Source organism: Apodemus sylvaticus, chromosome 2 (genome assembly GCF_947179515.1).
Source record: "Apodemus sylvaticus chromosome 2, mApoSyl1.1, whole genome shotgun sequence".
Classification (NCBI taxonomy): domain Eukaryota; kingdom Metazoa; phylum Chordata; class Mammalia; order Rodentia; family Muridae; genus Apodemus; species Apodemus sylvaticus.
Genome location: NC_067473.1, coordinates 82197908 through 82269996, shown reverse-complemented (window position 1 = coordinate 82269996; position 72089 = coordinate 82197908). Strand labels below are relative to the sequence as shown.

At 39.3% G+C, this 72089-nt stretch overlaps 1 pseudogene; it reads left to right on the top strand.

Moving 5' to 3' along the window:
• Positions 1-38848: 38848 nt before the first annotated feature.
• Positions 38849-39760, top strand: LOC127677928 (putative vomeronasal receptor-like protein 4; annotated as a pseudogene).
• The last annotated feature ends 32329 nt before the right edge of the window (positions 39761-72089 follow it).

Here is a 72089-nt window from a genome sequence, read left to right as displayed (position 1 = left end):
AGCATTTGGAATGTAAACAAAGAATTTAGAAAAAAGAATTCTCCTTTCTGACTCATCATGGCTCAAAGATATGGCTGTTCATACTTGGAAACTGCAAAAATTAAAAAAACACTTGAAAGTTTTCTTCAAACAATAAAATTGTATGCATTAACATTTTTTTAAAAAAAGTCCACAACCAGTGATGAACATACTCAAACAAATCCACACCTACTCCAACAGGGCCATGCATGCTAATAGTGCGACTCCCTGGGCTGAGCATAAATAAACCACAACACTATGCACAAAATTATTTTATCTGTTTTTAGGTTATATCTATACTATATTCTAATGCTTATTCATTTATTTCATCTTAGTAATATATAACCCTGCAATTAGGTAATTTGAATAATATATATATATATATATATATATACTAGCTATGCATCATCTACTACATCATTCTAATAAGAATTTACTGGACTTTTCATTCATATAATTGAAAAGAGATGTTACTGCTCCTGTGAATATACATCAACAATGATATACATCCCATCACTTGTTTAATCCTATAAGTTTCTGTCCATACACTTATCAGAGACCTATTTTTATATACTTCAGTTGAAATCATTATATGGTGGTATCTATGCTCATTTGAAATCTCTGGACTAGTAGACTATAAAAGGTACCAATTCAATCATGTTGACGCAACTACATGCTATGCACATGCTATGAAATGACCCACCCTCAATCCATATATAACCTCTATCAACACATGGTGTATTTCAAGAAAAGGGCTAAGGAGTAGAACCTCAATTTCAGTGTGTTCTAGCTTCAGTTTCCAGCCAATCAAATGGCTACATCCCATGAATCAATAAACAATTGCACATCTATCATTTGCTCTATGTATTCCAAGAATACAACTATATGTAATTCCTGAAGTTCTATATATTTCCTTCAATTATGTCTTCCATGATTGTCCCAGAAATAAGTTGTAATGCTATAAGCTGTCTACTTTTTATTTTGCATTTTATGTACAAATATTAGCAAACAAGGTTGTAGTGGTTTGAATTTTCTTGGCCCAAAGAGTGGCACTATTAGGAAGTGTGGCTTTACTGAAGGAAGTGGGCTATTGTGGGAGTGGATTTGAGACTTTCCTTGTAACCATGTGGGACTCAGTCTTATCCTAGCTGCCTTTGGTACAATATGTATAACTCCAAGTTCCTCCAACTCCACAACATCATGGAGGCTGCCATGGTTGCTTCCATAATGATAATAGACTGAACCCTTGAAGCTATAAGCTATTGCCAGTTAAATGTTGTTTCTTATAAGAGTTTGCTTTCCAGCATCTGGCAATTATAAATAGGGCTGCTATGAACATAGTAGAACATGTATCTTTATTACATGGTGGGGAGTCTTCTGGGTATATGCCCAGGAGTGGTATAGCAGGATCTTCTGGAAGTGAGGTGCCCAGTTTTCGGAAGAACCGCAAGACTGCTTTCCAGAGTGGTTGTACCAATTTGCAACCCCACCAGCAGTGGAGGAGTGTTCCTCTTTCTCCACACCCTCTCCAACACCTGCTGTCTCCTGAATTTTTAATCTTAGCCATTCTGACTGGTGTAAGGTGAAATCTCAGGGTTGTTTTGATTTGCATTTCCCTAATGACTAATGAAGTTGAGCATTTTTAAGATGCTTCTCCACCATCCGAAGTTCTTCAGGTGAGAATTCTTTGTTTAATTCTGTACCCCATTTTTAATAGGGTTGTTTGGTTTTCTGGAGTCTAACTTCTTAAGTTCTTTATATATATTGGATATTAGCCCTCTATCTGATGTAGGATTGGTGAAGATCTTTTCCCAATTTGTTGGTTGCCGATTTGTCCTCTTGATGGTGTCCTTTGCCTTACAGAAACTTTGTAATTTTATGAGGTTCCATTTGTCAATTCTTGCTCTTAGAGCATACGCTATTGGTGTTCTGTTCAGAAACTTTCTCCCTGTACCGATGTCCTCAAGGGTCTTCCCCAGTTTCTTTTCTATTAGTTTCAGAGTGAGTGGGTGCAAAAAATGTGGTATATCTACACAATGGAGTACTATTCAGCCATTAGAAACAACGAATTCATGAAATTCTTAGGCAAATGGATGGAGCTAGAGAATATCATACTAAGTGAGGTAACCCAGACTCAAAAGGTGAATCATGGTATGCACTCATTAATAAGTGGATATTAACCTAGAAAACTGGAATACCCAAAACATAATCCACACATCAAATGAGGTACAAGAAGAAAGGAGGAGTGGCCCCTGGTTCTGGAAAGACTCAGTGAAACAGTATTCGGCAAAACCAGAACAGGGAAGTGGGAAGGGGTGGGTGGGAGGACAGGGGAAGAGAAGGGGGCTTACGGGACTTTCGGGGAGTGGGGGGGGCTAGAAAAAGGAAATCATTTGAAATGTAAATAAATTATATCGAATTAAAAAAAGTGGGAAAAAAAGAGTTTGCTTGATCATGGTGTCTTTTCACAGCAATTGAAACCTAATTAAGACACACACTTTTACTTTATTGTTTTCAATCATCTGAGTGAAAGTCACATCACATAATTCTATCAATGAATGTTTGGAGTAGAACCACATTACATAATATACACTATACACTATGTACTATACACTATACACTATACATTGCACATTACACATTATACATTATATATTATACACTATATATTATACATTATACATAACAGAAATGGAATCACAGGTATTTTCCACTACTAGTTGTGTCTTCATAAACTGCTGAGGCCTTATCACATATACAGCACTTCCAGTTGATGATGGATGGCAACTGTACATATCCACCTTCATAACTTGGTTGTTCAGAAAATACAAACCTTATACGGGCAGTGAGAACGACATGGTAATCTGCTGTCCCACTATTAAATATTTGATTTCTTCTAAGTTTATATAGTAAGCCAAGATCTGTCTCTCAAAGGGAGCCTATTTGACTCCAGATGGTGGTAGATATTTGATACCAAATTCCAAGGGCTTCCATTGCAAGTCATACATAGGGTCTGCTAAGGTTTAAAACATAATTCCTATCTGCTAATGAAACCTCAGATAAATTGCGTCTGTTAGATATTTGGACCACATGGAAAGAAGCCTAAAACATAGTATGGATTTGTCAAAGAGCCTTATGGTATTGCAGCTCTATTCAAAGGTAAGAGTTTTTCATGTTCCTTTGCACAAAGTCTACAGTAAAGCATCCCTGTGATGAATGTACTGTCTCCAGAATCTATATAAGCCCAGTAAGCATTTTAGGTTTTCTTCCTGGTAGTAGGATGGACCAGTGGCAGCAACTTACCATCTACCAGAGAATAGATATTTCTTCACGCTCCACACCACTGGACTAGCAATATCACTGAAATTGAAAGTCCTTGAATTTTGGTTGCAATTATTTCCAGTCTTCTAAGGGCATGTGTTTTATCCAAAAGACCCAAAAGTTTGCTACTGTGTGCTTATGCAGTCCAAGCAGCACACTGTCATCAGAATAGTGGACCAGCATGATATCTTGAGGAAGATGCAGGGGATTACAATCCACTTAAAACAATATGTGATATAGGGCTGGAAAATAGTATACTGTGAGGTAGAAATGTAAAGATTTACTCCAGGCATTGTCAAATGAAGACACATTGCTTTAGTTCAGCCTTATGACAAAGTATTTTGAAAAGAATTTGGAAGATTTCTATTTGCTCACAAGTATCAGGAAATATATTAAATGGTTTGAAGAAAAAAATTGCATTGTTTACCAGAAGTGCAGTTGAAGAAACTCCCAAACTAAGTTCCTCACAGTCAGCAGCCATTCTCTATGAATGAATGCTTCAGATTTGAGTTACCCATCTTTTTTATATAGGCCAAATAATATCTAGTGAGATGTAGGGATAACCATTACCACTGCGCTTCTTTAATCCTTGATGTTGGCATTGATTTCTGTACTTCCTCTGGGAATATGACCTATTTTGGCAAACATTTGAATAGTGATTTCTGCTTTCATCCTGGTTGCTTTTGACTGGAGTACTCCTGCCTATCACTTTACTCAACGATGGTGCCTGTCTTTTAAAACTGTGTTTCTTGTAGGCAGCAGAGAACTCGATTTTGGTTTTGATACATTCATTCACTCTCTGTCTTTTGAGTGGAGAACTGAAGCCATTTATAAGTGAATTATTATTGAAATGTATGGGTTAGTTCTAGGCACCATGTTGTTGATTTTTGGTGTTTGATCTTAGTGGTAATTTTTATTTTGATAATTATGGCTTCATAATCCCCTCAGTTTCTTTACTATGCTTATTCCTCTCTACAGCACCAAATAATGCGTCCTGTAATGTGTTGGGTTTAGTTTGTGAAATACAGATTTTTAGGCTGTCTATGTTGTAGAAAACTGTTCTTCCTTTATTAATAGGAGTAGTACTGGTGGGCATATAGATTTATTCTCATTAAGGACTTGGTACATATTGCTGCAGGCACTTCTGACTTTGAAAGTTTACCTCAAGAAATCAGCTTTTCCTATACCAATGTTTTCCTGGAATTAAGGAAATTAACCCTTTCATGTGATGGGTTTCACTTATTTATTTGTGCCTTGAATTTTCACTTAGAGCTTCCAATTGACAATCTTGGTTTGTTTTTTGTTTTCTATACTTAGTATTTTAAATAGAAGTTTCACGGCAATCAAAATCCCAACACAATTCTTCAAAGACATGGTAAGAGCAATTCTCAAATCCATCTGGAAAAACAAAAAACCCAGAAAGGTGAAAACAATTCTTAACAATATATGAATTTCTGGAGGAATCACCATCCCTGACATCAAGCTATACTACAGAACAATAGTGATAAAAAACGACATAGTATTGGCACAGAAACAAACATGTTGATCAAAGGAATAAAATTGAAGACCAAAGAATAAAACCACACTCTTATAGATACTTGAGCTTTGACAAAGAAGCCAAAAATATACAATGGACAAAAAGAAAGTATTTTCAATAAATGGTGCTGGTATAACTGGATGTCTGTATGTAGAAAAATAAAAATAGACCCATATTTGTTACTTGCACTAAACTCAAGTAGATGTGGATAAAGGACTTCAACATAAAACCAGATGTACTAAATCTAATAGAAGAGAAATTGGGGAAAACCTTGAACTCATTGGCATAGGAAGAAATTTCCTAAACAGAACTCCAATGGCTCATGCTCTAAGATCAAGAATTGATAAATGGCACCTCATGAAACTGGAAAGGCAAAGGACATAGTCAATAGGGTAAATCAACAACCTACAGATTTGGAAAAAATCTTCACTAACCCCAAATCCAATAGAGAGCTAATATCCAAAATATATAAAGAACTCAAGAAGTTAACCACCAAGAAACCATACAACCCAATTGACAAATGGAGTATAGAACTAAAAAGAAAATTCATAACAGAGGAATCTTGAATGACTGAGAAGCGCTTAAAGAAATGTTCAAAGCCCTTAGTGATCAGTGAAATGCAAATCAAAATAGCAGTGAGATCCCTCCTTACATGCACCAGAATGGTTAAGATCAAACACTCAGGTGACAGCACAAGGAAGCAAGGATGTGAAGAGCAACATCCTCCATTTCTGGTACAATTCCACATTGTTACAACTACTCTAGACATCAATCTGAAGGTTCCTCAGAAAATTGGAAGTAGATCTACCTGAAGACCATGCTATTACACTCTTGGGAATATATCCAAAAGATTCCCCATCAGACCACAGAGGCACGTGCTCCATTATGTTCATGGCAGCCTTGTTTGTGATAGGCAGAAGTTAGAAACAGTACACAAATCCCACAGCAGAAGAATAGATACAGAAAATTTATTTCATTTACACAATGGATACTACACAGGACATCCTGAGCTTTGCAGAAAAATGGATGGATCTATAAAATATCATCCTGAATGAGGTAACTCAGACCCAAAAGAACATGCATGGAATGTACTAATAAGTGAATATAAGCCACAAAAAAGTACTGAACACCATGATAAACTCCTCAGGACACAAACAGTGTAGAAAAACCTGAAGGGCCCAGCTGAGAATGCCTCAATCCCTTGGGAGAGAAAAGAAAGCAATCACAGGAGGAATGAGGAAGGGAGAGACCTGGTTGGAAAGAGGACAGGGAGAGGAAGGAGGGAACATGATCAGGTACTGGGTGGGGGAGAAGGACTGAAGCCCCGAGGGCCAGCAAAAAAGATGGAAACAGGCAATCCTCAGAGGCAGGAGGTAGGGGGACCCTCCAGAATGTACCAGAGAGCTGGGAGCTGAGAGACTGAGGGCTCAAAGGAGGAAATGCCCCACAGTGGGGAGAAGGAGCATGTAGAGCCCACCTCCAGGAGGAAGACAGGGCATGAAGTGAGGGGTGGGGCTGCCATCCCACAGTCAACTATGAACAATGGTTGTTCCTATCTGAAAGAACTGCAGGGACAAAAATGGATAAGAGTCTGAAGAAAAGGAGGCCTACTGAGGGATCCTCAACTGGGATCCAGCTCACAGAGGCCCCAAGGCTTAACACTGTTACTGAGTCTAAGGAGTGCTCACAGAAAGGAACCTATCATGACTGCCCTCTGAAAGACCCAACAAGCAGGTGAATGAAGGGCACCATCAATGTTTTCAAAACAGGATGGATACCTTGGGGAATATAAATTATTATTATACTTCTTTTTAATGGGATATTATTACTCTTGCTTTTGTTCACAAGGACTGGGATCAGTTATTACACACACACACACACACACACACACAGTTATGGCCTGAAGAGAATGTCTCACACATGGGAAACCCAGAGCTCAGCTGCTTGTATTCTTGTAATTCTGGAATTAGGGAAGTTCACTTTTCCATTTGATGGTACCACTTTGTGACAAAGTCAAGGTCAGAAGTGCCTTCTCCAGATGACATGATAACTATGGGTCTAGAGGGAGATGAGCTGATGACATTTCTTCTTTATAAGTTCTTCTTAGAGCCTCATTCTACAGGAGTGTTTATGGCAGGCTCAGACGGTGAGTACTTTTAAAAATTCTCTTTGTTATACTGCTACCACTAGGTGGTCGAATCAAGTGGTATTCTGTAATAAATGATTTGAGCATATTCTGCTTACAATTTTACTTTTGAGCTATTTTGTATCATAGGTACACCAGATATGCTTGTAGACATATGAATATCAGTATATGGATTAATAAAAGAACACAGGTTTCACTCGGTTTGATCTCTTTGTTGTGTGACAGTAGATAGGGCCTAACAAAAGGATTAATAGAGACAGGGAAAGATAATTGACTGAAGATGATCATTGAGTATTATATATTAAATGAAAATATAATGACAACCATTACTATTTATTATGAATCTACACTGACATATATTTAAAAAGTAACTCCATCTCAATCTTTTAAGTAGCCTATCAGAGGATTGTATTGAGTGTGTGCTCCAAGAATTCTAAGATCACAGTTACACCTACCTATGGCCAGCTGTGAACTTTTCCATCCCTGTAATACAAAACACTTGAGCTGTCTTACAGGGTGAAAACCAAATGGCAAGCATTTATTGTTTTGCCAGGGTCAGTATATAATATTGATGCATTTGAATTGTGCTTTGTATTTTCCCACTTTACACTTTTCTCAAGTTACTGACTATATGCATTTATTTTATGAAACTTAAGCCCTGAATATACAACAAAGATTAAGTAATTTAGTGTTTAGCAGTAACTTCCTAGCCTGTTAAATTTGCACATATTGATGAATTCTTAGAAAAGTTTCAAAATTAATAACATGGTAGAGCATAAAATTCTCTTAGTCTCAAGTTTCAAATGTTTGAAATAGATTTGTTTAATCTATTGTAATGATTTCTCATAAAGCAAATTTTATGAGAAATATCTGGTGCACAGTAGCAGCACCAGAACACTATATAGGCACTGCAAAAATATTTGGAAATCTCACTTCATTTATTAAACACTTATAAAGTTATTATTGCAGAAGTATAATTTTCAGTAGTAGTTTTAGTCATTTTATTTAAATGAATTCCTTTTCCTTATCTCAGGTTTCTTAATTGAACTTTGTAGCATTAAAGCTAAATTATATTTAATAAAACTTTCATTATCAGGGAGGAATATATTCACAATTTGTTAGTAGTATAAAATTATTTAAAGTAAAAATCACTACAGTTACAAAATATAATTGCTTGATAAATAGACTAAAACACACACACACACACACACACAAAACACTGAAGAGTCTGAAGAGTAAATGTTTAGGTGACAAATATCACAAGCCTATTTTCATTTTTCTAGAATATCAGTTGCTAATGTATATAAGAGATTAAAAATGCAAAATGCAGGCATATTTGGTGGCACATGCCTATGATTCCAGCACTATCAAAGCTAAGGTAGGAGAATAGTGGGTTTGATTGAAGTCTTAGGTTTGATTGAAGTCCGTCTGAAGTACAGGTTGCAATCCTATCTCTGTCTGTCTGTTTGCCTGTCTGTTTGTCTGTCTTTCATACACACAAACTCAAATACAACGTAATTAATGTGAAAAACAGAATATAGAATTATAAATTATTGTCAATAAAATGAAACAAAATAATGCCAGTAACCATTATGAACTCCCTAGACCAGAGTGTCAATGACAGAAAAACCAGTTGTCAGAAACATGAATTTATGTTTTCAAGCCTTCCAGAATTTTAGGTTTCTTTTAAATAATTTACTTTGAAAGTTTGTACTAGTTCACAAGAGAGGAGCACTTTGGATCTGACGAAGTCACTCAGAAAAGAGAGGACATACCTCCATTTAATTTTATGTTCATTTTATTTCATGAACATATTTGATTTAACTCTCAATTCTTCACTTAAGTGATGTAAATGTGTTCACAGTAGCAGCACCAGAACACTATATCCTTGTAATCAATTCATAGACCTCATAGTTCACTAATCTCTGTCTCTTGTCTCTGTCTCTCCTCTGCCTTTCCCTGATCCTCTCCGTGTTTCTCCTCCTCTCTTTCTCCTTCAATTTTGTGCACAAAATACACGACCATGCATACACACAGAAACACACAAAAATGCAAGCAAACACACACAGAGAGAGAGAGAGAGAGAGAGAGACAGAGACAGGGAGAGAGAGAGAGGGAGAGAGAGAGAGAGAGGAAGAGAGAGAGAGAGAGAGAGAGAGAGAGAGAGAGATTTACAATGAACACTCATATATTTCCCAAACTCACATCATGCAACTTTTGATGAAGTTTTGTGTATGACTGCTTCTCCACAGTCTCTGCAGTGCCATTCCTGTTGCTGCTGCCTCATCTCAAGGGAACTGGCTAATAACTGTGAGATTATAATATTCTATTCAGCATCTGTGTGCTTCTGGTTACACCTGTGCACTAAATGTAATTTCCAAATAAGAATTCATGCATTTAAATTATTTAAGAGTTGTCAGGTAAGAGCTGTGAATTACTACTTTATTAAAAAGTATTAAGCATTCTATATTTTATAAAGATTTCGTGGAACTAATTTGGAGGCCAAGTTCTTTCTCCTTTGGAAATTCCTAAAAATGTCTTCATGTTGCTGACAGAGGACCGTATATCAGCCAACAATTTCACTTGTCACCTGAAAGTCACAAATTCACTTTATGTTCTCTCTGAGCAGTCATACAGCTTTTACATCATTACTCAGCAAATGTGGTGAAGCTTAAAATGAAAATGATACTTTCAACTTGCTATACTTGTATGTTCCCTACATTATTAAATCTTCTCAAACAGAGTAAAATGATCATTATATGTGCATAAAACAAGACTGTTCTAAAATCAAATATTGTGATGAGGGAAAGGTGAAGTGACTCCACAGAAAATGCAGAGCTGTGCGTGAAGTGTCTCTCTCTCTCTCTCTCTCTCTCTCTCTCTCTCTCTCTCTCTCTCTCTCTCTCTCTCTCTCTCTTTCATGCTTCTTCAGACACATGGCTGCAGGTGTTTAGTCTGGGTTCTGGATCAATTCTATAGTGTGGCTAGTCCACTGATAAAAATGTTTATGGATATACTCTGAGTTTTAATTCTTACAACTAAATACTGCAACTTAAACTAATGTATAAGACACCAAAACCACAACTTTCTTTTTAAATAAAACATGATCTTTCTCAGTGTATATCCCTGTTGACAAACCAGTTTTTACCAATGATAGCCAATGGTCTTTTTTCACAATGCTCAGTTCCAGTGAGCCTCAAATACAGATGACAATTTATGAAGGTGCGTCATTTTCTGTATGGGATAAACATTTACAACGCAATGGAAATGAAATAGAGAGGTTGAAGTGCATATCTTTGAGATAAGAAAAACATTTTACATTACTATCTTTTACATTTTTACATTATCATCTTTTAATATTAATTGTACTTGTAATTATATTAATAAGTTATTGAAGTATAATTAATAAGAAATTATATGTATTTTTGGTCTATTTGTTTCTTTAAAATTAGAATTGGACTATACTTCTTTTTTTAGAAGCATGTTTTTTATTGAAAACAGAAGAAAAAACATTTTATGATAAAATTGAAGACTTACATGGAAAATATTTCTGATAAAATAGAAGAGATATATAGAAAAACACTTTAAATTTGACAATTTTCATGGAAAATTAAAGAGTAAAATGGTAGACATAAAAACATTTCTAAATTAATTGAAAAAATAGAAACATTTTATGATAGAAGTGAGTATTTATGTGGAAAATATTTTTGATAACATTGTAGAAAATGTAGAAAACTTTAAAATTGAAGATTATCATGGAAATTTTATATAGATATAATAATGGTAGACATAAAAATATTTTTAGGGTGATTGAAAGTGGAATTATAAGCATTTTCTAACAAAGTTGAAGATCTACATGGAAAATATTTTTGATAAAATTGTAGAAAAATGGAAAAAAAACATGTTAAACTTGATGATTATCATGGAAAATTATACATATAAAATGACAGGCATAAAAATAATTCTAAGTTGAATGAAAGTGGAATAACAAACACTTTCAGGTAAAATTGAAGATTTACATGGAAAATATTTCTGATAAAATTCAAGAAATATATAAAAACATTAAAATTGTCTATATCATGGAAAATTATACAAATAAAATGGTAGACATGAAAAACCTTTCTAAATTAATTGAAGGTGGAATTAAAAACATTTTGTAATAAAATCGGAGATTTACATGGAAAACATTTCTGGTAAATAGAAAAGATATGCCAAAAAATGTTAAAATTGAAGATTATGATAAAAAATAATGCAGAAAAATAGACATAAAAACATTGCTAAATTAATTGAAAGAGGAATTACAAACATTTTGTGATAAAATTGAAGATTTATATGCAGAATATTTTTGTTAGTCTATGTCTTTTTATTTGGGAATTTATTCCAGTGATGTTAGGAGATATTAATAAGTACTGGGTACTTATTAATAAGTACCCACACACTCCTGCTTCCCTCTCCTGGCATTCCCCTATACTGGGATATCAAGCCTTCTCAGGACCAAGAGCCTCTCCTCCCTTTGATATCCAACAAGGCTATCCTCTGCTAAATATGCAGCTGGAGCCATGGGTCCCTCCATGTGTACTCGTTGGTTGGTAGTTTACTCCCTGGGAGATACAGGATAACTGGTTTTTTACTATTGTATTTCCTCCTATGGGGCTATTAGAACCATTAGCTCCTTTTTTAAAAAATTTATTTTCTATATTATTTGTTTACATTTCAAATGATTTCCCTTTCCCGGTTCCCACTTCCCCATAAGTCCCATAAACCCTCTTCCCTCTGCCCATTCCCCAATCAACCCCCTCCCACTTCTCTGTCCTGGCAATCCCCTACAATGCTGCATCAAGCCTTTCCTGGACTAGGGCCCTTTCTTGGGAATGATTTGATATGTGAGTTGTGTATGCGTATTCAGAGTTTCTGGACTAATATCCACTTATCACTGACTGCATTCCATGTGTGTTCTTTTGTGAATGAGTTACCTCAGTATGATATTTTCCAGTTCCAACCATTTGCCTAAGAATTTCATGAATTTGTTTTTTTTAAATGCTGAGTAGTATTCCATTGTGTAAATATACCACATTTTCTGTATCCGTTCCCATTGAGGGACATCTGGGTTCTTTCCAGCTTCTGGCTATTATAAATAAGGCTGCTATGAACATAGTGGAGTATGTGTCCTTATTGCATGCCGGAAAATCCTCTGGACATATGCCAAGGAGTGGTATAGGAGGGTCCTCAGGAAGTGTCATGCCCAGTTTTCTGAGGAACTGCCAGACTGATTTCCATAGTGGTTGTACCATCTTACAATCCCACCAGCAGTGGAGAAGTGTTCCTCTTTCTCCACATCCTCACCAGCTACTGCTGTCTCCTGAGTTTTTAATCTTAGCCATTCTGACTGGTATGATGTGAAATATCAAGGTTGTTTTGACTTGCATTTCCCTAATGATGATTGATGATAAACATTTCTTAGGTGCTTCTCAACCATCCAAAGTTCTTCAGGTGAAAATTCTTTGTTTAGTCCTGTACCCCATTTTTTAATAGGGTTATTTGACTCTCTGGAGTCTAACTTCTTGAGTTCTTTGTATATATTAGATATTAGCCCTCTATTGGATGTAGGGTTGGTGAAGATCTTTTCCTGATTTGTTGGTTGCCGTTTTGTCCTTTTGACAGTGTCCTTTCCCTTACAGAAACTTTGTAATTTTATAAGGTCCCATTTGTCAGTTCTTGATCTTAGAGCATAAGCTATTGGTGTTCTGCTCAGGAACGTTTCCCCTGTGCCTATGTCCTCAATGGATTTCCCCAGTTTCTTTTCTATTAGTTTCAGTGTGTCTGGTTTTTTTGTCTATATTCTTTGTTTACATTCCAAATGATCTCCCCATATGTCCCATAAACCTTCTTCTCTCCATCCCTTCTCCAATCACCTCCCTCCTTTTTCTCTGTCCTTGTATTTCCTTCCAATGCTAGATCGATCCTTTCCAGGATCAGGACCCTCTCCATACTTCTTCATGGGAGTCATTTGTTATGCAATTTGTGCCTTGGGTATTCAGGGCTTCTGGGCTAATTAATATCCACTTATCAGAGATTGCATTCCATGTGTATTCTTTTGTGATTGGGTTACCTCACTTTGGATGATATTTTTCCAGATCAAACCATTTGCCTAAAAATTTTGTGAATTCATTGTTTCTAATTGCTGAGTAGTATTCCATTGTGTAAATATATCACATTTTCTGAATCCACTCCTCCTTTGAGGGGCATCTGGGTTCTTTCCAGCTTCTGGCTATTATAAATAAAGCTGCTATGAACATAATGGAGCATGTGTCTTGATTGCATGCCGGGGAATCCTTTGGGTATATGCCCAGGAGAGGTATAGCAGGGTCCTCTGGAAGTGTCATGTCCAGTTTTCTGAGGAACCTCCAGACTGATTTCCACAGTGGTTGTACCATCTTACAGCCCCACCAGCAGTAGAGGAGTGTTCCTCTTTCTCTACATCCTCGCCAACACCTGCTGTCTCCTGAGTTTTTGACCTTAGCCATTCTGAATGGTGTAAGGTGAAATCTCAGGGTTGTTTTGATCTGCATTTCCCTAATGACTAATGATGTTGAGCACTTCTTAAGGTGCCTCTCGGCCATCTGAATTTCTTCAGGTAAAAATTCTTTATTAAGATCTGTACCCCATTTTTAAATAGGGTTATTTGGTTCCCTGGGGTCTAACTTCTTGAGTTCTTTGTATATATTGGATATTAGCCGTCTATCAGATATGGGGTTAGTGAATATCCTTTCCCAATTTGATGGTTGCCGTTTTGTCCTTTTGTTTGGGGGGCGGGGGGGTTATAACTGTTATTTTTTTCATCATTTTTATTTTTTTATTTATTTATTTTTATTCAATATATTTTTTATTTACATTTCAAATGATTTCCCCTTTCCTAGCCCCCCACTCCCAGAAAGTCCCGTAAGCCCCCTTCTCTCCCCCTGTCCTCCCACCTACCCCTTCCCACTTCCCCGTTCTGGTTTTGCTGAATACTGCTTCATTGAGTCTTTCCAGAACAAGGGACCACTCTTCCTTTCTTCTTGTACCTCTTTTGATGTGTAGATTATGTTTTGGGTAATCCGGATTTCTAGGTTAATATCCACTTATTAGTGAGTGCATACCATGATTCAACTTTTGGGTCTGGGTTACCTCACTTAGTATGATGTTCTCTAGCTCCATCCATTTGCCTAAGAATTTCATGAATTCATTGTTTCTAATGGCTGAATAGTACTACATTGTGTAGATATACCACATTTTTTGCATCCACTCTTCTGTTGAGGGTTACCTGGGTTCTTTCCAGCATCTGGCAAGTATAAATAGGGCTGCTATGAACATAGTAGAGCATGTATCCTTATTACATGGTGGGGAATCCTCTGGGTATATGCTCAGGAGTGGTATAGCAGGATCTTCTGGAAGTGAGGTGCCCAGTTTTCAGAGGAACCGCCAGACTGATTTCCAGAGTGGTTGTACCAATTTGCAACCCCACCAGCAATGGAGAAGTGTTCCTCTTTCTCCACACCCTCTCCAACACCTGCTATCTCCTGAATTTTTAATCTTAGCCATTCTGACTGGTGTAAGGTGAAATCTCAGGGTTGTTTTGATTTGCATTTCCCTAATGACTAATGAAGTTGAGCATTTTTTAAGATGCTTCTCCGCCATCCAATGTTCTTCAGGTGAGAATTCTTTGTTTAATTCTGTACCCCATTTTTTAATAGGGTTGTTTGGTTTTCTGGAGTCCAACTTCTTGAGTTCTTTATATATATTGGATATTAGCCCTCTACCAGATGTAGGGTTGGTGAATATCCTATCCCAATTTGATGGTTGCCGTTTTGTCCTTTTAACAGTGCCCTTTGCCTTACAGAAACTTTGTAATTTTATGAGGTCCCATTTGTCAATTCTTGATCTTAAAGCATAAGCTATTGGCGATCTGTTCAGGAAATTCTCCCCTGTGCCCATGTCCTCAAGGGTCTTCCCCAGTTTCATTTCTATTAGTTTCAGTGTGTCTGGTTTTACATGGAGGTCCTTGATCCACTTGGAGTGAAGTTTAGTACATAAAGATAAGAATGGATCAATTCGAATTCTTCTGCTTGCTGACCTCCAATTGATCCAGCACCATTTGTTGAAAAGGCTATCTTTTTTCCACTGGATGTTTTTGGCTCTTTTGTCGAAGATCAAGTGACCATAGGTGTGTGGATTCTTTTCTGGATCTTCAATTCTATTCCATTGGTCCACTTGTCTGTCGCTGTGCCAATACCATGCAGTTTTTAACACTATTGCTCTGTAGTAGTGCTTGAAGTCAGGGATACTGATTCCCCCAGAATTTCTTTTGTGTGGTTTTGGTATCAGCATAATTGTGGCTTCATAGAATGAGTTGGGTAAAATTCCTTCTGTTTCTATTTTGTGGAATAGTTTGAAGAGTATTGATGTTAGCCCTTCTATGAAGGTCTGATAGAACTCTGCACTGAAGCCATCTGGTCCCGTGCTTTTTTTTGGTTGGGAGATTTTCTATGACCCTTTTTATTTCTTCAGGTGTTATGGGACTGTTTAGTTGATCTATTTGATCCTGATTTAGTTTTGGTGTCGGATATCTGTCTAGGAAACTGTCCATTTCCTCCAGATTCTCCAGTTGTGTTGAGTATAGGCTTTTGTAGTACGATCTAATGATTTTTTGAATTTCCTCAGTTTCTGTTGTTATATCTCCCGTTTCATTTCTAAGTTTGTTAATCTGGATACTCTCTCTGTGCCCTTTGGTTAGTCTGGCTAAGGGTTTATCTATCTTGTTGATTTTCTCAAAGAACCAGCTCCTGGTTTTGTTGTATGGTTCTCTTTGTTTCTACTTGATTGATTTCGGCCCTGAGTTTGATGATTTCCTGCCTTCTATTCCTCCTGGGTGAAATAGCTTCTTTTTGTTCCAGGGCTTTCAGGTGTGTCATTAAGCTGTTTGTGTATGCTCTCTCCATTTTCTTTTTGGAGGTACTCAGGGCTATGAGTTTTCCTCTTAGCACTGCTTTCATTTTGTCCCATAGATTTGGGTATGTTGTATCTTCATTTTCATTATGTTCAAAAAGTCTTTAATTTCTTTCTTTATTTCTTCCTTGACCAAGGTATCATTGAGTAGAATATTGTTCAGCATCCATGTGTATGTGGGCTTTCTGTAGCTTTTGTTACTATTGAAGACAGCTCTTATTCCATAGTGATCTGATAGGAGGCATGCGATTAGTTCGATCTTTTTATATTTGTTGAGGTCTGTCTTGTGACCAATTATATGATCGATTTTGGAGAAGTTACCATGAGGTGCTGAGAAAAAGGTATATTCTTTTGCTTTAGGGTGAAATGTTCTATATATATCTGTTAAAATTAATTGGTCCAAAGCTTCAATTAGTTTCATTATGTTCCTGTTTAGTTTCTGTATTCCTGATTGGTCCATTGAGGACAGTGCAGTGTTGAAGTCACCCACAATTATTGTGTTAGGTGCAATGTGTGCTTTGAGCTTTAATAAAGTTTCTTTTATGAATGAGGGTGCCCTTGCATTTGGAGCATAGATGTTCAGGATTGAGATTTCTTCTTGTTGTATTTTTCCTTTGACCAGCAAGAAGTGTCCCTCAGAGTCTCTTTTGATGACTTTGGGTTGAAAGTCAATTTTATCTGATATTAAAATGGCTACTCCAGCTTGTTTCCTGAGACCATTTGCTTGTAAAATTGTCTTCCAGCCTTTTACTCTGAGGTAGTGTTTGTCTTTGACCCTGAGGTGTGTTTCCTGTAAGCAGCAAAATGTAGGGTCCTGTTTACATATCCAGTCATTGAGTCCACTAATGTTAAGAGATATTAAGGAATAGTGATTGTTACTTCCTGTCATTTTCAATGTTATTTTTTTAAGTTTGATTGGTTAACTTCTTTTGGGTTTGATGAAAGGTTACTATCTTGCTTTTTCCAGGGTGAAGTTTCCCTCCTTGTATTGCTGTTTTCCTCCTATTATCCTTTGTAGGGCTGGGTTTGTGGATAGATATTGGGTAAACTTGGTTTTGTCATGGAATATCTTAGTTTCTCCATCTATGGTGATTGAGAGTTTTGCTGGATATAGTAGTTTTGGCTGGCATTTGTGTTCTCTTAGAGTCTGCATGAGATCTGCCCAGGATCTTCTAGCCTTCATAGTCTCAGGTGAAAAGTCTACTATGATTCTGATAGGTCTTCCTTTATATGTTACTTGGCCTTTTTCTCTTACTGCCTTTAATATTCTTTCTTTGTTTAGTACATTTGGTGTTTTGATTATTATGTGACGGGAAGCATTTCTGTACTGGTCCAGTCTGTTTGGAGTTCTGTAGGCTTCTTGTATATTCATGGGCATCTATCTCTCTCTTTAGGTTAGGGAAGTTTTCTTCCATAATTTTTTTTGAAGATATTTGCAGGCCCTTTAACTTGTAAATCTTCACTCTCATCTATGCCTATAATCCTTAGGTTTGGACTTCTCATTGTGTCCTGGATTTCCTGGATATTTTGGGTTACAAGCTTTTTGCATTTTGCATTTTCTTTAACTGTTGAGTCCATGGTTTCTATGGAATCTTCAGCATCTGAGATTCTTTCTTCTATCTCTTGTATTCTGTTGTTGATATTTGCATCTATGTCCCCTGATTTCTTCCCAAGGCTTTCTATCTCCAAAGTTGTCTCCCTTTGAGTTTTCTTGGTTGTTTCTACTTCTGATTTTAGATCCTGGATGGTTTTGCTTAGCTTATTCACTTGCTTGTTTATGCTTTCCTGTAATTCTTTAAGAGATTTTTGTGTTTCCTCTTTCATGACCTCAGCCTGTTGAACAAAGTTCTCCTGTATTCCTTTAAGTGATTTTGCGTTTCCTCATTATTGGCTTTTGTATTCTCCTGAATTTCTTTCAATGATTTTTGTGTTTCCCTTGCAAGGGCTTCTAACTTTTCATCCATTTTCTCCTGAATTTCTTTAAGTATGTCCTTCATGTGTTCCTGTACCAGCATCATGACCAGTGATTTTAAATCCAAATCTTGTTTTACTGGTGTGATGGGGTATCCAGGACATGCTGGTAAAGGAGAATTGGTTTCAGATGTTGCCATATTGCCTTGATTTCTGTTAGTGACGTTCCTGCGTTTGCCTTTTGCCATCTAGTTCTCACTGGTGTTAGTTGATCTTGTCAATGCTGGACTCACCAGTGCAAGCTGCCTCTTCCCAGGTGGCCTCTGGTTCACAGTTTACCTCCTGCACTGCCTGAAGACAGTGTGCTGTTGCCCAGGCTGTTCAGATCCCAAAGCAGACACCTGAAGGCTCCTGCTGGGGCCCGCTGGATTCACTAGTTCACACTGACTTCTCCCAGCTGGCCTCCCGGAAGCCCCTCTTGCCTCTTGCAGGACCCGGAGATGTGGTGTTGCTGCCCAGGCTGATCTGGATCTGGAAGCAGAGAGATCTGAGGGCTCCTGCCAGAGGCCTCAGGACTGGAACCCAAGCTCTGTGCCACTGGAGCAAGCCGCGGGCTCCCAAACTGCCTCTGGGTGCACCCCAGGTCTTCCGCACTTCCTGGAGACTGCATGCTGTGACCCAGGCTGTTCAGATCCCAAAGCAGACACCTAAAGGGACCTGCCAGGGCCCGCTGGATTCACCAGAGCACACTGACTTCTCCCAGCCTGCCTCCCGGAAGCCCTTCTTGCCTCTTGCAGGACCTGGAGAAGTGGCGCTGCTGCCCAAGCCCAGGCTGATCTGGATCCGGAAGCAAAGAGATCTGAGGGCTCCCATCAGAGGCCTCAGGACTGGAACCTAAGCTCCATGCCACAGGAGCAAGCTGTGCGCTCCCAGACTGCCTCTGGGTGCACACCCGGTCTCCCGCACTTCCTGGAGACTGAGCGCTGTGGCCCAGGCTGTTCAGATCCCTAAGCAGACACCTGAAGGCTCCTCAGTGTGTCTGGTTTTATGTGCAGGTCCTTGATCCACTTGGAGTTGAGCTTAGTACAAGGAGATAAGAATGGATCAATTTGCATTCTTCTGCATGCTGACTTCCAGTTGAACCAGCACCATTTTTTGAAAAGGCTATCTTTTTTCCACGGGATGTCTTCAGCTTCTTTGTCGAACATCAAGTAGCCATAGGTGTATGGATTCATTTCTTGGTCTTCAATCCTATTCCATTGACCTACCTGCCTGTCACTGTACCAATACCACGTAGTTTTTAACACTATTGCTCTGTAGTATTGCTTGAGGCATGGGATACTGATTCCCCCAGAAGTTCTTTTACTGTTGAGAATAGTTTTAGCTATCCTGGGTTTTTTGTTATTCCAGATTAATTTGAGAATTGCTCTTTCTAACTCTATAAAGAACTGAGATGGGATTTTGATGGGGATTGCATTGAATTTGTATATTGCTTTTGGCAAGATGGCCATTTTAACGATATTAATCCTGCCAATCCACGAGCATGAAAGATTTTTCCATTTTCTGAGGTCTTCGATTTCCTTCTTTGGTCCATTGAAAAGAGTACAGTGTTGAAGTCACCCACAATTATTGTGTTAGGTGCAATGTGTGCTTTGAGCTTTCTTTTATCTTATAAAGTTTCTTTTATGAATGAGGGTGCCCTTGCATTTGGAGCATATATGTTCAGAATTGAACCTTTAGCTCCTTGTGTCCTTTCTCTAGCTCCTCCATTGGGGACCCTCTGCTCAGTCCAATGGTTGATTGACAGCACCCACCTCTGTAATTATCAGGTACTGACAGAACCTCTCAAGAGACAGCTATATCAGACTCCTGTAAACAAATGCTTGTTGGCATCCACAATAATGTCTGGGTTTTGTGACTGTGTATAGGATGGAACCTCAGGTGGGGAAGGCTCTGGATGGTCATTCATTACACTCTGATCTACAATTTGTCTCTGTATCTGCTCCCATGAGTACTTTGTTCCCCTTTCTGAGAAGGGCCAAAGTATCCATACTTTGGTCTTCCTTCTTCTTGAACTTCATTTTGTCTGTGAATTGTGTCTTCAGAATTCCAAGCTTCTGGACTAGTATCCATTCATCAGTGAGTGCATGCTGTATGTGTTCTTTTGTGATTTGGTTACTTCACTCAGGATGATATTTTCTAGTTCTACCATGTGCCTAGGAATTTCATAAATTCATGAAGCTTTTATCACAATTGCTCTGCAATACAGCTTGAGGTCAGGGATGGTGATTCTGCCAGAAGTTATTTATTGTTGAGAATAGTTTTCAATATCCTGGAATTTTTGTTATTCCAGATGAATTTGAAAATTCCACTTTCTAGCTCTATGAAGAATTGAGTTGGAATTTTGATGGGGATTTCAGTGAATCTGCAGATTGCTTTTGGCAAGATGGCCATTTTTACTACATTAACATTGCCAATTCATAAGCATAAGAGATCTTTCCATCTTCTGAGATCTTTAGTTTCTTTCTTCAGAGACTTGAAATTCTTGACATACAGATCTTTCACTTGTTTAGTTAGAGTCACACCAAGGAATTTTACATTATCTGTTGACTATTGTAAAGGGAGTTGTTTCTCTAATTTCTTTCTCAGCCTGTTTATCTTTGAGTAGAGGAAGGCAACTGATTTGTTTGACTGAATTTTATATCCAGCCACTTGGCTGAAGTTGTTTATCAGATTTAGGAGTTCTCTGCTAGAATTTTGGGGGTCACATAAGTATACTATCACCTGCAAATAATGATATTTTAACTTCTTCCTTTTCAATTTGAATCAATTTTACCTCTTATTGTTGTCTAATTGCCCTGGCTAGGACTTTGAGTACTATAATGAATAGGAAGGGAGAGAGCAGACAGCCTTGTCTGGTCCCTGATTTCAGTGTTATTGGTTCAAGTTTCTCTACATTTAGTTTGGCATTGACTACTAGTTTGCTGTATATTGCTTTTTACTATGTTTAGGTATGGGCCTTGAATTCCTGATCTTTCCAAGACTTTTATCATGAAGGTGTGTTGGATTTGTCAATTGCTTTTTCAGCATCCGATGAGATGATCATGTGGTTTTTTTCTTTGAGTTTGTTTATGTAGTGGATTACATTGATGCATTTCCTTATATTGAACCATCCCTGCATCCATGGGATAAAGGCAACTTGATCATAATGGATGATCGTTTTGATGTATTCTTGGACTCAGTTTGCAAGATTCTTACTGGGTATTTTTGCATCAATATTCATAAGGGAAATTGGTCTCAAGTTCTCCTTCTTTGTAGAGTCTTTATGTTGTTTAGGTATCAGAGTATCAGAGTATAAGCATTAGGTATCAGAGTTTATGGCTTCATAGAACAAAATGGGTACAGTTCCTTTTGTTTCTATTTTGGGGAATAGTTTGGAGAGTTATTGGGTCTTCTTTGAAGGTCTTATAGAACTCTGCACTAAATACATCTGGCCCTGGGCTTTTCTTTGTTGGGAGACTATTGATGACTGCTTCTATTTCATTGGGGTTTGTGGAGCTGTTTAGATCATTTATCTGATCCTGATTTAATTTTGGTATCTGGTATCTGTCTAGGGAATTGTCCATTTCATTCAGATTTTCCAGTTTTGTTGAATAAAGGCTTTTGAAGAAGGATCTGATGATTTTTTGGATTTTCTCATTTTCCGTTGTTATGTCTCCCTTTTCCTTTCTGATTTTGTTAATTTGGATGCTGTCTCTGTGCCCTCTGATTAGTCTGGCTAAGGGTTTATCTATCATGTTGATTTTCTCAAAGAACGAGTGCCTAGTTTGGCTGATTCTTTGTATAATTCCTTTTGTTTCTACTTGGTTGATTTTAGCCCTGAGTTTGATTATTTCTTACTGCCTGCTCTTCTTTGCTGTGTTTAATTCTTTTTGTTCTAGAGCTTTCAGATGTGCTGTCAAACTGCTACTGTATACTCTCAAGTTTCTTTTTGGAGGTACTCAGAGATATGAGATTTCCTATTAGGACTGATTTCATTGTGTCCCATATGTTGTGGCTTCATTTTCATTAAATTCTAAATTGTCTTTAATTTCTTCCTTGACCAAGTTGTCATTAAGTAGAGCATTGTTCAGCTTCGATTTGTATGTGGGCTTTCTATTGTTTTTGAAGTCATTGAAGATCAGCCTTAATCGATGATGATCTGATAGGATGGAGGGATTATTTCAATCTTCTTGTATCTGTTGAGGCCTGTTTTGTGACTGATCATATGGTCAGTTTTGAAGAAGGTACCATGAGGTGCTGAGAGGAAGGTATATTCTTTTTTTTTTTTAGGATAAAATGTTAAATTTAAATCCATAACTTCTTTACTTTCACTGTGTCTCTATTTAGTTTGTTTCCATGATCTCTCCATTGATGAGAGTGGTGTTTTGAAGTCTCCCACTGTTATTGTGTGAGGTGCAATGTGTGCCTTGAACTTCAGTAAAGTTTCTTTTATGAATGTGAGTGCTCTTGCATTTGGAACATGTATATTCAGGATTAAGAGTTCTTCTTGGTAAATTTTTCCTTTGATGGGTAAGGAGTGTCGTTCCTTATCCTTTTTTATAACTTTCAGTTGAAAGTCGGTTTTATTCGATATTAGAATGGCTATTCCAGCTTGTTTCTTGGGACCATTTGCTTGGAAAATAGTTTTCCAGCCTTTTACTTTAAAATAGTGTCTGTCTTTGTCACTGAGATGGGTCTCTTGTATGTAGCAAAATGGTGGGTCCTGTTTATATATCCAGTCTGTTAGCCTAGGTCTTTTTATTGAGGAATTGAGTCCATTTTTGTTAAGAGATATTAAGGAAAAGTGATTATTGATTCCAGGTATTATTGTTGTTAATGATGGAGTTATGTTTATGGGGCTGTCTTTTTGTTCATTTGTTAATGGAAGATTACTTTCTTGCTTTTTCTATGGTGTAGTTTCCCTCCTTGTGATAGTGTTCTCCATTTATTATCCTGTGCAGGGTTGGATTTATGAAAAGATATTGTATAAATTTGGTTTTGTCAAGTAATATCTTGGTTTCTTCATCTACGGTAATTGAGTTTTGCTCGGCATACCAGCCTGAGCTGGCATGTGTATTCTCCTAGGGTCTGTATGACATCTGCCCAGGATCTTCTAGCTTTCATAGTCTCTGGTGAGAAGTCTGGTGTAATTCTGTTATGTTTTCCTTTATATGTTACTGGACCTTTTTCCTTTGCTGCTTTTAGTACTCTTGCTTTGTTTTATGCATTTGGTGTTTTGTTTATTATGTGACAGGAGGAATTTCTTTTCTGGTCCAATCGATTTGGCATTCTGTAGGCTTCTAGTATGTCCATCGGTATCTCTTTCTTTAGTTTGGGAACTGTTCTTCTATAATTTATTTGAAGATATTTACTAGTCCTTGAATTTAGGAGTCTTTGCTGTCTTCTATCCCTATTATCCTTAAGTTTGGTCTTCTCATTGTGTCCTGGATTTCCTGGAAGTTTCAGTTCAGGAGCTTTTTGAATTTTCTATTTTCTTTGACCATTGTTTCAATATTTTCTATGGTATCTTCTGCAACTGAGATTATCTCTTCTGTCTCTTGTATTTTGTTGTTGATGTTTGCATATATGACACCTGATTTCTTTCCTAGGTTTTCTATCTCTAATGCTGTCTCCTCTTGTGACTTCTGTATTGTTTAAATTTCCATTTTTAGATCCTAGATGGTTTGGATAAGTTCCTTCAACTGTTTGGTTGTGCTTTCCGGTTACTGATTAAGGGCTTCTACATGTTTACCTGTGTTCTCCTATATTTCTTTAAGAGAGTTATTTATGTTCTCCTTAAAGTCCTCTATCATTGTCATGAGATGCAATTTTAAATCCTACTCTTGCTTTTCCAGTGTGTTAGGGTATCAAGGACTTGCTATGGTGGGAGAACGGGGTTATGATGTTGCCAAGTAGCCTTTATTTCTGTTGGTAGGGTTCTTGTGCTTGCGTTTTGCCATCTGCTTGTCTCTGGCATTATTTGGTCTTGCTGTCTCTGGCTGGAGCTTGTCCCTCTTATGGGCCTGTAAGCCTGTGTTTGTACTCCTGGGAGACCACCTCTCTTCTGGAAGGGTCTGTGTGCAGAGGACTGTGGAGCGGCTCTGCTCCTGGGTGTAGATAGAAACTGGAAGGCTCCTTTCCCAGCTGTTTCACTGATCTTATGCCCTGTGCATGCCTAGCTATTCCCCTCCAGAGAGACTGTGAAGATCTCACCAGTGCACTCAGAAGTGAAACCACTGCTGAGAGATAATTCTCTCCTGGCAGGATGTGCAAAGAAGGCTGTGGAGCCACCTGGCTCCCTGGTGCAAATGAAGATCCAAAGGCTTCTGCCCCAGCTGCTCCATTGATCATATGCCCTGATTTTTGTTTTTTATTTTTGTTTCATAGCATTCTTATTAAGTTTTTATTGAATATAATCTTCATTTACATTTCAAATGCTAAAACCTACCCCATTTCCCTCCTCCCCAAAAACCCCCAACCCCTCCTCGAATCCACTCCCCATACCCCCCACCCATCCCCATTCCAAGGATATGGAACTCCAGCTCACCCACTCCCACCTCCCCTCTCCTTGATTTCCCTTTCTTGGGAAATCTATTGACACTTTACCTGACCAAGGACCACTCCTCCCACTGATGCCTGACAACTCATTCCTCTGCCATATTTTTGGGTTGAACCATGTGTGACCTTTCGTTGAGTCCTTGGGCTTCTGGTTGGCCAACATCTTGTTCTTCCCAAGGGGCTGTAAACTCCTTCAGCTCCTCTGGACCAACTTCCAATTCCTTCATTGGGGACCCCACATCTAGTCCAATGGTTGGCTGCTAGCATCTGCCTCTGTATGTGTAAGGTTCTGATAGAGCTGCTCCTGAGACAATCATGGCATGCTCCTTTTGGTATGCACGTCTTGTCATCCATAATAGTGTAGGGGTTTGGTGACTGTTTATAGGATGAATTCCCAGGTAAGGCAGCCTCTGTGTGGCCTTTACTTCAGTCTCGGCTCCATACTTTGTCTCCATTATTGTTCCTGTGAATATTTCTGTTCTTTTTCTCAGAGGAAACAAAGCCACCCCCAACACTTCAGTCCTTCTTCTTCTTGAGCTTGTTGTGGTCTGTGAATTGTAACTTGTTTATTTTGAGCTTTTAGGCTAACATCCACTTACCACTGAGTGCATACCATACGTGTTCTTTTGTGATTAGGTTACCTCGCTCAGGATGACACTTTCTAGTTCCATCCATTTGCCTAAGAATTTCATGAGCTCATTGTCTATAATAGCTGAATAGTACTCCATTATGTGTATATACCACAGTCTGTATCCATTCCTATGTTGAAGGACATCTGGGTTCTTTCCAGCTTCTGGTAAGGCTACTATGAACATAGTGGAGCATGTGTCCTTATTACATGTAGGAACATCTTCTGGGTGTATGCCCAGGAGTGGTAAACCAGGGTTCTCAGAGTGGTTTTGCCAGCGTGAAATCCCACCAACAATGGAGAAGTGTTCCTCTTTCCCCATATCCTCTCAAGCATCTACTGTTCCCTGAGTTTTTCATCTTAGACATTCTGACCTGTGTGAGATGGAATCTCAGTGTTGTTTTGATTTGCATTTTCCTGATAACTAAGGAAGCTGAACATTTCTTTAGGTGCTTCAGAGCCATCTGAGTTTCCTCAGTTGAGGATTCTGTTTAGCTCTGTACCCTATTTTTAATAGGGTTATTTGACTCTCTGGAGTCTAACTTCTTGAGTTCTTCATATACATTGGATATTAGCCCTCTATTGGAAATGGGATTGGCAAAGATCTTTTCCCCATTTGTTGGTTGCCATTTTTGTCCTATTGGCCATGTCCTTTCCTTACAAAACCTTTGCAGTTTCGTGAGGTCCAATTTGTCAATTTTTGTTCTTAGAACATAAGCAATTGGTGCTTAATTTAGGAACTTTTTCCCTGTGCCCATGTGTTCAAGATTCTTCCACAGTTTCTCCTCTATAAGCTTCAGTGTGTCTGGTTCTATGTGTAGGTCCTTGATCCACTTGGACTTGAACTTTGTACAAGGAGATAAGAAAGGGTTGATTTGCATTTTTTCTGCATGCTGACCTCCAGTTGATCCAGCACCATTTGTTAAAAATGATGTATTTTTTCCACTGGATGTTTATAGCTCCTTTGTCAAATATCAAGTGACCATACATGTGTGGGTTCTTTTATGGGTCTTCAATTCTATTCCACTGCTCTTCCTGCCTGTCTCCACACCAGTACCAAACGGTTTTTCTCATTATTGCTCTGTAGTAGAACTTGAGGTCAGGGATGGTGATTCCTCCAGGAGATCATTTGTTGTGGAGAAGGGTTTTTGCTATCCTGAGTTTGTTGTTATTCTAGATGAATTTGAGAATTGCTCTTTCCAGATCTGTGAAGAATTGATTTGGTATTTTCATGGGGATTGCATTGAATCTATAGATTGCTTTCAGCAAGATGGCCATTTTTACTATATTGATCCTGCCAATCCATGAGAATGGGAGATCTTTCCATTTTCTGAGATATTCTTTGATTTCTTTCTTCAGAGTCTTGAAGTTCTTGCATACAGATCTTTTACTTGCTTCGTTAGAGTCACACAAAGGTATGTAATATTATTTGTGACTATTATGAAGGGTGTCATTTCCCTAATTTCTTTCTCAGATTGTTTATCCTTTGAGTAGAGGAAGGCTACTGATGTGTTTAATTTTATTTTATTTATTTATTTATTTATTTATTTATTTATTTATTTACTTAATTATTTATTGTAGACCAGGCTGGCCTCAAACTCAGCAATCTGCCTGCCTCTGCCTCCCAAGTGCTAGGATTAAAGGCGTGTGTCACCACTGCCCGGCTGAGGGTACCTTCTGATTGTCTAAAATAAAAAGCCTATGGCCTATAATAAAGTGGGACTTCTGGAGACAGAGGAATTCTGGAAAGGAGTCAGATGTGGGAAGAGGATCACTCAGTGGGAAGAGGACAGGGAGATGCAGAGGAAGTTGGATGTATGAAACTGCGGAGAGGGAATCAGCCAGGATGCCAGAGAGAACCCACAGCCCGAGGTATGCAGACTTGGCCCGAGGCCAATATCGTGGGGGTCTAAGCCCGACATGCATTGGCCTACACCCAGACCCTGAGCTGTTTGGGGGGACATCGGTGTGCCAACCCTGCCAGTAGGTTGTTTGCCCAGCAGTCTATCCTGGCACTTAAAGGAAGCGCATGCCACCATTTTGGCTATGGGACACCAGAGAGTTCTAGCAGGCAAAGCCAGCTAACAGTCATAGCCCGAGGCTAACATTGAGGGGGGTCTAAGCCTGACAGGCATTGGACTGCACCCAGACCCTGGGCTGTCTGGTGGGCCATCTGTGTGACAACCTGGCCAAGAGGTTGTCAGCCAGGCAGACTGTCCCATGACTTGCAGGAGAGGGCGCAGCGCCATCTTGGCTACCTGACAGAACCAGTTAGCAGTCAGAGCCCGAGGCAAGCACTGCTTGGGCCTAAGCCTGTCAGGCTTTTGCCTGGACTCGGGGCCTGAGCAGCTAGGCTAGCCTTGTGTGCACCAAGCCATTTGGGGGATTGGCTGCCCAGTAGAGTGATCAGCACTCTGAAAAGGTCCCCGCAGCATACACCATCAGCACTCCCTGAAGAAACAAATGGGCAACACCTGGTTCACAGAGACAATCTGGGGCAAGGCACACTAGAGCTCCAAGGGCACCCAAGAGAAGGGCAGCACATTAGCAATCTGCAACAGGAGAACCCAGCCATCCAATGTTGAGAAAATAGCCTTACAGCCTCACAGGAGGCTCAAACACCAGCTAGAGACAAGACCAACTAACACCAGAGATAACAAGATGGCAAAAGGCAAACGTAGGAACGCTACCAACAGAAATCTAGGCAATATGGCAGTGTCTGAACCAAACTCTCTAACAACAGCAAGTCCTGGATACCCCAACACACCAGGAAAACAAGATTTGGATTTAAGATCACTGGTCATGATGCTGCCAGAAGAACACAAAAAGGACATAAATTAATCTCTTAAAGAAATACAGGGAAACATGAATAAGCTAGAAACCTGTATAATGGAAACACAAAAATCACTTAAAGAAATTCAGGAGAAGGCTCAAGAGATAGAAGCCAATAAAGAAGAAATGCAAAAAAAAAAAAACAAAAAAACAAAAAAAAAAAAACAAAAAAAAAACTTAAAGAAATGTAGGAGAAAGTGAGTCAAATGGCAGAAGTCATGAAAGAGGAAACACAAATATCTCTAAAGAATTAAAGGAAAACACAAACAAAAAATGAAGGAACTGAGCAAAACCATCCTGGATCTAAAAACAGAAGTAGAAACAACTAAGAAATCACAAAGGGAGACAACTTGGGAGATAGAAAACCTTGGGAAGAAATCAGGGACCATAGATGCAAATATCAACAACAGAATCCAAGAAATGGAAGAAATATGCCAAAGATACCATTGATTTAATTTTATATCCAGCCACTTTGCTGAAGTTGTGTATCAGTTTAGGAGTTCTCTGGTAGAAGTTTTGGGGCCGCTTAAGTATATGATCATATCATCTGCAAATCGTGATATTTTGACTTCTTCCTTTCCAATTTGTATACCTTTGACCTCCTTTTATTGTCTGATTGCTCTGGCTAGGACATCAAGTATTCTATTCAATAGATAGGCTGAGAGTGGGCAGTTTTACTGGTCCATGATTTTAGTGGGATTGCTTCAAGTTTCTCTCTGTTTAATTTGATGTTGACCCCAGTTTGTAATGTATTGCTTTCTCTGCGTTTAGGAATGGGCCTTAAATTCCTGATCTCTCCAAGACTTTTATCATGAAGAGATGCTGGATTTTGTCAAAAGCCTTTTCAGAATCTAATGAAATGACCATGTGGTATTTTTCCCTTGAATTTGTTTAGGTGGTGGATTACATTGATGTATTTCCATATATTGAACCATCCCTGCATCTCTGGCATGAAGTCTACCTGATTGTGGTAAATTACAGTTTTGATGCATTCTTGGATTCAGTTGGCCAGAATTTTGTTGAGTATTTTTGCCTTGATGTTCATGAGGAAGATGAAGTTCTCCTTCCTTGTTTGTTCTTTGTTTGTTTTAGGTGTAAGTGTTATTGTGGCTTCATAGAATGAGTTGGGTGGTATTCATTGAGTTTCATTTTTGTAGAATAATTTGAAGAGAATCAGTATTAGCTCTTCTTTGAAGATCTGATGTAATTCCCCACTAAACCCATCTGGTCCTGGGCTTTTTTTTTTTTTTTTTTTTTTTGGATGGGAGACTATTAACAACTTCTTTTATATCCTTAGGGCTTATGGTACTATTTAGATTATTAATCTGATCCTGTGTTAAAGTTGGCACCTGGTATGTATCTAGAAATTTGTCCATTTCATCCAGATTTCCAAACTTTGTTGAGTATAACCACTTGTAGTAGGATCTGATGATTTTTTGAATTTCCGTAGTTTCTGTTGTAATGTCTCCCTTTTCATTTCTGATTTTATTAATTTGGGTAGTGCCTCTGTGCCATCTAGTTAGTTTGTCTAAGCATTTATCTATCTGGTTGATTTACTAAGAGAACCAGCTCCTGGTTTTGTTGGTGCTTTGTAAACTTCCTTTTGTTTCTATTTTGAACATTTCGGCCCTGAGTTTGACTGGAAATATCCTGTCCTTACTCCTCTTGGGTGTATTTGCTTCTTTTTGTTCTAGAGCTTTCAGGTGCACTGTCAAGCTGTGAGTATAAGCTCCCTTGATTTTCTTTTTGGAGCCACTCAGAGCTGAGGTTTACTCTTAGCACTGTTTTCATTGTGTCCCATAAGTTTTGATATGGTTGTCTTCAGTTTCATTACATTTTAAAAGGTCTTTAATTTCTTTCTTTATTTCTTCCTTGACCAAGCTATCATTGAGAAGAGCATTGTTCAAAGTCCACGTGTATGTGTGTCTTCCATTGTTTGTCTTTGAACTTAAGACCAGTCTTAGGCTGTGGTGATCTGACAAGGTGCATGGAATAATGTCAATATTTTTGTATCTGTTGGGGCCTGTTTTGTGACCAATTATATGGTCAGTTTTGGAGAAGGGACCATGAGGTACTGAGAAGAAGTATATTCTTTTGCTTTAGGGTGGACTGTTCTATAAATATTTCTTAGATCCATTCAGTCCATAATGTCATTCAGTTTCACTGTCTCAGTTCAGTTTCTGTTTCCATGATTTGTCCATTGTTGAGAGTGGGGTGTTGAAGTCTCCCACTATTATTGTATGGGGTGCAATATGTGCCTTGAACTTTAGCAAAGTTTCTTTAAGAATGTTAGTGTCCTTGCATTTGGAGCACAGATATTCAGAATTGAGAATTATCTTGGTAGACTTTTCCTTTGACCAGTATGAAGTGTCCCTCCTTATCTTTTTTGACAACTTTTGGTTGAAAGTCAATTTTATGTCATTTAAGAATGGCCCCCTCAGCTTATTTCTTGGGACTATTTGCTTGGAAAATTGTTTTCCAACCTTTGACTTTGAAGTAGTGAATGCCTTTTTCACTGAGGTGGGTTTCATGTATGCAGCAAAATGTTTGGTCCTATTTATTTATCCAGTCTGTTAATCTATATCTTTTTAATGGGGAATTGAGACCATTGATGTTAAGAGATATTAAGGAAAAGTTATTGCTGCTTACTGTTATCTTCTTTGTTAAAGGTAGCTACCTTCTATTGGGTTTGTTGAAAGATTACTTTATTGCTTTTTCTACAGTGTGGTCCCCCACCTTGTGTTAGTATTTTCCACCCATTATACTTTGTAGAGCTGGATTTGTGGAAACATATTGTGTAAATTTGCTTTTATCATGGAATGCTTTGTTTTCTCCATCTATGGTAATTGAAAGTTTTGCTGGGTGTAATAGTCTGGGCTGACATTTTTGTTCTCTTAGAGTCTGTATGACATCTGCCCAGGATCTTCTAGCATTCATAGTTTCTGGTAAGAAGTTTGGTGTAATTCTGATAGGTCTGCCTTCATATGTCAATTGACCTTTTTCCCTTAATACTATTAATATTCTTTCTTGGTTTAGTGCATTTGGTGTTTTGATTATTATGTGACAGGAGAATTTTTTGTTCTGGTCAAGTCTGTTTGGAGTTCTGTAGGCTTCTTGTATATTCATTGGCATCTCTTTCTCTAGGTTTGGTAAGTTTTCATCTATAATTTTGCTGAAATTATTTACTGGCATTTTTAAGATGTAAATCCTCCTGCTCTTCTTACCTATTATCCTTAAATTTGGTCTTCTGATTGTGTCCTGGACTTCCTGGATGTTTTGGATTACAAGGTTTTTACATTTTGCATTTTCTGTCATTGTTGAGTCAATGGTTTCTATGCAATCTTCAGCATCCAAGATTCTTTCTTCTGTCTTGTATTCTGTTGTTGATGCTTGCATCTATGGCTCCTAAATTCTTTACAAGGTTTTCTATCTCGAGAGATGTCTCACTTTGCAATTTCTTTATTGTTTCTACTTCCATGATTAATTCGTTCACTTGATTGTTTGTGTTTTCCTAAAATTCTTTCAGGGATTTTTGTATTTCCTCTCTAATGGCTTCTACCTGTTGACCCATGTTTTCCTGTGTTTCTTTTAGGGATTTTTGTGATTCCTCTTCAAAAGCTTCTGCCTGTTGATCCATGTTCTCCTGTTCTTCCGTATGAGATTTTTGTGTTGCCTTTCTAAGGGCTTCTACTTGTTGAGCCATGTTCTCCTGTATTTTTTTAAGGGAGTTATTTATGTCTTTCTTGAAGTATTCCATCAGCATCATGAGATGTGATTTAAAATCCAGCTCTTGCTTTTCTGATATGATGGAGTATCCAGAATTTGCTGTTGTTAGAGAGCTGGGTTCTGATGGTACCGTGTTGCCTTGGTTTCTGGTGGTAATGATCTTGCATTTGCCTTTGGCCAGGAATGTCGCAGGTTGAGCGATGAGGCTGAAAAGCCTAGCTCAATCCTGGAGGGGGAAGGGACAAATTCCCCCTTAATTATTAATTTTTTAAGGAACCAGTGGATAAATATATTCATCAAAAGATGATGGGCTTTGACCAGTGAGGGAAAGCCTCGACCCCCTTAAATATTAATTGACATCCTTTTCAGGGGAGGGGAAATAGACTGCCTTAGTATTTTAAGGACAGTCTCTCAACGTCAACCCCTATGCAGTCTGGCATGCTTTCAGGGAAACTCAGAAGCAGGACATTTTCTTTTCCCTTGCAGTGCCTCGCCTCGCACCTCATAACTGATGCCCATGTTTGTTTAATTAACAAACATGCATAGATCTGAGTTCTATGCAGCTCCATCTTTGGAGATCCACTGGTAAAGTAAATGTCCTGTGAAAGTGGCCTGGCGGACCTACACAGCCACCCATTGTCAAGCCCTGGAAGCCATTGGGCTGTATCTGGGAGAGACCTGTTTAAAACACAAAAGAAGAGATTAAAAGAAAAATCCTGCTTGGGCTGTCTCGGGAAGGCCCTAGGCATTCAATTTGAATGCAAATTTTGTAACTCAGGCATGAGGCCTGGCTTGCAAATTAACTGCAAGAGCACAAAGGAACCTATCTTCCCAAGTAAGTAAGAAACAGTTTAGAGAATACCTTTGTGAATTAGTTATACTTACCAGCTGATTTAGGGTCTGGATTTATCTGTCCAATCAACCTTTCTGGCAGCCATCGGGCTTCATCTTCTTTTTGAGAAAAGATACAAACCGACCCCCTACCCCAGATTAAAGCAGGGTCTGGACCATTCCATGTATTAGTTAAAGGGTCGCGCCATTTAACCATGGCATAAGAATTAGAAGTAATAGGGTGCCAGTGGCAATCCACTGCAGACTGACCATTAGCATCAGTTTGCAGGAAATTCAAAATGAATAAAACAAAAGCAAGGTGTGCTTTGGGTGATCTGGAGGGGTATAGATTCCCCCTTCTTTGTTTTAAAAAGCCGATTTTTAATACTGTGATGTGCACGCTCAACAATTCCTTGAACCATCGGGTTATAAGGAATTCCAGTTTTATGTTTAATACCAAATTCTTTACAAAACGAGAAAAAGTTATTGCCAGTGTAGGCTGGCCCATTATCTGTCTTAATGACTTTGGGTAATCCCATGGTATTAAAAGCTTGTAAACAATGATCAATTACATTTTCAGAGGCTTCTCCTGAATGTAGAGAAGTGAAGAGAAATCCTGAACAAGTATCAATGCAAACATGTATAAATTTTAATTTTCCAAATTCTGCATAGTGAGTTACATCCATTTACCAAATTTGATTAGGTATAAGGCCTCATGGATTAATCCCTAAATGAGGAACTGGCGATAATGTAAGGCAATTAGAGCATTGTTTTACAATCATTCTTGCTTGCTCCCTTGTGATCTTATGACAGAGTCTTAATGTATGGCTAGAAAGATGGAACTTATTATGATCACGTCTAGCCATTTCAACAGGTTCTAAAACTAAAGCCTCTCCTATTAGAGCTCTGTCAATGCAATGATTGCCTTCAGCTAAAGCTCCAGGAAGACAGAGTGAGCTCATAAATGGCCAATATAAAAGGGAATTTTCCTTGCAAGAATGATATTTTGCAATTGTGAAAACAAGGATCCTGCTGGTGTATTAAAATTAAATGTGCCACAGGTGTCTAATTGTGGTACAGAAAATGCAATGTAAGCACTGTCAGTAAAGAAATTAAAAATACTATTTACAGAATGAAAGACAAATAACACTGCTGTCAGTTCTGATAACTGAGCAGAAAGCCCAGGAGTCTCTTTAACCACCTGTTGATTATTAATAAGATATCCAGCTCTTCCTTTGGAAGAGCCATCTGTGAAAATTAAAAGAACATTATGCAGCAGCTAGAAAGATGTCATTTTAGGAAATACAGCCTCATGCATATTTAAAAACTTTATCAATTTATCTTGAGGATAATGGTTATCTATAGTTCCTTAAAAGCCTATTTGAGCAAGCAACCAATCTGTGCTATGCTGTTTTAACCAAGCATCTTGATCTACATTAAAAGGCTGAATAATAATATCTGTTTTTTTGCCGAAATAGGTTAGTGCCTGCTTTCTTCCAAGCACAATTACCTGGGCTACTGCCTCATAATATGGCAAGATATTACACTTTGAAGATACCCTCAAATGAATCCACATAAGAGGAGTCTTTTGCCATAATAAACCTGTAGGTGAATGAGTTGTATTAAAAATTAGCAGATGTAAAGGTAAAGAATAATCTATATAGGTAACAAATTGGTTTTCAATAGCTTTCTCCACTTTCTGTAAGGCCAAAAGTCCTTCTGGAGTTAATAATCTAGGGGATGTACAGTCAGCATCTCCTTTTAGAATATCAAATAAAGATCGTAATTCTCCTGTAGTAAGCTTTAAATACGGGCGAAGCCAGTTAATATCGCCCAACAACCTTTGAAAATCATTTAAAGTTTTTAAATTGTCCCTGCGAAAAATCATCTTCTGGGAAAAAACAACTTGATCTGTAAGTTTGAAACCCAGATAATTACATGGATCCTGGGTTTGTACTTTCTCTGGACATATTTGTAATCCTTTAGCAGCTAAAACCTGTTACAAATCTTTAAAACATAAAAGCAAAGTCTGAGGATTATTTCCCGCAATCAAAATATCATCTGTGTAATGGACAAGGTAAATATCCAGCCACTGTTGTCTTACAGGCTGAATGGCCTGTGCCACAAACTTCTGACATAAGGCGGGACTGTTAACAATGCCCTGAGAAAGAACTATCCATTCTTTTCCTAGGTTCCATGAAGTTAATAGAAGGAACACTGAAAGCAATTTTTTTGCAATCCTCAGGATGCAATGGAATAGTAAAGAAACAATCTTTTAAATCTATAACTAATTTATAATATCCTCTAGGAATAGCCACGGGAGATGTAAGACTAATTTGTAAAGCTCCCTTGGGTACCATGGTCTCATTAACGTTTCTTAGATCTTGTAGCAATCTCCATTTACCAGATTTTTTCTTGATAACAAATATTGGGGTATTCCATGGAGATTGAGATTCTCTTAAATGTCCTGCCTCTAGCTGCTCCTGCACTAGCGAAAAGGCGGCTTCTGTTTTTTCTTTAGATAAAGACCCCTGATCAACCCACACAGGATTATCATTAAACCATTGAATTTTATCGGTGTGGGATGCAGGCAAGATAGTGGTCATTACTGAAAATGCCCCAAACCTCTAGTGTTAGGGTTAGATTTGAGACTTTCAAACCTTTTAATGCCTTGCCCTTCTTTACCAAGATGCTGACCAGGCAAAAATCCTTGCTCTAACATTTGCCTAGTTACAACTTCATTAGGACTACACATAATAGATGCATTTGTGATAAAAGGTCTCTCCCCCAAAAGGTAGCAGGCAAGTTTTGCATAACATAAGGCTGGATTTATCCTGAATTTCCCTCTTCATCCTTCCAAGTTAGAAGTTTGGCACTCCGTTAAGGATTATTAGCATATCTGATACCTTGCAGATGGGTAAGTGTTTCGTCAAAGGCCAGATGGATGGCCACTCTTGTCCTTTAATAATTGTTGCATAAGCTCCCATATCTATTAATCCTTCAAAACCTTTTCCTTCAATTGTTAATTTAAGGTTAGGTTTTTTATTAGTAATAGATTGAACCCAATACACTCCAGAGGAGCTGAAGCCCTCCTGTCCTCTCTTATTCTTAACAAATTTGGAAGGCAGTGGATGTAAGGGAACCAAAACAAGTTGAGCAATTCTTTGGTTAGCAGGTGCAGTTATAACACCATGAGGGGAATCAGCAATAATTTTTATTTCTCCCTCATAGTCACTGTCTATGACACCTGGATAAATCTGCAGCCCCTTTACAGTAGAACTACTTCATCCTAGAAGCAATCCCCAAGTTCCTGAAGGTAAAGGTCCAAAGACTCCTGTAGGCAGAATCTGGATACCCATTTCTGAAGTTAATACGACATGGGAACTGCTGCACACATCCAGTCCTGCGCTTCCTGGTGTTGCTCTGATAAGTTCAAAGATGGATTTTCCTGGCCTGGCAGAAGTTTCATGGCCCTGTAAATTGCTTGCCCTGGTTGAGTGGGGGCCTGCGACCAGCCACTCCTCCCATTTCCCAACACAGGTCGACCCTGAATATCGTAGATTTGCACTCTCTAGCCCAGTGATTTCCTTTCCTACATCTAGGACAGATTCCTGGGGTGCAATTTGATTTTCTGATTATAGCAACCCTGTTGCTAGGGCAATCACTTCTAAAATGACCCAGACTACCACATTTAAAACACTTTTTATTCCCTCATCTCTGAGAAAGTATTCCCTGTATGGTGGTTCCTTGCAAAGCTGCAGCCATGGCTAGACCCTGACTATACGAGGGGCCAATTTCGGAACAGAGGCAAATATAACCAGCTAAGCTTGTCTTCCCCCTGTGAGGTCTGATGGCCTCATGACAGGCTGCGTTAGCATTCTCATAAGCCAACTGAGTGACCAATGGATTTTCTGCCTGAGAATTTCCAAAAATTCTGTTAGCTGTTTTCAGCAATCTATCCACAAAATCCTGAAAAAGTTCATCAGGAGCCTGTCTAATGCCTGTTAAGCTTCCACTAAGATCTCCCTTCCATGGTAAAAGATTCCATGCACAGCAGGCAGTCATTGCAACCTGTGCATACACTCTGATAGGAAACCCAATCTGATTAGTATTCCTTTCATATATACCTTCTCCCAGTAACATTTCAGCATTCCAATCTGGATGGCCTGCCTGAGCATTTACAGCGGCAGTCCTTTTGCTATCTTCACACCACTCAGAAATCCAAAGCAAAAAATCTCCTCCTGACAAAGTAGCCTTACATAGAGTTCTCCAATCCTGTGGAGTTAAATTTGACTCCATCACAGTATCCAATAAAGCTTGTGTAAATGGAGCCGTAGGGCCGTACTGTGCCACAGCTACCTTTAATTCTTTTATCACTTTTAACTCCAATGTCTGATATTGTGTAATCCTATTCTTCTGGTCTCCAATCTCAAGGACAGGGAAGGCTAACAGGTCCAACGTATCCTGTCCTTCTCCACAAGCCTGACTTACAGCTCTTTCTAGGGACAATTGGTGTGTCTCAAGATCATTGTTCTCTCTAGTATTTGATACTCTTTTTTGCTCCTGTTACTCATTAGTTAACTTCTGCAACTTAATCTGAAACTCCAATTTTTGTAATTGCATATCCCTTTGGATATTGTCTCCTACAACCAAGGTCATAGGCAGAGCAGAAGGCACGGTAGGAGGCCATTCTTCTCCATGAAATTCAGCTGCTCCCTTTTTTGGATGAGCTTCTTTTCTATATTAGCTCATGAGCACTATCTCTACATTTTTGTAATTTAGGGTTGAGAGGACTCTTTTTTGAGGAAGTCCTTTCTGGCAGGCCTTTTTCTTGAGATTCCTCAAGTTCTTCCTGCATGATATCTGATTCCTCCAGGGTTCTTTCTTCTATAACATCCTTTATAAGTCTCCAGAGTGAGAGGGTAATACTATCTGCCTTGGCGGCCTTTAGCGAATTACCAATTCTTTCCCAGGTTCTCTCGTTTAAAGTTCTTTTTTTCTCAGAACCATGGGCAGCAAGAATCTATCTGATCTAAGAAATCTTCTAACCTTCATTCTTCAAACCTTTTCACCTGAAGCAGCTCCTGGAGGCTGCGGACAAAGTTTTGCCTAGAATGTTCCTGCCCCATCTTCCACTATCTATCCTAAGCAGATACCGTGCCGGGCCAATACTGTTCCACTTAGCTGTATCCTTCTGCACCTATAACAACTGTTTCAAAAGGTGAAATTTTACACTAGCGCTAGTATTTAACTCCTATAGTTGTTTACCATGCAGGATACCATCCTCTTTCTGTTTTTCTACGAAGCTACGCCAAGATAGGGTCACCTCAGGAAATCCTCCTGCATCAGGTCCATCTGTGTTCAGACACCAGTCTGTTGCTGCCTGCAGTTACAGGTGAACCAGAGACCTGAAAGAGAAGTTTTCCCTGTGGCAAACTTGGCAAGGATCAAATGCCTTGTAGGCTAGTGGTTCTCAAATGCCCTGTTTGCTGCTGGTTCTCAAATGCCCTGCATGCTACTTGTTCTCTAGAAAGTATCAGGAAATGGGATCTTCCCTGTGGCAGAACTGGCAGGATTCTACCACATCGAACAAACTGGGCAGATGGTAACAGAGGAGGAGGGAGGGATAGAAGGAACAGAAGGGGAGTGGTATTCTGGAAGGAGGGTGAGTTTTGGTGGTTGCTGAGTAGTGAGTCCCAGCCAATGGCTCTGGGCCTCCAGAGATGGGGGATGGTTCTTATCAAATGGCCTGCATGCTGCTGGTTCTCTAGAAAGTATCAGGAAATGGGCAGAATTCTTCCCTGTGGTAGAACAGACACAGGTCTACCACATCAGAACGAATGGGGCAGGTAGTGGCAGAGAAGGCCCTATGCCCTGTTAATGTCAGTTTTATTAAGTTTTACAAATAGGATTAACATCCTGTGCTTATCATTATTTTTTAGGTGTTAACTATGAAATGAGGCATATAAAGCAATAGAATTGGATTTCTTAGGCGTGAGACTCAGGTATAATACATGCCTACTAATAAGCATTCTGTCCAAATATGATAGTGATTATATTTATTATTTATAATTTTCTACATATAAAGCACATACATGGAAGACATAGAAATGTTTTCTATGATGTACAATCTGGAAAATCAAGATTTAAAGATACAGGCTATTTAAGGATTAGTACGGAAAAAGAATAATAATACAAGCAGTATAATACAATAAGTATACAAGTAAATAAACTTGATGTATGCTCATAACTTTTTTTCAGATATATGAAATAAACTTCCACTATGCTCTTAAGATGAACACACTCTCCACTTATGTTCTCACTCAAGAATTCCCTTTATTTCCAAGCTGGACTTGGAATCCTAGCCAATATGTCTATTCTTTGTTTCTATATTTTCATCATTGTATGTCACAGACCTCAGCCCACAGACCTGATCTCCTGTCACCTGACCTACGTTCACATAATTATGGTCCTCATTTGAGGGGATATTTGGCTTACAGACTTATTTGAGACACTGAACATTGATAAGGACTTCAAGTGTAAGGCAACTTTTTATTTAAGCAGGGTGATGAGAAGCCTCTCTATCTGCATCACCTGCCTCCTGAGTGTGTACCAGGCTGTCACTATCAGTCTCAGCACCTCTTTGTTGGCAAAATTTAAACAAAAACTAAAAGAATACATGATATATGCTTTCTTATGTATGTGGTGTTTCAATCTGTCTTTCAATAGCAACCGGTTCTTCTATGTTGGTGCTTATACCAATATAATAAGACCAACCAGTTGAAGGTCACTAAATACTGTTCACTCTTACCCATGAACTATATCATGAGAGGACTTATTTTAATGGTAGAAATTTCCAGAGATGTGTTTCTTGTAGGAATCATGCTAACCACAAGTGTATACATAGTGATTATCTTGTTCAGACATCAAAGGCAATGCAAGCACCTTCATAGGATCAGTCACCTGAGAGTGTCCCACTGAGAAAAGGGTCACTCAAACCATCTTGTTGCTGGTGGTTTTCTTTGTGGTCATGTACTGGGTGGACTTCATCATTTCAATGACCTCCATCCTGTTATGGATGTATGACCCTGTCATCTTGACTGTTCAGAAGTTTGTGGTGAATGCCTATCCCACAATTACTCCATTGGTACAAATCAGCTTTGATAACAGAATAATTATTATGCTGAAAAACAGAGAGTCAAAATGCACCATACATATTGTTTAATATTTTTATTTTCTATATTCTTTGTTTACATTCCAAATGATTTCCCCTTTCCCGGATCCCCCCTTGCCCTGTGTCCTATAAACCTTCTTCTCTCCATCCATTCTCCAATCAACTCCCTCCTTTTTTCTCTGTCCTTATATTCCCCTCAAATGCTAGATCAATCCTTTCCAGGATCAGGACCTTCTCCATACTTCTTCATGGGAGTCATTTGTTATGCGATTTGTGCCTTGGGTATTCAAGACTTCTGGGCTAATTAATATCCAATTATCAGAGATTGCATTCCATGTGTATTCTTTTATGACTGGGTTACCTCACTTAGGATGATATTTTCCAGATGAAACCATTTGTCTAAAAATTTTGAGAATTCATTGTTTCTAATTGGTGAGTAGTATTCCACTGTGTAAATATACCACATTTTCTGTATCCATTCCTCCTTTGAGGACCATCTCGGATCTTTCCAGCTTCTGGCTATTATAAATAAGGCTGCTGCGAACATAATGGAGCATGTGTCTTTATTGCATGCCAGGGAATCCTTTGGGTATATGCCCAGGAGAGGTATAGCGGGGTCCTCTGGAAGTGTCATGTCCAGTTTTCTGAGGAACCGCCAGACTGATTTCCAAAGTGGTTGTCCCATCTTACAGCCCCACCAGCAGTGGAAGAGTGTTCCTCTTTCTCCACATCGTCGCCAACACCTGCTGTCTCCTGAGTTTTTGACCTTACCCATTCTGAATGGTGAAAGGTGAAATCTCAGGGTTGTTTTGATCTGCATTTCCCTAATGACTAATGATGTTGAGCACTTCTTAAGGTGCCTCTTGGCCATCCGAATTTCTTCAGGTGAAAATTCTTTGTTAAGATCTGTACCTTATTTTTAATAGGGTTATTTGGTTCCCTGGGGTCTAACTTTTTGAGTTCTTTGTAAATATTGGATATTAGCCCTCTATCAGATGTAGGGTTGGTGAATATCCTATCCCAATTTGATAGTTGCCGTTTGGTCCTTTTAACAGTGTCCTTTGCCTTACAGAAACTTTGTAATTTTATGAGGTCCCATTTGTCAATTCTTGATCGTAGAGCATAAGTTATTGGTGATCTGTTCAGGAACTTTTCCCCTGTGCCCAGGTCCTCTAGGGTATTCCCCAGTTTCTTTTCTATTAGTTTCAGTGTGTCTGGTTTTATATGGAGGTCTTTGATCCACTTGGAGTGAAGTTTATTTAGTACATGGAGATAAGAGTGGATCAATTTGCATTCTTCTGCATGCTGACCTCCAATTGAACCAGCACCAATTGTTGAAAAGGCTATCTTTTTTCCCCTGGATGTTTTTGGCTCCTTTGTCAAAGATCAAGTGACGGTAGGTGTGTGGGTTCATTTATGGATCTTTAATTCTATTCCATTGGTCCACTTGCCTGTCACTGTGCCAATACCATGCAGTTTTTAATACTATTGCTCTGTAGTATTGCTTGAAGTCAGGGATACTGATTCCCCCAGAGTTTCTTTTGTTGTTGAAAATAGTTTTAGCTATCTTGGGTTTTCTGTTATTCCAGATGAATTTGAGAATTTTTTTTCTAACTCTGTGAAGAACTGAGTTGGGATTTTGATGGGGATTACATTGAATCTGTAGATTGCTTTTGGCAAGATGGCCATTTTAACTATATTAATCCTGCTGATCAACAAGCATGGCAGATTTTTCCATTTTCTGAGACCTTCTTTGATTTCCTTCTTCAGAGACCTGAAGTTCTTGTCATATAGATCTTTCACTTGTTTGGTTACAGTCACACCAAGATACTTTATATTGTTTGTGGCTATTGTGAAGGGTGTCATTTCCCTAACTTCTTTCTCAGCCTGCTTATCCTTTGAGTATAGGAAGGCAACTGATTTTCTAGAGTTGATTTTATAACTAGCCACTTTGCTGAAGTTGTTTATCAGCTGTAGGAGTTCTCTGGTGGAGGTTTTCGGGTCACTTAAGTAGATGTCATCTGCAAATAGTGATAATTTGACTTCTTCCTTTCCAATTTGTATCCCCTTGACCTCCTTATTTTGTCTAATTGCTCTAGCTAGAACTTCAAGTACTATATTGAAAAAATATGGAGAGAGAGGACAGCCTTGTCTAGTCCCTGATTTTAGTGGGATTGCTTCAAGTTTCTCTCCTTTTAGTTTGATGTTGGCTACCAGTTTGCTGTATATTGCTTTAACAATGTTTAGGTATGGGCCTTGAATTCCTGTTCTTTCAAAGACTTTTAGCATGAAAGGATGCTGAATTTTGTCAAATGCTTTTTCTGCATCTAATGAGATGATGATATGGTTTTTTTTTTCTTTGAGTTTGTTTATGTAGTGGATACCATTGATGGATTTCCTTATATTGAACCATCCCTGCATCCCTGGGATGAAGCCTACTTGATCATGGTAGATGATCATTTTGATGTGTTCTTGGATTCAGTTGGCAAGAATTTTATTAAGTATTTTTGCATCTATATTCATAAGAGAAATTGGCCTGAAGTTCTCTTTCTTTGTTGGATCTTTGTGTGATTTTAGTATCAGCGTAATTGTGGCTTCATAGAATGAGTTGGGTAGAGTTCCTTCTGTTTCTATTTTGTGGAATAGTTTGAAGACTATTGGTGTTAAGTCTTCTATGAAGGTCTGATAGAATTCTGCACTGAAGCCATCTGGTCCCGTGCTTTTTTTTTTTTTTTTTTTTTTTTTTTTTTGGGCTGGGAGAATTTCTATGACCCTTTTTATTTCTTCAGGTGTTATGGGACTGTTTAGTTGATCTATTTGATCCTGATTTAGTTTTGGTATTGGATATCTGTCTAGGAAACTGTCCATTTCCTCCAGATTCTTCAGTTGTGTTGAGTATAGGATTTTGAGGTAGGATCTAATGATTTTTTGAATTTCCTCAGTTTCTATTGTTATATCTCCCTTTTCATTTCTAAGTTTGTTAATCTGGATACTGTCTCTGTGCCCTTTAATTAGTCTGGCTAAGGGTTTATCTATCTTGTTGATTTTCTCAAAGAACCAGCTCCTGGTTTTGTTGATTCTTTGTATGTTTTCTTTGTTTCTACTTGATTGATTTCAGCCCTGAGATTGATGATTTCCTGCCTTCTACTCCTCCTAGGTGAAATAGCTTCTTTTTGTTCCCGGGATTTCAGGTGTGTCATTAAGCTGTTAGAGTATGCTCTCTCCATTTTCTTTTTGGAGGTACTCAGGGCTATGAGTTTTTCTCTTAGCACTGCTTTCATTGTGTCCCATAGATTTGGGTATGTTGTGTCTTCATTTTCATTAAGTTCTAAAAAGTCTTTAATTTCTTTCTTTAATTCTTCCTTGAACAAGGTATCATTGAGTAGAATATTGTTCAGTTTCCACGTGAATGTGGAGTTTTCTGTTGTTTTTGTTGCTATTGAAGACCACTTTTACTCCATAGTGATCTGATAGGAGGCATGGGATTAGTTCGATCTTCTTATATTTGTTGGGGTCTGCTTGTGACCAATTATATGGTCAATTTTGGAGAAGGTACCATGAGGTGCTGAGAAAAGGGTATATTCTTTTGCTTTAGGGTGAAATGTTGTATATATATCTGTTAAATCTAATTGGTCCAAAGCTTCAATTAGTTTCATTGTGTCCCTGTTCAGTTTCTGTTTTCCTGATCGGTCCATTGAGGAAAGTGCAGTGTTGAAGTCACCCACAATTATTGTGTTAGGTGCAATGTGTGCTTTGAGCTTTAATAAAGTTTCTTTTATGAATGAGGGTGCCCTTGCATTTGGAGCATAGATGTTCAGGATTGAGAGTTCTTCTTGTTGTATTTTTCCTTTGATGAGCAAGAAGTGTCCCTCAGAGTCTCTTTTGATAACTTTGGGTTGAAAGTCAATTTTATCTGATATTAGAATGGCTACTCCAGCTTGTTTCCTGAGACCATTTGCTTGTAAAATTGTCTTCCAGCCTTTTACTCTAAGGTAGTGTTTGTCTTTGTCCCTGAGGTGTGTTTCCTGTATATAGCAAAATGTAGGGTCCTGTTTACATATCCAGTCGGTTAGTCTATGTCTTTTTATTGGGGCATTGAGTCCATTGATGTTAAGAGATATTAAGGAATAGTGATTGTTACTTCCTGTCATTTTAATGTTATTTTGTTGTTGTTGTTGTTCTGTGTTTTTTTAATATGTTTATTCTCTATATTCTTTGTTTACATTCCAAATGATTTCCCCTTTCCTGAATCCCCCCTCCCCATATGTCCCATAAACCTTCTTCTCTCCATCCATTCTCCATTCACCTCCCTCCTTTTTTTCTCTGTCCTTATATTCCCCTCCACTGCTAGATCAATCCTTTCCAGGATCAGGACCTTCTCCATACTTCTTCATGGGAGTCATTTGTTATGCGATTTGTGACTTGGGTATTCAAGGCTTCTGGGCTAATTAATATCCACTTATCAGAGATTGCATTCCATGTGTATTCTTTTGTGACTGGGTTAACTCACTTAGGATGATATTTTTCAGATCAAACCATTTGCCTAAAAATTTTGAGAATTCATTGTTTCTAATTGCTGACTAGTATTCCATTGTATAAATGTACAACATTTTCTATATCCATTCCTCCTTTGAGGGGCATCTAGATTCAAGAATCTTGATGTTACTTTTTAAATTTGATTGATTAAACTCTTTTGGGTTTGATGAGAGAAGGTTTCTATCTTGCTTTTTCCAGGGTGAAGTTTCCCTCCTTGTATTGGTGTTTTCCTCCTATTATCCTTTATAGGGCTGGGTTTGTGGATAGATTTTGGGTAAACTTGGTTTTGTCATGGAATATCTTAGTTTCTCCATCTATGGTGATTGAGAGTTTTGCTGGGTATAGTAGTTTTGACTGGCATTTGTGTTCTCTTAGAGTCTGCATGAGATATGCCCAGGATCTTCTAGCTTTCATAGTCTCAGCTGAAAAGCCTGCTGTGATTCTGATAGGTCTTCCTTTATATGTTACCTGGTCTTTTTCTCTTCTGCTTTAATATTCTTTTTTTGTTTAGTACGTTTGGGGTTTTGATTATTATGTGACGGGAGGTATTTCTGTTCTGGTCCAGTCTGTTTGGAGTTCTGTAGGCTTCTTGTATATTCATGGGCATCTCTCTCTTTAGGTTAGGGAAGTTTTCTTCCATAAATTTATTGAAGATATTTGCTGGCCCTTTAAGTTGTAAATCTTCACTCTCACCTATGCCTATAATCCTTAGGTTTGGACTTCTCATTGTGTCCTGGATTTCCTGGATATTTTGGATTACAAGTTTTTTGCATTTTGCATTTTCGTTAAGTGTTGAGTCCATGGTTTCTATGGTATCTTCAGCTTCTGAGATTTTTTTCTTCTATCTCTTGTATTCTGTTGTTGATATTTGCATCTATGTCCACTGATTTCTTCCCAAGGTTTTATATCTCCAAAGTTGTCTCCCTTTGAGTTTTCTTAGTTGTTTCTATTTCTGATTTTAGATCCTGGATGGTTTTGCTTAGCTCCGTCACTTGCTTGTTTGTGTTTTCCTGTAATTCTTTAAGAGAACCATCAAATTGTGAAAGGATATTCACCAACCCTACATCTGATAGAGGGCTAATATCCAATATATACAAAGAACTCAAGAAGTTAGACCCCAGGGAACCAAATAACCCTATTAAAAAATGGGGGTACAGACCTAAACAAAGAATTTTCACCTGAAGAAATTCAGATGGTCGAGAGGCACCTTAAGAAGTGCTCAACATCATTAGTCATTAGGGAAATGCAAATCAAAACAACCCTGAGATTTCACCTTTCACCATTCAGAATGGCTAAGGTCAAAAACTCAGGAGACAGCAGGTGTTGGCAAGGATGTGGAAAAAGAGGAACACTCCTCCACTGCTGGTGGGGCTGTAAGATAGTACAACCACTTTGGAAATCAATCTGGCTGTTCCTCAGAAAACTGGACATGACACTTCCAGAGGACCCTGCTATAACTCTCCTGGGCATATACCCAAAGTATTCCCCGGCATGCAATAAAGACACATGCTCCATTATTTTCATAGCAGCCTTATTTATAATAGCCAGAAGCTGGAAAGAACCCAGATGCCCCTCAAAGGAGGAATGGATACAGAAAATGTGGTATATTTACACAGTGGAATACTACTCACCAATTAGAAACAATGAATTCTCAAAATTTTTAGACAAATGGTTTGATCTGGAAAATATCATCCTAAGTGAGGTAACCCAGTCATAAAAGAATACACATGGAATGCAATCTCTGATAAGTGGATATTAATTAGCCCAGAAGCCCTAAATACCCAAGGCACAAATTACATAACAAATAACTCCCATGAAGAAGTATGGAAAAGGTCCTGATCCTGGAAAGGATTGATCTAGCATTGGAGGGGAATATGAGGACAGAGAGAAAAAGGAGGGAGGAGATTGGAGAATGGATGGAGAGAAGAAGGTTTATGGGGAGGGGGGATCCGGGAAAGGGGAAATCATTTGGAATGTAAACAAAGAATATAGAAAATAAAAATATTTTAAAAAAAGAATAAAAAAGAAAGTCAATATTTTCTGATATAAGAATGGCCGCTGCAGCTTGTTTGTTAGAACCATTTGCTTGGAAAATTGTTTTCCAACCTTTGACTCTTAAATAGTGGCTGCCTTTGTAACTGAGGCGGATTTCTTGTATGCAACAAAACATTGGGTACTGTTTATGTATCCAGTCTGTTCGTCTATGTCTTTTATAGGGGAATTGTGACCATTGATATTAAGAGATACTAAGGAAAAGTGATTGTTTCTTATAGTTATCTTCTTAGTTAAAAGTAAAATTCTGTTTGTGTATCTATCTTCTATTGGGTTTGTTGAAAGATTACCTTGTTGATTTTTCTACAGTGTGGTTTGCTGCCTTGCACTGGTATTTTCCACCCATTATCCTTTGCAGAGCTGGATTTGTGGAAAGATATTGTGTAAATTTGCTTTTGTCATTGAATGTCTTGTTTTCTCTGTCTATGGTAATTGAAAGTTTTTCTGGGTATAGTAGTCTCAGCTGACATTTATGTGCTCTTATGGTCTGTATGACATCTGCTCAGGTTCTTCTGGCTTTCATAGTCTCTGGTGAGAAGTCTGGTGTAATTCTGATAGGTCTGCCTTTATATGTTACTTGCGCTTTTTCTTTCACTGCTTTTAATATTCTTCTTTGTTTAGTGCATTTGGTGTTTTGATTATTATGTGACAGGAGGTATTTTTGTTCTGGTCCAATCTGTTTGGAGTTCTGTAGGCTTCTTGTATGTTCATAGGCATCTCTTTCTTTAGGTTAGGGAAGTTTTCATCTATAATTTTGTTGAAGATATTTACTGGGCCTTTAAGTTGTAAATCCTCGCTTTCTTCTATACCTATAATCCTTAGGTTTGGTCTTTTCATTGTGTCCTGGATTTCCTGTATATTTTGGGTTACAAGTTTTTGCATTTTGAATTTTCTTTGACTTTTGAGTCAATGTTTTCTATGGAATCTTCAGCATCTCAGATTTTTTCTTCTACCTCTCATATTCTGTTTTTGATGCTTACATTTATGACTCCTGTATTCTTTCCAAGGTTTTCTGTCTTCAGAGATGTCTCACTTTGCATTTTCTTTATTGTTTCTATTTCCAGTTTTAGATCCTGTATAGTTTTGTTCAGTTCCTTCACATATTTGTTTGTTTTTTCCTGAAATTCTTTAAGGAATTTTTGTGTTTCCTCTTTAAGGGCTTCTACCCATTGACCCATGTTCTCCTGTGTTTCTTTTAGGATCTTTGTGATTCCTCTTTAAGGGCTTCTGCATGTTTACCTATGTTCTACCATAATTCCCTAGGGGATTTTTGTATTGCTTTAAGGGCTTCTACCTGGTGACCCATGTTCTCCTCTGTTTCATTAAGAGATTTTTATGTTTCCTCTTTAAGGGATTCTGCCTTTTGATCCATATTCTCTTGTATTTCTTTAAGTGATTTTTGTGCTTTTACTTGTTGACCCATGTTCTCCTGTATGTCTTTAAGGGAATTATTTATGTCCTTCTTGAAGTCCTCCATCAACAATATGAGATGTGATTTTAAATCTACCTCTTGCTTTTCTGATGTGATGGAGTATGCAGTATTTGATGTGAGAGAACCAGGTTATGATGGTGCCATGTTGCCTTGGTTACTATTGGTAATGATCTTGCCTTTGCCTTTGGCCATCTCATTATCTCAGGTGTTAGCTGGTCTTGCTGTCTCTATCTTCTCTGCCCTGCAGACCTGTGTTTCTATACTCCTGGGATTCCCTTTCTCTCCAACGCCCTGCAAACAGCTGGTTCTCCATGAAATATCAGGTGATATGGTCTCTCCTGTGACAGACTTGGCAAGGGTCGAATGCCCCCCAGACTGCTATTTCTCAAATATTCTCCTGCTGCTGGATTTCAAATGTTCTTCTGATGGTAGTTCTTGAAAGCCCCTCTTCTACCAGTTCAAATGTACCTACTGGTGCCAGTTCTTAAATGACCTGCTCCTGCCAGTTCTCGAATGCTGTGCTCCTTCCCGCTCTCTAGAGAGTATCAGGAAGTACACTCTTCCCCATGTCAGAAGGGGCACAGGTTTACCACATCTGATGGAAAGGCGTGTTGGCAGTGGAGGAGGGAGGGGTAGAATGGAAAGAAGAGTAGTAGTGATCTAGAGGTTGCTGGGTAGTGAGCAGCTCTGTGCCTTTAGGGGTATGGGATGATTCTTACCAAATAACCTGCTCTTTCCAGTTCTCCAGAGAGTATTAGGAAGTAGGATCTTTCCCATTTCAGATGTGGCACAGGTCTACCATATCCAGTGGGTTGGAACAGTGGTGATTAACCTGCTCCTGCCAGGTCTCTAGAGAGTATTAGGAAGTAGGATCTTACCAGTGTCAGATGTGGCACAGGTCTCTGAGAGCAGGACTCCCTCTAAGTGCAGGACTCCCTGCAGGTCAAATGCTCCCTTGGAGGATATGTGCCCAGACAGCTGTAGAGTTGCCTAGCTACTGCTTGCAGAAGGAACCTAGGCAGACTGTGTCCTGAGCAATCTTTCACTCTGATGTTCACTGTGTACCTGGCTGAGCTGTCTGCTGGGTCCTTACCTTGGATTTTAACAGAGTACCTCTCACTGTTATTTTGGGCTTACCACATAGAGAAAGATGATAGTTCCAGGTATTCTTTGCCTCTCCAGCTCTTGGATTTCAAGTGTGCACCACTATACTCTGCTTTTGATTTTTTTCAAACAATATATTCTGATTAGAGTTTCCTTTTCCCTCCCAGTTTCTCCTCATGTTCCCACCATCTAGATCCATAACATTTCTTTCTCTCCTTAGAAAACAAATAGGCACCTGGCAGTGGCAGTGCATGCCTTTAATCCCAGCACGTGGGAGGCAGAGGCAGGTGGATTTCTGAGTTCAAGACAAGCCTGGTCTACAGAGTGTGATCCAGGACATCTAGAGCTATACAGAGAAACCCTATCTCGGAAAACCAAAAAAAGAAAAAGAAAAGAAATAGGTGTCTATGTACCAATAATAAAATGAAACAAGCCACCATAAGGTAAAATAAAACAAACCACTTTTATAAAGACATAGTCAAGATAAAAAGCCATAGAACACAAGAAATGCATAAATATATAGAGACGTATAGTTCAGACACACAGGAATCTCAAAAACAAAAAATAAAAATTAAAAAATAAAAAATAAAATAAATTAAAATAAAAACCACAAAAGTACTAGCCAAATATATATATATGGAAATTACCTGTAAGACAAAAACAAAACAAATGAAATCAAAACAGAATGTCGTGACTCAACATTACCAGTCAAAGAATCCACAAACATTCTATTGAGTTTGATTTCTGCTTCCTCCTATTCCAGGGTGTGGGGCCTAGACTTAAAAGTGGTTTGTTTCCCCAGTAAGACTCACCTGGAGAAAACAAATTCTTCACTTGCAAGTGACTATCAGGTGGAGACTGTTTTTGTGTAGGGATAGGTCCCTATGTCTGCTTTTCTTTTCAGCCCTAGAACTCTATTATTAGCAATTTTATTACAAACAGAGATAGACACAGACACAGACATACACACACATACACACACACACACACACACACACACACACTTACAAAGTTTCTACAACATTAAGTTCCCAAAATGCCCCTCTAGTATTAGTTTCCACTGTCCCTCTTGCATTCACATCCTTGTCACTTCTTCCGTATCCCATCTCTCCTTAATCTATCCATTTTTCCCCACCCCCAGTCTATCCATAACTACCTATTCTAGTACTCTTCCTAAGGAAATTAATTTGTATTCCTTAGATCCTTATTGTATATCTAACTTCATAATTATATGAATTGTAGTTTGTTTATCAGTGACTTACAACTAAAATCCTCATATAAGTGAAAATTCACCATGTTTGTCTGTCTGGGTATGGATTACGTCACTGCAGATGATTTTTTTCCAGGTTTCATCCCATTTTTTCTGTGAATTTCATTGTTACATTATTTTTAATGATTCAGTAATATCTCATTGTATAAATTACCACACATATTCTTCATTCATTCATCTTCTGAAGGGCATCTAGTATGTTACTAATTTCTGGCTATTATTTATAAAATAGTAATGAGCATGGCTGAGCAATTTTTATGCTTTCTGTAATAGAATAAATTATCTTTTGGGTATAACTGGTTCTTGAGGTAGTTAGTTTCCCAGTCTCGAGAGGAACTTCCACTCTGAGTTCCCTGGTAGATACACAAATTTGTACTCCCACCAACAAAGGATGAGTATTCTCCTTATGGGACATCATCACCAGGATAATCTATCATTTGGTTTTGTTCATCTCATCCATTCTAACATAGTATGAAATCTCAAAGTGGCTTTAATTTGCATGATCCTGATGACTAAGGGTAATTAGCAGTTCATTGATTAATTCTCTGCCATCTGAGTTTCAGCTTTTGAAAATTCTCTGATTAGTATCTGCAGCTCATGTTTTGATTGGTATTTTTTTCCTAAATGTCCATAAAATGTTTTAATTTTTTATGTATTTCCAATATTATCTGATGTGTAGTTGGTAGAAGTCTTTCCTCAGTCTATAGCATTCTGCTTTGTTTTAATGATGTCTTCTTTTGCCATGCAAAATATTGTCAGTTTCATGAGGTTCTATTTAATAATTGTTGTTCTTAATGTCCATGTTACCAATGTTCTGTTCATAAAGTCTTTTCCTGCACCTATGACTTTAAAACTATTTTTCCACTTTCTCTTCTCTCAGATTCTGTGCATGTGGCCTTATGTTGAGGTTGCTTTGATCCAGAGGTTTGAGTTTCGCACAGTGTAATAAGCATGAATCTACTTACATTCGTCTACATGCAGACATCCAGTTTGACCAGCAACATTTGTTGAAGATGTTTTTTTTCTGCTGTGTATTTATGGATTCTCCACCAAAACTAAGCTCTCAATAGATATGTGGACTTATGTCTTGGTCTTTAACTTTATTACATTAACAAACACATTTTTTGTGTGTCTTGATATGATGCTTTGTTTATTAGAATCACTTTTTAAATACAATCTGAGGCTGCCTCAAGCATTTCTTTTATCGTAAAGGACCTTCAATGGCCAGCCGGGCTGCAAGCAGTTACAGATTTACAGCACCTTTCACCCCACAGAAGCTACATCAGAACTCTGCCTCCTGCCAGTCAGTTACAAGAGACTCTCTGCCATCTTGGATCTCGGGCACCAGAGAAATCAGACAGACCGAGGTACACAAATATAACTTGAGGCCAACATCGCGGGGGTCTAAGCTCGACGGACATTGGCCTGCCCCCAGGCCCTGGGCTGCTCGGTGGGCCATCTATGTGCCAACCCAGCCAGGAATTTGTTAGCCTAGCATACTCTCCTGGGACTTTCAGGGAGTGTGCACACACTCCTCCATCCTGGCCACCTGATAGAACCAATTAGCAGTCATAGCCCCAGGGGAAATTTGCTTGGGCCTTAGCCTGCCAGGCTTTTGCCTAGACTCAGGGCCTCAGAAGCTAGGCTAGCCTTGTGTGCACCAACCCGGTTGGGAGATTGGCTGCCCAGCAGAGTGTCCAGCACTTGGAAAAGGTCCCGTAGCATACACCATCAGCACTCCCTGAAGGAGCAAACAGGCACTGCCTGGTTCGCACAGACAATATGGGGCAAGGCACACTAGGGATCCAAGGGCACCCAAGAGGAGGACAGCACATCAGTAATCTATAACAGGGGAAACCCAGCCATTCAGTGTTGCAGAAATGGCCCTACAGCCTCACAGGAGGCACAAACACCAGCCAGAGACAAGACAAACTAATGCCAGAGATTACAAGATGGCAAAGGGCAAATGCAGGAATGCTAATAACAGAAATCTAGGCAATATGGCAGCATCTGAACCAAACTCTCCAACATCATCAAGTCCTGGTTACACAAACACACCAGAAAAACAAGATTTGGATTTAAAATCACAGTTCATGATGCTGCTAGAAGAACAAAAAAGGACATAAATAAAAGCTAGAAACCTGTATAATGGAAACACAAAAATCACTTAAAGAAATTCAGACAAATAAGGCTCAAGAGACAGAAGCCAATAAAGAAGAAACAACAACAACAAAAAAAAACTTAAAGAAATGCAGGAGAAAGTGAGTCAAACAGCAGAAGTGATGAAAGAGGAAACACAAAAATCTCTTAAAGAATTACAGGAAAACACAAACAAGCAAGTGAAGGAGCTAAGCAAAACCATCCAGGATCTAAAATCAGAAGAAGAAACAACTAAGAAATCACAAATGGAGACAACTTTGGAGATAGAAAACCTTGAGAAGAAATCAAGGGCCATAGATGCAAATATCAACAACAGAATACAAGAGATGGAAGAAAGAATCTCAGATGCCAAAGATACCATAGAAACCATTGATTCAACAGTTAAAGAAAATGCAAAATGCAAAAAGCTTGTATCCCAGTACATCCAGGAAATCCAGGACACAATGAGAACACCAAACCTAAGGATTATAGGTATAGATAAGAGTGAAGATTTACAGCTGAAAGAGCCAGCAAATATCTTCAACAAAATTATGGAAGAAAACTTTCCCAACTTAAAGAAAGAAATGCCCATGAATATACAAGAAGCCTACAGAACTCCAAACAGACTGGACCTGAGCAGAAATAACTCTCGTCACATAATAATCAAAACCCCAAATGTACTAAACAAAGAAAGAATATTAAAGGCAGCAAGAGAAAAAGGCCAAGTAACATATAAAGGAAGACCTATCAGAATAACACCAGACATCTCACCAGAGACCATGAAAGCTAGAAGATCCTGGGAAGATCTCATGCAGACTCTAAGAGAACACAAATGTCAGCCAAGACTACTATACCTTGCAAAACTCTCAATCACAATAGATGGAGAAACCAAGATATTCCATGACAAAACTAAATTTACACAATATCTTTCTACAAACCCAGCTCTACAAAGAATAATAGGAGGAAAACTCCTATACAAGGAGGGAAATGACACCCTAGAAAAAGCAAGATAGTTGCCTTCTTTGATCAAACCCCAAAAGAAGATAACCATTCAAATATAAAAATAACATTGAAAATGACAGGAAGTAATAATCACTATTCCTTAATATCACTTAAGGTCAATGGACTCAACTCCCTGATAAAAAGACATAGACTAACAGACTGGATAAGGAAACAGGACCCTACATTTTGCTGCATACAGGAAACACACCTAAATGTCAAAGAAAAAACTTCCTTACTGTAAAAGCCTGGAAGACAATTTTACAAGCCAATAGTCTCAGGAAACAAGCTGGAGTAGCTATTCTAATATCAGAGAAAATTGACTTTCAACCTAAAGTCATCAAAAGAGACACGGAAGGACACTTCTTGCTGGTCACAGGAAAAATCCACCAAGAAGAACATTCAGTTGTAAACATCTATGCGCCAAATGCAAGGGCACCCTCATTCGTAAAAGAAACTTTACTAAACCTCAAAGCACACATTGCACCTAACACAATAATTGTGGGGAACTTCAACACTCCACTCTCCTCAATGGACCAATCAGTAAAACAGAAACTAAACAGGGACACAATAAAACTAATTGAAGCTTTGGACCAATTTGGACTTGACTGACATTTATAGAACATTTCACCCTAAAGAAAAAGAATATACCTTTTTCTTAGCACCTCATGGTACCTTCTCTAAAATCGACCATATATTTGGTCACAAGACAGACCTCAACAAATATAAAAAGATCGAACTAATCCCATGCCTCCTATCAGATCACTATGGAATAAGAGCGGTCTTCAATAGCAACAAAAGCTACAGAAAGCCCACATACACATGGAGCCTGAACAATACTCTACTCAATGACACCTTGGCCAAAGAAGAAAGAAAGAAAGAAATCAGAGACTTTTTAGAATTTAATGAAAATGAAGGCACAACATACCCAAATCTTTGGGACACAATGAAAGCACTGCTAAGAGGAAAACTCATAGCCCTGAGTGCCTCCAAAAAGAAAATGGAGAGAGCATACACTGGCACCTTAATGACACACCTGAAAGCCCTGGAACAAAAAGAAGCCAATTCACCCAGGAGGAGTAGAAGACAGGATATCATCAAACTCAGAGCTGAAGTCAATCAAGTGGAAACAAAGAGAACCATATAAAAAATCAATGAATCCAGGAGCTGGTTCTTTGAGAAAATCAACAAGATAGATAAACCCTTAGCCAGACTGACCAAAGGGCACAGTGAAAGTATCCAAATTAACAAAATTAAAAATGAAAAGGGGGTATAACAACAGAAACTGAGGAAATTCAAAAAATCATTAGATCCTACTACAAAATCCTATACTCAACACAACTGGAGAATCTGGAGGAAATAAACAATTTCCCTGAGCGATACCAAATACCAAAATTAAATCAGGACCAAATAGATCATCTAAACAGTCCCATAACCTCTAAATAAATAGAAGGGGTCATAGAAAGCCTTCCAACCAAAAAAAGCACAGGACCAAATGGCTTCAGTGCAGAATTCTATCAGACCTTCAAAGAAGACCTAACACCAATACTCTTCAAACTATACCACAAAATAGAAACAGAAGGAACACTACCCAATTCCTTCGATGAAGCCACAATTATGCAGATACCAAAACAACACAAAGATCCAACAAAGAAAGAGAACTTCAGACCAATTTCCCTTATGAATATCGATGCAAAAATACTCAATAAAATTCTTGTCAACCAAACCAAGAACACATAAAAAAGATCATGCATCATGATCAAGTAGGCTTTATTCCAGGGATGCAGGGTTGGTTCAATATATAGAAATCCATCAATGCAATCCACTACATAAACAAACTCAAAGAAAAAACACATGGTCATTTCATTGGATGCTGAAAAAGCATTTGACAAAATTCAGCATCCTTTCATGCTTAAAGTCTTGGAAAGAACAGGAATTCAAGGTCCATAACTAAACATAGGAAAAGCAATATACAGCAAACCGGTAGCCAGCATCAAACTAAATGGAGAGAAACTTAAAGCAATCCCACTAAAACCAGGGACTAGACAGGGCTGCGCCCTTTCTCCTTATCTTTTCAATATTGTACTTGAGGTACAGTTCATGCAATTAGGCAACATAAGGAGGTCAAAGGGATACAAATTGGAAAGGAAGAAGTCAAACTATCACTATAAGCAGGCTGAGAAAGAAATTAGGGAAATGACACCCTCCACAATAGCCACAAACAGTATAAAGTACCTTGGGGTGACTCTTATCAAACATGTGAAAGATCTGTATGACAAGAACTTCAAGATTATGAAGAAGGAAATGGAAGAAGACCCCAAAAAATGGAAAAACCTCCCATGCTCATGGATCGGCAGGATTAATATAGTTAAAATGGCCATTTGCCAAAAGCAATATACAGATTCAACGCAATACCTATCAAAATCCCTACTCAATTCTTCATAGAGTTAGAAAGAGCAATTCACAAATTCATCTGGAATTTAAAAAGAAACCAGGATAGCTAAAACTATTCTCAACAACAAAAGAAATTCTGGGGGAATCAGTATCCCTGACCTCAAGCAATACTACCTAGCAATAGTGTTAAAAACTGCATGGTATTGGCACAGTGACAGGCAAGTGGACCAATGGAATACAATGGAAGACCCAGAAATGAATCTACACACCTATGGTCACTTGATCTTTGACAAAGGATTTGAAAACATCTAGTGGAAAAAAATAACCTTTTCAACAAATGGTGCTGGTTCAACTGGAGGTCAGCATGCAGAAGAATGCAAATCATTCCATTCTTATCTCCTTGTACTAAGCTCAACTCCAAGTGGATCAAGAACTTCCACATAATACCAGACACACTGAAACTAATAGAAAAGAAACTGGGGAAAACCCTTGAGGACATGGGCACAGGGGAAAAGTTCCTGAACAGAACACCAATAGCTTATGCTCTAAGATCAAGAATTGACAAATGGGAACTCACAAAATTACAAAGTTTCTGTAAGGCAAAGGATACTGACAAAAGGACAAAACAGCAGCAAACAGATTGGGAAAAGATCTTCACCAACCCTACATCCGATAGAAGGCTAATATCCAATATATACAAAGAACTCAAAAAGTTAGACCACAGGGAACCAAATAACCCTGTTAAAAAAATAGGATACAGATCTAAACAAAGAATTTTCACCTGAAGAAATTCAAATGGCCGAGAAGTACCTTAAGAAATGCTCAACATCATTAGTCATTAGGGAAATGCAAATCAAAACAACACTAAGATTTCACCTCACACCAATCAGAATGGCTAATGGTAAAAACTCAGGAGACAGCAAGTTTTGGTGAGGATGTGGAAAAAAAGGAACACTCCTCCACTGCTGGTGGGATTGTAAGATGGTACAACCACTATGGAAATCAGTCTGGCGGTTCGTCAGAAAACTGGACATGACACTTCTGGAGGACCCTACTATACCTCTCTTGGGCATATACCCAGAGGATTCCCCTGCATGCAATAAGGACACATGCTCCACTATGTTCATAGCAGCCTTATTTATTTATTTATTTATTTATTTATTTATTTATTTATTTATTTATTTATTTATTTTATATTCGATATAATTTATTTACATTTCAAATGATTTCCCTTTTCTAGCCCCCCCCACTCCCTGAAAGTCCCGTAAGCCCCCTTCTCTTCCCCTGTCCTCCCTCCCACCCCTTTCCACTTCCCCGTTCTGGTTTTGCCGAATACTCTTTCACTGAGTCTTTCCAGAACCAGGGGCCACTCCTCCTTTCTTCTTGTACCTCACTTGATGTGTGGATTATGTTTTGGGAATTCCAGTTTTCTAGGTTAATATCCACTTATTAGTGAGCGCATACCATGATTCACCTTTTGAGTCTGGGTTACCTCACTTAGTATGATATTCTCTAGCTCCATCCATTTGCCTAAGAATTTCATGAATTCATTGTTTCTAATGGCTGAATAGTACTCCATTGTGTAGATATACCACATTTTTTGCATCCACTCTTCTGTTGAGGGATACCTGGGTTCTTTCCAGCATCTGGCAATTATAAATAGGGCTGCTATGAACATAGTAGAACATGTATCCTTATTACATGGTGGGGAGTCTTCTGGGTATATGCCCAGGAGTGGTATAGCAGGATCTTCTGGAAGTGAGGTGCCCAGTTTTTGGAGGAACCGCCAGACTGATTTCCTGAGTGGTTGTACCAATTTGCAACCCCACCAGCAGTGGAGGAGTGTTCCTCTTTCTCCACACCCTCTCCAACACCTGCTGTCTCCTGAATTTTTAATCTTAGCCATTCTGACTGGTGTAAGATGAAATCTTAGGGTTGTTTTGATTTGCATTTCCCTAATGACTAATGAAGTTGAGCATTTTTTAAGATGCTTCTCCGCCATCCGAAGTTCTTCAGGTGAGAATTCTTTGTTTAACTCTGTACTCCATTTTTTAATAGGGTTGTTTGGTTTTCTGGAGTCTAACTTCTTGAGTTCTTTATATATATTGGATATTAGCCCTCTATCTGATGTAGGATTGGTGAAGATCTTTTCCCAATTTGTTGGTTGCCGATTTGTCCTCTTGATGGTGTCCTTTGCCTTACAGAAACTTTGTAATTTTATGAGGTCCCATTTGTCAAGTCTTGCTCTTAGAGCATACGCTATTGGTGTTCTGTTCAGAAACTTTCTCCCTGTACCGATGTCCTCAAGGGTCTTCCCCAGTTTCTTTTCTATTAGCTTCAGAGTGTCTGGCTTTATGTGGAGGTCCTTGATCCATTTGGATTTGAGCTTAGTACAAAGAGACAAGGATGGATCAATTCGCATTCTTCTGCATGCTGACCTCCAGTTGAACCAGCACCATTTGTTGAAAAGGCTATCTTTTTTCCATTGGATGTTTTCAGCCTCTTTGTCGAGGATCAAGTGGCCATAGGTGTGGGTTCATTTCTGGATATTCAATCCTGTTCCATTGATCCTCCTGCCTGTCACTGTACCAATACCATGCAGTTTTTAACACTATTGCTCTGTAGTATTGCTTGAGGTCAGGGATACTGATTCCCCCAGATTTTCTTTTGTTGCTGAGAATAGTTTTAACTATCCTGGGTTTTTTGTTATTCCAGATGAATTTGATAATTGCTCTTTCTAACTCTGTGAAGAATTGAGTTGGGATTTTGATGGGTATTGCATTGAATCTGTATAGTGCTTTAGGCAAAATGGCCATTTTAACTATATTGATTCTACCGATCCATGAGCATGGGAGGTTTTCCCATTTTTTGAGGTCTTCTTCCATTTCCTTCTTCAGAGTCTTGAAGTTCTTGTCATACAGATCTTTCACATGTTTGGTAAGAGTCACCCCAAGATACTTTATACTGTTTGTGGCTATTGTGAAGGGGGTCATTTCCCTATTTTCTTTCTCAGCCTGCTTATCCTTTGAGTATAGGAAGGCCACTGATTTGCTTGAGTTGATTTTATAACCTGCCACTTTGCTGAAGTTGTTTATCAGCTGTAGGAGCTCTCTAGTGGAGTTCTTTGGGTCACTTAGGTAGACAATCATGTCATCTGCAAATAATGATAGTTTGACTTCTTCCTTTCCAATTTGTATCCCTTTGACCTCCTTATGTTGTCGAATTGCCTGAGCTAGTACCTCAAGTACAATATTGAAAAGATAAGGAGAAAGGGGGCAGCCTTGTCTGGTCCCTGATTTCAGTGGGATTGCTTCAAGTTTCTCTCCATTTAGTTTGATGCTGGCTACCGGTTTGCTGTATATTGCTTTGACTATGTTTAGGTATGGGCCTTGAATTCCTGTTCTCTCCAAGACTTTAAGCATGAAAGGATGCTGAATTTTGTCAAATGCTTTTTCAGCATCCAATGAAATGACCATGTGGTTTTGTTCTTTGAGTTTGTTTATGTAGTGGATTGTATTGATGGATTTCCGTATATTGAACCAACCCTGCATTCCCGGGATAAAGCCTACTTGATCATGGTGGATGATCGTTTTGATGTGTTCTTGGATTCGGTTGGCAAGAATTTTATTGAGTATTTTTGCATCGATGTTCATAAGGGAAATTGGTCTGAAGTTCCCTTTCTTTGTTGGATCTTTTTGTGGCTTTGGTATCAGCGTAATTGTGGCTTCGTAGAAGGAATTGGGTAGTGTTCCTTCTGTTTCTATTTTGTCGAATAGTTTGAAGAGTATTGGTGTTAACTCTTCTTTGAAGGTCTGGTAGAATTCTGCACTGAAGCCATCTGGTCCTGTGCTTTTTTTGGTTGGAAGACTTTCTATGACTCCTTCTATTTCTTTAGGCATTATGGGACTGTTTAGATGGTCTAGTTGGTCCTGATTTAATTTTGGTATTTGGTATCTGTCAAGGTAATTGTCCATTTCCTCCAGATTCTCCAGTTGTGTTGAGTACAGGCTCTTGTAGTAGGATCTGATGATTTTTTGGATTTCCTCAGTTTCCGTTGTTATATCTCCCTTTTCAGTTCTAAGTTTGTTAATTTGGATACTTTCTCTGTGCCCTTTGGTCATTCTGGCTAAGGGTTTATCTATCTTGTTGATTTTCTCAAAGAACCAGCTCCTGGTATTGTTGATTTTTTGTATGGTTCTCTTTGTTTCTACTTGATTGATTTCAGTCCTGAGTTTGATGATTTCCTGCCTTCTCCTCCTCCTGGGTGAAATAGCTTCTTTTTGTTCTAGGGCTTTCAGGTGTGTCATTAAGCTGGTAATGTATGCTCTCTCCATTTTCTTTTTGGAGGCACTCAGGGCTATGAGTTTTCCTCTTAGCACTGCTTTCATTGTGTCCCATAGATTTGGGTATGTTGTGTTTTCATTTTCATTGTGTTCTAAAAAGTCTTTAATTTCTTTAGACTTTGACCTAAGGTATAATTGAGTAGAGAACCTGGAAAAAACCCAGATAGCCCTCAGTGGAGGAATGGATACAGAAAATTTGGTATATTTACACGATGGAATACTACTCAGCAATTAAAAACAATGAATTCATGATTTTTTAAGGAAATGTTTGGAACTGGAAAATATCATCCTGATATTCACTGCCTGCCAGGACAGAAAAGGATCACTAGGTACTGTATAACCCTGAGCTTTAGATGTGTGGTGGTGCAAACCACCAGGGGTCTGCCTGCACTCAGGAACTGAGCACATAGGCTGATTGTCTGCTAGCCTGCCAGGAGTGGGCCCTGTGTCCTGCCCAGAGAGCTACAGAAGGAGAGACGCCCTGCGGCCATATTCGCTGCCTGCTGGGACAGAAAAGGGTCACTAGGTACTGTATCACCTTGAGCTTTAGAAGTCTGGGAGTGCAAACCACCAGGGGTCTGCGTGAATTCAGGAACTGAGCACATAGGTGGTTCATCTGCAAGCCAGTCTGTCACAGGACCTGTGTCCTAGGTGAGAATCAACAAAGGGAGTGACCCCCACCACACCATCTGTGCTCCATAATAGAGCATACAGAGAACACCTGGTTGACCTTGACAACCCAAGTATAACATTGCTTGAGGTAAGACTGAACAGGGCTCCAAAGGCACAAAAGAGGAAGGCAGCAAAACAGTAATCTGTGCCAGTGGAAACCCAGTCATCCAGTGTTGCAGAAATAACCTCAAAGATCCATAGTAAGTTGAAGCACCAGCCAGTGACAATAAGACCTGTCTCCTCCTCCTCCCCCCCCCCCCCCGCAACTAAGCTGGCTGGCAAGCTGCCCAACTCTTCCGATGGCTACCTCCGGCCTTTGTTCTTGTGAACAATAGGCTCCGCACCTCAACTAACGACACCGCCCCCAAGCCGGTGTTTACCTGAGTCGCCAGCCTGAAGGCAGACGACCCGCTGAGACCTGGAGTCAGAGAATTCACAGGACCGCCTTTGAAGCCACCAACTTCTGGGGGGTTGGCCGATCCCCCAAAAGACTATATAACCTATCTTAAAATTATTAAAACCAGTCTTGACTGGAATTTCCCGCCTTGACTCATGTCTCTTGTCGCCTCCTCTGTCCCTGTAACCTCAAAATTCTCTTAGCAGGTAACCCAGTTCACATGTAGCTGCTGGCAGACTACATAATTGGCGCCTGAACGTGGGGCAACCTGGTATGGGAGAATTTCCTGAGGTAACCCTATCCAGCGAAGCTTCACAGAAAACGTGAAAAGGAATGGTATCCGCACAGTAAGCAACATAGAGGTCAAAACTAGCGCTAGTGGAAAATTGTGTCTATCGTTGTGAGTGCAGAAGGATACGGGTTTTTCAAGCAAACTGTGTTGACCCGGCACAGTGGCCACTTGGGTTGAAAAGATAGGGAAAATGGGACAAGAAAGTTCACGCGAAATTTGCGCATGCAACATTCAAGAGTTGCTTCACGTGAAAGGGATAGGGTTTGAAGAAGAAAGATTGGAGGATTTCTTGGACCAGATATATTCTTGTTGTCCTTGGTTCCAAGAAAAACGAACGTTAAATGAGAGAACTTGCCTGAGAATTGGTAATTCGCTAAAGGCAGCCAAGGCAGACAATATCACTCTCTGCCTCTGGACTCTGATTAAAGACATCATAGATGAAGGAGGTTTGGAAGAATTAGGTGTTATTCAAGAAATTGAGGATTCTCAAGTAGAAGGCCTTGTAGAGAGGATCCCTGTAATAGAAGATTCTCCACAACCTAAGTCTCGTAAACACAGAGACAGTTCTGATGAGCCTATTGTAAGAAAAAAAATAGCTCATCCCAAGAAAGGAGCGACTGAAGTTCATGGAGAAGATTGGCCCCCTGTAGCGCCATCTGCTCCGCCTGTGACCTTGATGGCAGAGGCCGAGATCCAGAAGGACATGCAATTACAAAAGTTAGAGTTTGAAATTAAATTGCAGAAATTGACTAATGAATTACAGGAGCTAAAAAGGGTCTCTAATACTAGAGAGAACAATAACTCGGAGACCCGCCAGTCGCCATTAGAAAGAGTTATAAACCAGGCCCGCGGGGAGGGGCAGGATACGTCAGAAATCTTAGCTTTTCCAGTCCTTGAGATAGAAGACCAGGACAATGTGATTAGACAATATCAGACCTTGGAATTTAAGGTGATAAAAGAATTAAAGCTAGCCGTAGCCCAGTACGGCCCGACAGCTCCCTTTACACAGGCGTTATTGGATACTGTGATAGAGTCAAATCTAACTCCACAGGATTGGAAAACGCTGTGCAAAGCCACGTTGTCTGGGGGAGATTTCTTGCTTTGGAGTTCTGAATGGCGTGAGGCTAGCAAAAGAACCGCCGCCACTAACACTCAGGCAGGCCATCCAGAATGGAATGCGGAGATGTTACTGGGGGAAGGCCTATATGAAGGAAATAACCAGATTGGGTTTCCCATCGCAGTGTATGCGCAGATTGCGGTGGCCGCCCGCCATGCATGGAATCTTTTACCATCTAAGGGAGATCTTAGTGGAAATCTAACAGCTTTGAAACAGGCTCCCGACGAACTCTTTCAGGATTTCGTAGACCGATTGCTAAAAACGACTAATAGAATTTTTGGAAATTCTCAGGCAGAGAATCCGCTGGTTACTCAACTAGCCTATGAGAATGCTAATGCGGCCTGCCGGGAGGCCATTAGACCCCAGAGGGGAAAGACAGACCTAGCTGGTTACATCTGTCTTTGTTCTGAAATCGGTCCCTCCTATAACCAGGGTTTAGCTATGGCGGCAGCACTGCAGGGAACCACAATCCAGGGGATTCTTTCGCAGAGACGAGGAAATAGAAGGTGTTTTAAATGTGGTAGTCTGGGTCATTTTAAAAGTGATTGTCCTGATAATAAGCCTAGTATAAACGGGCAATCAGGTGGTCCACCAGGAACATGCCATAAGTGTAGAAAAGGAAATCATTGGGTAAAGGGATGCAAGTCAAAAAATAATTTCCAAGGTAGACCCGTGTCGGGAAACGGGGGGAGGGGCCAGCCCCAGGCCCCGATGCATCTAAGACAGACTGTCTGTGGGACACAGCTGCTGCCGAGCCAAGGAAATCCATCTTTGACCTCGCCAGAGCTACACCAGGAAGTGCAGGACTGGACCTCTGTTGCGTGTGCCATGCCGTACTAGCACCAGAGATGGGTGTTCAGGTTTTGCCCACGGGAGTCTTCGGACCATTACCTGAAGGCACTTGGGGATTGCTGTTAGGATGAAGCAGTTCTACTGTAAAGGGACTGCAGATTTATCCAGGGGTCATAGACAGTGACTATGAGGGAGAAATAAAAATTATGGCTGCTTCCCCTCATGGTGTCATAACTATACCGGCTAATCAAAGAATTGCTCAGCTAGTTTTGGTTCCTTTACATCCACTGCCTTCCAAATTCATTAAAGATAAAAGAGGGGAGGAGGGCTTTGGCTCCTCCAGAGTGTTTTGGGTTCAATCTATCACAAATAAAAGACCTAACCTTAAATTGACTATTGAAGGAAAGAGTTTTGAAGGATTAATAGATACGGGAGCTGATGTTACAATTATTAAGGGACAGGATTGGCCGTGTAATTGGCCATTGACAGAGACCTTAACGCATCTGCAGGGTATCAGTTACGCAAACAACCCCAAACAGAGCGCGAGACTTTTAACTTGGAAAGATGCAGAAGGAAATTCAGGACAAATTCGGCCTTTTGTGATGCAGAACTTGCCTACTACCCTCTGGGGTAGAGACCTTCTATCTCAGATGAATTTAATCTTGTGTAATCCTAATGAAATCGCGTCTAAGCAAAAGACAGTGTCGGAGGAATCCGTACCTGCTCAGGGGCTTGGAAATGAAGGACAAGGCACTAGAAAGTTTAAAAACCCCCAGGCAAACCCTAACTCTAGAAGTCTGGGGCATTTTCAATAATGGCCACTATCTTGCCTGCACCCTACGCCGATAAAATTCAATGGCTTAGTGACAATCCTCTGTGGGTTGATCAGTGGCCTTTATCTAAGGAGAAATTGGAGGCCGCCTCTTTGCTAGTGCAGGAACAGTTAGAGGCGGGACATTTAATAGAGTCATTATCTCCATGGAACACACCAATATTTGTAATTAAAAAGAAGTCCGGCAAATGGAGATTGTTACAGGATTTAAGAAAGGTAAATGAAACAATGTTGCCCATGGGAACCTTACAAGCGGGTCTTCCATCCCCCGTGGCTACCCCTAAAGGGTTTCATAAAATAGTCATAGATTTAAAAGATTGTTTCTTTACCATTCCTTTGCACCCTGAGGATTGCAAAAGGTTCGCTTTCAGTGTTCCTTCGATTAACTTTACAGAGCCTATGCACAGGTATGAGTGGACAGTGCTTCCCCAGGGTATGGCTAACAGCCCGGCTTTATGCCAGAAATTTGTAGCACAGGCCATTCAACCTGTGAGACAGAAATGGCCAGATATTTACTTTATCCATTTCACAGATGATTTTCTAATTGCAGGAAAAAATCCTCAGACTTTGCTTTTATGTTTTTATAGATTTGCAGCAAGCCTTGGTCGCCAAAGGACTGCAGATAGCTCCAGAAAAGGTTCAGATCCAGGAGCCATATAATTATCTGGGTTTTAAACTTACAGACCAGTCAATTTTTTCCCAGAAGATAATTATCCGCAGGGACAATTTGAAAACTTTAAATGATTTTCAGAAGTTATTGGGTGACATTAATTGGCTTCGGCCGTATTTAAAACTTACAACAGGAGAATTGCAACCTTTATTTGATATTCTTAAAGGGGATGCTGATCCGACATCTCCTAGGGTATTAACTTCAGAAGGACTTTTGGCTTTACAGACAGTGGAGAAAGCTATTGAAAATCAATTTGTTACCTATATAGATTATTCTTTACCTCTGCGTCTGCTAATTTTTAATACTACTCATTCGCCTACAGGTTTATTATGGCAAAAGGCTCCTCTGTTGTGGATTCATTTGAGGGTGTCTTCTAGGCGTAATATTTTGCCATATTTTGAGGCAGTGGCCCAAGTAATTATGCTTGGTAGAAAGCAGGCGCTGACTTATTTTGGTAAGGAGCCGTACTTTATTATACAACCTTACAGTGTAAATCAGGATAAATGGCTAAAACAGCATAGCACAGATTGGCTGCTAGCTCAGATTGGTTTTAAAGGGTGTATAGACAATCATTATCCTCAAGACAAGTTAATAAAGTTTTTAAATATGCATGATGTTGTATTTCCTAAAATGACATCTCTACGGCCGTTGCAGAACGCACTCCTAATTTTCACAGATGGCTCGTCAAAAGGAAAAGCCGGATGTCGTGTTAACAATCAGCAGGTGGTCGTAGAAACGCCTGGGTTATCCGCTCAGTTATCAGAGCTTACAGCAGTGCTGTGTGTTTTTCAAACTGTAAATAGTACGTTTAATCTCTTTACTGACAGTGCTTATGTTGCATTTTCTATACCGCAATTAGAAACCTGTGGCACGTTTAATTTTAACACGCCAGCTGGATCCTTGTTTTCACAACTGCAAGGTATCATTCTTGCTAGAAAAAATCCTTTTTATATAGGACACATCAGATCCCACTCGGGTCTCCCTGGACCTCTGGCTCAGGGTAATGAGTGCATTGACAAGGCGCTAATAGGTCAAGCCTTGGCACTCACACCCATAGAATTGGCAAAACGTGATCATGATAAATTTCATCTTTCTAGTCATACGTTGAGACTCCATCATAAGATCACAAAGGAGCAAGCTAGAATGATCGTAAAGCAATGCCCTAATTGTCTCACTTTAGCACCAGTGCCCCATTTAGGGGTTAACCCACGTGGCCTTATGCCCAATCAAATTTGGCAAATGGATGTAACTCACTATGCAGAATTTGGGAAATTAAAATTTATACATGTTTGCATTGATACGTGCCCGGGACTTATTTTTGCTTCCCTGCATATGGGAGAAGCCTCCAGAAATGTAATTGATCATTGTTTACAAGCCTTTTATATCATGGGGGTACCCAAGGTCATTAAGACAGACAATGGACCAGCCTACACTGGTAAGAACTTTATCTCATTTTGTAAGGAATTTAATATAAAACTTAAAACTGGAATTCCTTATAATCCAATGGGGCAAGTAATCGTGGAGCGTGCCCATCGCACACTTAAAAATTGGCTTATTAAAACTAAGAAGGGGAATTTATATCCTCCTCGGTCTCCAAAATCACATCTTGCCTTTGTTTTATTCGTTTTAAATTTTCTCCAAATGGATGCTAAAGGTCAGTCCGCTGCAGACAGACACTGGCATCCAGCTACTTCCAATTCCTACGCCATGGTTAAGTGGCGGGATCCTTTAAATAATTCATGGAAAGGCCCAGACCCCGTTTTAATATGGGGAAGAGGTTCGGTTTGCATTTACTCCCAGGAGGAAGACGGAGCGCGTTGGTTACCAGAGAGATTGGTAAGACAGGTGAATTCCACCCCCAAAACTGTTGGTAAGTATAATTAATTCTAAAGGCTGTTTTTCAAGCCGCCTCCCATTTACTTGGGGAAGTATAGTTCCTTTGTGTTCTTGCAAATTAAGTTGCAAGCCAGGCCTCTTGCCTGAGGCCACTGAATTTCAATTAAACTAAAACCGGTTTGAGCTTCCAAGACTAACCAGATAGGTTGTTCGCTTAATCTCCTTTTATATTTCAAGCAGATAACACTCAGAAGACGAAATTCCTTCAGCATGGCCCCAGGTTGAGGATGGGTAGCCTTTACAGCCAGCCAGCGCTTATCCGCAGAGAATTTACTCTGCCAGTGGAATTCCTCGGAGATGAGGCTGCATGGTACTCGGAATCATGCGTGTTTGTTATTACAACAAACATGGGCATCAGTTGAGGTGCGAGGCGAGGCACTGCAAGGGAAAGGGGAAAAAAAAAATCCTGGCTCCGAGTTTCCCTGAAAAGCACGCCCAGCTGCATGGGGGTTTGACATCGAAAGACTGTCCAAAAAAAAAAAGGCGGTCTAATCTCCCCCCCTGAAAAAGATGTCCGTAACGCTTAAGGGGGCTAGGGCCTCTGCTTTCACTCACTGATGAATGCCCGTCATCCATTGGATGAACTTAATTATTTCCACTGAGTTGTTTAAAATTAATAATTAAGGGGGAATTGTCTCCTCCCCCCCCCCCCCGCAACTAAGCTGGCTGGCAAGCTGCCCAACTCTTCCGATGGCTACCTCCGGCCTTTGTTCTTGTGAACAATAGGCTCCGCACCTCGACTATCGGCACCGTCCCCAAGCCGGTGTTTACCTGAGTCGCCAGCTTGAAGGCAGACGACCCGCTGAGACCTGGAGCCAGAGAATTCACAGGACTGCCTTTGAAGCCACCGACTTCTGGGGGGTTGGTCGATCCCCCAAAAGACTATATAACCTATCTTAAAATTATTAAAACCAGTCTTGACCGGAATTTCCCGCCTTGACTCATGTCTCTTGTCACCTCCTCTGTCCCTGTAACCTCAAAATTCTCTTAGCAGGTAACCTGGTTCACATGTAGCTGCTGGCAGACTACAAAGACCATCTAACACCTGGGAGAACTAGATGGCTAAAGGCAAACGTAGGAGCGTTACTAACAGAAACCAAGGCATTATGGCAGCATCTGAACCCAATTCTCCAACAATAGCAAATCCTGGATACCCCAACACACCAGAAAAACAAGATTTGGATTTAAATTCACTGGTCATGATGCTGGTACAGGAACACATGAAGGACATACTTAAAGAAATTCAGGAGAAAATGGATCAAAAATTAGAAGCCCTTATAAGGGAAACACAAACATCATTGAAAGATATTCAGGAGAATACAAAAGCCAATAAGGAGGAAACAAAAAATCACTTAAAGAATTACAGGAGAACTTTAATCAACAGGCAGAAGTCATGAAAGAGAAAACACAAAAATCTCTTAAAGAATTAGAGGAAAACACAAACAAGCAAATGACAGAAATGAGCAAAAACTTCCAGGATCTAAAAACAGAAGTAGAAACAACTAAGAAAGCACAAAGGGAGACAACTTTGGAGATAAAAACCTTGGGAAGAAATCAGGGACCATAGACGCAAATATCAACAACAGAATACAAGAGATAGAAGAAAGAAACTCAGATGTAGAAGATGCCATAGAAACCATGGACTCAACAGTTAAAGAAAATGGAAAATGCAAAAAGCTTGTAACCCAAAATATCCAGGAAATCCAGGACACAATGAGAAGGCCAAATTTAACGATTATAGGCATTGATGAGAGTGAAGATTTACAACTTAAAGGGCCAGCAAATATCAACAAAATAATGGAAGAAAACTTCCCTAACCTAAAGAAAGAGATGCCCATAAACATACAAGAATCCTACAGAACTCCAAACAGACTGGACCAGAACAGAAACACCTCCCTTCACATAATATACCCAGCAAAACTCTCAATTACTATAGAGGGACAAACCAAGATATTCCATGACAAAACCAAATTTACACAATATCTTTCCACAAACCCAGGCCTACAAAGGATAATAGGGGGAAAACACCATTACAACGAGGGAAACTATACCCTGGAAAAAGCAGGATATTAAGCTTCTTTCATCAAACCCAAAGAAGATGATCACGCACGTATAAAATTAAAATAAAAAATGATAGGAAGCAATAACCACTACTCCTTAATATCTCTTAACATCAATGGACTCAATTCCCAAATAAAAAGACATAGACTAACAAACTGGTTACGTAAACAGGACCCTACATTTTGCTGCATACAAGAAACACAACTCAGTGTCAAAGACAAAAACTACCTTAGAGTAAAAGGCTGGAAGACAATTCTTTTTTTTTTAATTTTTTTATTTGATATATTTTTTATTTACATTTCAAATGATTTCCCCTTTTCTAGCCCCCCACTCCCCAAAAGTCCCATAAGCCCCCTTCTCTCCCCCTGTCCTCCCACCCACCCATTCCCACTTCCCCGTTCTGGTTTTGCCCTATACTGCTTCACTGAGTCTTTCCAGAATAAGAGGCCACTCCTCTGTTCTTCTTGTACCTCATTTGATGTGTGGATTATGTTTTAGGTATTCCAGTTTTCTAGGTTAACACTCACTTATTAGTGAGTGCATACCATGATTCATCTCTTGAGTCTGGGTTACCTCACTTAGTATGATGTTCTCCAGCTCCATCCATTTGCCTAAGAGTTTCATGAATTCATTGCTTCTAATGGCTGAATAGTACTCCATTGTGTATATATACCACATTTTTTGCATCCACTCTTCTGTTGAGGGATACCTGGGCTCTTTCCAGATTCTGGCAATTATAAATAGGGCTGCTATGAACATAGTGGAGCATGTGTCCTTATTACCAGCTGGGGAATCCTTGGGTATAAGGCCAGGAGTAGTATAGCAGGATCTTTCAGAAGTGACTTGCCCAGTTTTCTGAGGAACCACCAGACTGATTTCCAGAGGGGTTGTATCAATTTGCAACCCCACCAGCAGTGGAGGAGTGTTGCTCTTTATCCACATCCTCGCCAACACCTGCTGTCTCCTGAGTTTTTAATCTTAGCCATTCTGACTGGTGTAAGGTGAAATTCTAAAAAGTCTCTGATTTCTTTCTTTATTTCTCCTTTGGCCAAGGTGTCATTGAGTAGAGTATTATTCAGCCTCCATGTGTATGTGGGCTTTCTGTTGTTTTTGTTGCTATTAAAAACCACTCTTACACCATAGTGATCTTATAGGAGGCATGGGATTAGTTCGATTGTCTTATATTTGTTGAGGTCTGCCTTGTGTCCAATTATATGGTCAATTTTGGAGAAGGTACCATGAGGTGCTGAGAAAAAGGTATATTCTTTTGCTTTAGGGTGAAATGTTCTATAAATATCAGTCAAATCCAATTGGTCCAAAGCTTCAATTACTTTTACTGTGTTCCTGTTTAGTTTCTGTTTTCCCGATCGGTCCATTGAGGAGAGTGGAGTGTTGAAGTCCCCCACAATTATTGTGTTAGGTGCAATGTGTGCTTTGAGCTTTAGTAAAGTTTCTTTTACGAATGAGGGTGCCCTTGCATTTGGCGCATAGATGTTCAGAATTGAAAGTTCTTCTTGGTGGTTTTTTTCCTTTGACCAGCAAAAAGTGTCCTTCTGTGTCTCTTTTGATGATTTTAGGTTGAAAGTCAATTTTATCTGATATTAGAATGGCTACTCCTGCTCGTTTCCTGTGGCCATTGGCTTGTAAGATTGTCTTCTAGTCTTTTACTCTAAGGTAGTTTTTATCTTTGACACTGAGGTGTGTCTCCTGTATGCAGCAAAATGTTGTGTCCTGTTTTCTTATCCAGTCTGTTAGTCTATGTCTTTCTATTGGGGAATTTAAACCATTGATGTTAAGAGATATTAAGGAATAGTGATTATTACTTCCTGTCATTTTTGATGCTCTTTTTATATTTGCGTGGTTAACTTCTTTTGGGTGTGATGAAGGAAGGTAACTATCTTGCTTTTTCCAGGGTGTAGTTTCCTTCCTTGTATTGGAGTTTTCCTCCTATTATTCTTTGCAGAGCTGCGTTTGTGGAAAGATATTGTGTAAATTTGGTTTTGTCATGGAATATCTTGGTTTCTCCATCTATGGTGAATGAGAATTTTGCTGGGTATAGTAGTCCTGGCTGACATTTGTGTTCTCTTAGAATCTGCATGAGATCTGCCCAGGATCTTCTAGCTTTCATGGTCTCTGGTGAGAAGTCTGGTGTTATTCTGATAGGTCTTCCTTTATATGTTACTTGGCCTTTTTCTCTTACTGCCTTTAATATTCTTTCTTTGTTTAGTGCATTTGGGGTTTTGCTTATTAAGTGACAAGAGGTATTTATGCTCAGGTCCAGTCTGTTTGGAGTTCTGTAGGCTTCTTGTATATTCATAGGCATCTCTCTCTCTTTAAGTTGGGAAAGTTTTCTTCCATAATTTTTTTGAAGATATTTGCTGGCCCTTTCTGTTGTAAATCTTCACTCTCATCTATACCTATAATCCTTAGGTTTGGTCTTATTGTATCCTGGATTTCCTGGATGTTCTGGGATACAAGCTTTTTGCATTTTGCATTTTCTTTGACAGTTGAGTCAATGGTTTCTATGGTATCTTCAGCATCTGAGATTCTTTCTTCCATCTCGTGTATTCTGTTGTTTATATTTGCATCTATGGCCCCTGATTTCTTCTCAAGGTTTTCTATCTCCAAAGTTGTCTTCCTTTGTGATTTCATAGTTGTTTCTACTTCCGTTTTTAGATCCAAGATGGTTTTGCTCTGTTCCATCATTTGTTTGTGTTTTCCTGTAATTCTTTAATAGATTTTTGTGTTCCCTCTTTCATGACTTCTGCCTGTTGATGCAAGTTCTCCTGCATTTCTTTAAGTTTTTTTTCCTTTCTTCTGTATTGGCTTCTATCTCTTGGGCCTTATTCTCCTGCATTTCTTTAAGTGATTTTTTGTGTTTCCATTATACGGGTTTCTAGCTTATTCATGTTCCCCTGTATTTCTTTAAGAGATTCATTTATGTCCTTTTTGTGTTCTTCTAGCAGCATCATGAACAGTGATTTTAAATCCAAATCTTGTTTCTCTGGTGTGTTGGCATAACCAGGACTTTCTGATGTTGGAGAGTTTGGTTCAGATGCTGCCATATTGCCTAGATTTCTGCTAGTGGTGTTCCTGCGTTTGCCCTTTGGCATCTTGTTCTCTGGAGCTAGTTGGTCTTGTCTCTGGCTGGTGTTTCAGCCTCCTGAGAGGCTCTAGGGCTATTTCTGCAACACTGGATGGCAGGGTTTCCCCTGTTGCAGATTGCTGATGTGCTGTCCTCCTCTTGGGTGCCCTTGCAGCCCTGGTGTGCTTGGCCCCAGATTGTGTCTGTGACCCAGATGGTGCCCGTTTGCTCCTTCAGGGAGTGCTGAGGGTGTATGCTGCAGGGACCTTTTCTGAGTGCTGATCACTCTGCTGGCCA